The sequence below is a fragment of the Erinaceus europaeus genome, chromosome 17, assembly GCF_950295315.1.
Source record: "Erinaceus europaeus chromosome 17, mEriEur2.1, whole genome shotgun sequence".
Taxonomy (NCBI): Eukaryota; Metazoa; Chordata; class Mammalia; order Eulipotyphla; family Erinaceidae; genus Erinaceus; species Erinaceus europaeus.
Window position 1 is genome coordinate 9,558,053 of NC_080178.1, and position 71,371 is coordinate 9,629,423.

The 71,371-nt window shown below is 40.8% G+C and overlaps 3 protein-coding genes across 4 annotated transcripts; all 3 read left to right on the forward strand.

The window, feature by feature from the left end:
- The first annotated feature begins 1,991 nt into the window (after positions 1-1,991).
- On the forward strand, positions 1,992-9,845 carry OOSP2 (oocyte secreted protein 2). Its single transcript, XM_060175742.1, has 5 exons — positions 1,992-2,037; positions 3,231-3,409; positions 5,716-5,718; positions 6,413-6,516; positions 9,635-9,845. Exons 1-5 carry the CDS (start codon positions 1,992-1,994, stop codon positions 9,843-9,845), a joined length of 543 nt encoding a protein of 180 aa, XP_060031725.1.
- Positions 9,846-21,767: 11,922 nt separating this feature from the next.
- On the forward strand, positions 21,768-39,031 carry MS4A3 (membrane spanning 4-domains A3). Of its 2 annotated transcripts, XM_060177452.1 has the most exons (7): positions 21,768-21,976; positions 27,349-27,519; positions 28,179-28,316; positions 31,731-31,787; positions 32,918-33,076; positions 36,658-36,759; positions 37,892-39,030. In XM_060177452.1, the coding sequence occupies exons 1-7, from the start codon at positions 21,932-21,934 to the stop codon at positions 37,988-37,990; spliced, it is 771 nt and encodes a 256-aa protein (XP_060033435.1). In that variant the 5' UTR covers positions 21,768-21,931; the 3' UTR covers positions 37,991-39,030. The 2 variants fall into 2 exon arrangements, with proteins under 2 accessions (XP_060033435.1, XP_060033436.1); XM_060177453.1 differs by lacking the exon at positions 28,179-28,316 and having other exon boundaries at positions 37,892-39,031.
- An 11,490-nt stretch (positions 39,032-50,521) lies between these two features.
- Positions 50,522-60,834, forward strand: MS4A2 (membrane spanning 4-domains A2). The gene is made up of 7 exons (XM_007519509.3): positions 50,522-50,812; positions 54,097-54,220; positions 55,429-55,563; positions 56,879-56,935; positions 57,877-58,032; positions 59,171-59,269; positions 60,484-60,834. Exons 1-7 carry the CDS (start codon positions 50,751-50,753, stop codon positions 60,580-60,582), a joined length of 732 nt encoding a protein of 243 aa, XP_007519571.1. The 5' UTR covers positions 50,522-50,750; the 3' UTR covers positions 60,583-60,834.
- The last annotated feature ends 10,537 nt before the right edge of the window (positions 60,835-71,371 follow it).

A 71,371-nucleotide genomic window follows, 5' to 3' on the forward strand; every position in this document is an offset into this window, starting at 1 on the left:
ACAGAGAGAAATGGAGAGAGGAGGGGAAGACAGAGAGACTGAGAAGGGGAGAGAAAGATAGACACCTGCAGACCTGCTTCACTGCTTGTGAAGCGACTCCCCTGCAGGTGGGGAGCCCGAGGCTACAACTGGGATCCTTGCGCTTGGTGCCACGTGTGCTTAACCTGCTGCACTACTGCCCGACTCCCTGGAAGCTTTCCTAGCCCATGTTTTATGACCTGTTCGTCATGTAATCTGACTTCACAACCCACACGGAGTTACTGTATGGTGTGACCACTTTGCTTTTGATATGCAACGTATATCTAAGCAAATATCAGCCGGAGAGCACCGAGGATAGTGGATGGGTGACATGATTGGCTTGTTCACTCTCATTAGGGTTATCTGTGAAGATTCAAAGTTAGTAACATATTGAAAGTTGATGTTCGTTTGGTTCTATTAATTTTTTACCATATTCGCTTGTTAGGAAAGGGGGAGGCTGGGTGATGGCACACCTGGTTGATGTTAAAATGCACAAGGACCTGGTTTCAAACCCCCTAGTCCCTACCTGAAGGTGGAAAGCTTTGCAAGTGGTAAGGCAGGGCTGCAGGTGTCTGTCTCTCTCCCTATTGCCCCCTTCCCTCTCAAGGTCTGTATGTCTCTATCCATTAAATAAAGACAATTTAAGAAACAGAGAGAGAGAGAATTTGAGCACCACTTTGGCAAATGCGGTGTTGAGGATCAAACTCAGGACCTCATGCTAGTGAGTTCAATGCTTTGGCAATACACTAAGGATGCCACACATGTGTGGTACTGCCGAGTAGCCTTCTGTCCAGTTTTTCACTTTTTTTTGAGAAAGAAAGGAGAAAAACACCACTCTACCACCCCTGAAGCTCCCCTGGCACCATCCATAATGCTTCCATGCAGTTCCAGAGCTAAAACCCAGGGCCTCCTACATGGTAAGATGCCCGCTATACTGGGTAAGTTATTTCCAGATATTCATTGTTTAACAATAATCTTTTGTTTTTTATTATCTTTATTTATTGGATACAGACATCCAGAAATCAAAAGGGTAGGGGGAGACAGTGAGGGAGAGAAGCCAAGAGACACCTGCAGACCTGCTTCATTGCTCACAAAGCTTTCCCTTGCAGGTAGCAGATGGGGGGCTTGAACCTGGATCCTGGTGTATTAAGACATGTACATTCAACCTGGTGTGCCACCACCTGGCCCCCAGAAATTCATTTAAAAAACTGTTTGTTTGATTAGATAGAAACAGAAATAGAGTGAGGAAGGGGAGACAGAGAAGGGGAGACAGAGAAGGGGAGACAGAGAAGGGGAGACAGAGAAGGGGAGACAGAGAAGGGGAGACAGAGATAGACACCTGCAGCCCTGCTTCACTACTCATGAAGCTTCCCCACTGCAGGTGGGGGCTGGGGGCTTGAACCGAGGTCCTTGAGCTTAGTAACATGTGCACTTAACCAGATGTGCCACTGCCCAGCCCTGACATTCCTTTTTTTTTTAAAATAAAGTCACTGATTAATGTTCTCCCCCCACCAACAGCCACGTGCTGTCAATTCCTAAGATGAGAAAGATGATTCCACAGAGCAATAATGTAATGAGCTCTTGCTGTGGGAAAAAAAAATCAACCTCTAATTCTTGACCTTTCTGTAGCTGCCATGGAAGGAGAGTTGACTAAGTCACTCCATGAAAGAGTAGAAGGTTGTAGTCAACCATGTATGTGAGTTGTGACTAATACAACATTCCACCTCATTTTTTTATTTTATTATTTTTGAAGAAAATATTTTCATCAGAGACAGAAGTACATAAACCAGGGCACCACATGCTCGGTTCTGGCACATGATGAAGCCAGGGATTGAACCTACAACCTCTCAGGCCTCAAACATGAAAGTCTGGCATGCCGAAACAGTTAAATCTCCCTGGCACTTGTTTTATTTTAATTACGTGATGTAGATGGACTTCATCTGAGTTCAGAGTGCTTTAAGACTTTAGGGACGATGGCTGGCAAGATAAAACAACTTGGACAGCGTGCCAGTTTGTCAGGTGTGCAACCCAGGTTCATATCAGCCCTCACCACTCTGAAGGAAGCCTCAGTGTTGCAGTCTCTTTCACTCTCTGCCTCTCAACCTCCCCACCTATCACCAAAAAATAAAAACAGGATTTTAGGAGCAGAGTTTCACACCCATGGATATGCACTGGCCATGGCACACTGAGCCCCATACTTCCAGAGTTCTAATTTTTTTTATTCTCCTCCTCCTTTTTTTTTTCTTCTTCCCCTCCAGGGTTATTGCTGGGGCTCAGTGCCTGCACCATAAATCCACTGCTCCTAGAGGTCATTTTTTCCCCACCTTTTATTGCCCTTGCTGTTATAGCCTTGTTGTGGTTATTGTTGATGTCGTTCATTGTTGGATAGGACGGAGAGAAATGGAGGAGGGGAAGACAGAGGGGGAGAAAGAGAAAGACACCTGCAGACCTGCTTCACCACCTGTGAAGCAACTCCCCTGCAGGAGGGGAGCCGGGGCTTGAACCAGGATCTTTACACCAGTCCTTGTGCTTTGCGCCACGTGCGCTTAACCCGCTGCGCTACCGCCTGACCCCCTATACTCCTCCTTTTTAAAAATTTATTTATAAGATAAAAATATTGACAATACCATAGGATAAGTTAATATACGAACATGATTTCTTAGATAAGTAACAAGAAACATCAGTGAGAAGCATGTCAGTTGCATTAGGAAGGAAACATTGCTTCTTCATCATCTGTCTGGTCTCTGACCTTTTCCTCTTAAGACAACCTTTAAGACTCTGGATTTAGCAGTCATTAGCAATTTACTCAACTCCTTGCAGCCTTGTTATCAGAGACAACTAATGATCATCACACACTACTCAATCCCTATGGTTTCTGCTTTTTTTTTTTTTTTTCCTCCAGGGTCATCACCAGGGCTTGGTGTCTGCACCACGAATCCACTGCTCCTGGAGACCACTTTTCCCATTTTTGTTACCCTTGTTGTTATTATATAGGACAGAGAAAAATCGAGAGAGGAGAGGAAGAGAAGGATAGACACCTGCAGACCTGTTTCACCACTTGTGAAGCGACGACCCTTCCTGCAGGTAGGAAGGCCTAGGTCTTGAACCAGGAGCTTAATCAACCCAGCACACCACTGCCAGCCCCCATTTTTTTTTTCTCTTCTGTGGTTCAAGATGCACTGAAACCTGTACCTGACATGTTCTTTCTGCAGTGACAATCATGTGTTCTATGGATTGGTTGAAGGTCACAGTTAGTGCAACGTCAAGCACCGAAAATCGACACATATTTCATGATGAATTATCTCTGGGCTGGAGCTGCCCCCCGACTTCATTACATACATATGAGTATGACTTTGTATACCTAACTTCTGAATGTGGCATCAGGACAGAGGTGAGAAAGAGTGTACCCCTGTTATCTTACAATTTCATGAATCAGTATTAAATCACGAATCAAAAATAAAAATAACTTGTCAATCCTTTTTTTTTTCCCTAGATCTTTATGCCTGGTGCTAGGACCATCATCCTATTTTTCTTAAAAAAACACATTTTAGTTCATGTTATAGTAATTTATGTGTAAATGACAAAACCGTTTCATTTACTATTGGGCTATCTGTGTGTCCAGGACTACAGAGCACAGATGTGTAGAGTAGTAGCTGGTTTGCTACCATATTTTTACTAGAACTTCACGGGTGGTGTTAAATTCCACACATTACTCACTACTGTCTACATTCCAATTCAGCTCATTTTGAGTCTGCCCATGCTCCATAAAGATGTATTTACACTATATGTGTGTATACTCAGTTTTTAAAAATATTTATTTATTAATTCCCTTTTGTTGCCCTTGTTGTTTCATTGTTGTAGTTTGCTGGGCTAGCATCACCAGAGAGAGAGACATGAGGAACTCATGGCAGAGCGGGAACGCAATGCAATGCCTTTATTGATCAGAGACAATGCCTTTATATCTTAGAAACCGGAAGTGGCAAATTGGAAAAGGAAATGGCTAGGAAAGGGGGTGAAGAAAAGAGCATGAAGGTATCAAGCTTCCATAGCAGCTGTTGCGAAGCTTCTAACCAATACCCTGCAGGCAGGGTGGGTCTCAAACAAAACAATGATTATGTAAATAGACCACAGCATCAAGCAATCAAGCATGGAACAGAGAAGGGGTGCTGGCTTTAAGGCCCGACAGTAATTATTATTATTGTTATTGATGTCGTCATTGTTGGATAAGACAGAGAGAAATGAAGAGGAGGGGAAGACGGGGGGAAAGAAAGACAGACACCTACAGACCTGCTTCACTGCTTGTGAAGTGACTCCCCTGCATGTGGGGAACTGGGGGTTTGAACCGGGATCCTTAAGCCAGTCCTTGCGCTTTGTGCCACCTGCACTTAACCCACTGCACTACCACCTGACTCCCTTTTTTTTGAGGCACAATTTTTACCTATAATGTTTTCCTGTGATATTTTTACAGATCTTCAATTTTTAAAAATTTCTTTATGGGGGGAATTAATAGGTTTACAGTTGACATAAATACAATAGTCGGTATGTGTATAATATTTCTCAGCTTTCTGCACAACACTGTAATCCCTTCACCTGGTTCTCTTCCACCATCGTGTACCAGGGACTAAGGCCCCTCACTCTAGAGTCCCTTACTTTAGTGAAATACATCCCTTCCAGTCCACATTCTGATTTGTGTTTTCCTTTTTGCTTTTACCTTTCACCACCTATGTGTGGGATCATCCCATACTCTTTATTCTCTTTCTGGTTTATCTCACATCACATGATTCCTTCAAGCTCCATCCAAGATGAAGTGAAGAAGGTGAATTCACTGTTAATAGCTGAGTAATATTCCACTGTATGTATAGACTCCAATTTTCTCAGCCACTCCTCTGTGGTTATAATAGTCCAAACCTGGAAGTAACCCAGATGTCCCACAACAGATCCTCAAAATTAAACATTTAATATTCAGACTGTAAGACCAATTTTAAAATTTTTCTTTATTGGGGGATTAATGTTTAAAGTCATAGTAAAATAGCTTGTACATGCATAACATTTCTCAGTTTTGCACATAACAATAGAACTCTCACTAGGTCCTCCCCTGGCATCTGATGTTCCAGGACCTGAACCATCCCCTCCACCCCCAGAGTCTTTTACTTTGGTGCAATATACCAACTCCAGTCCAAGTTCTGCTTGGTGTTTTCCCTTCTCATCTTGTTTTTCAACTTCTGCCTGTGAGTGAGATCATCCCATATTTATCCTTCTGTTTCTGGATTATCTCACTTACCATGATTCCTTCAAGCTCCATCTAAGATGAGGTGAAGAAGGTGAGTTTACCATTTTTAATAGCTGAATAGTATTCCATTGTGTATATAGACCACAACTTATTCAGTCACTCATCTGTTGTTGGATACCTGGGTTGCTTCCAGGCTTTGGCTATTATGATTTAGGACCAATTAATGTCAACAAGTCATCATACTGTTAACTTTATTTCAGAAATGAAGAAACTAGAGCGCAGAAGGTGTTTAACAATTTTTAAAATATATTTTTATTTTATTTCACTGTAGGATTGATTGTCACATGGATATATCAGTATCCCAAGGCTCTTCTCACGTTCTCCTAAACCCTCCCTCCCCAGATTCTTTTGCTTTTGTGTATTACTACCCACCCAATCCAAGTTTTGTCTTGTGTTTTATTTTTCAGGAGGTAAGTCTAACGAAGGACAAACAGCAGATAAATTCACTTACGGGTCAAATTTAGAAACAAACTGTGGCCAGGCAGTGACGGACCTGGCTAACCGCACACATTACATTGTGCAAGGACCCAGGTTCAAACCCCTGGTCCCCACCTGTAGGTGGAAAACTTCATGAGTGGTGAAGCAGATCTGCAGGTGTCTCTCTGTCTCCCTCCCTCTCTATTTCCCCCTCCCTCTGAATTTCTCTCTCTATCCAATAATAAATCAAAATATTTTTAAAAATAAGGTGCTTTAGCAATTTGATGAGAGACAGAATTGACTCATAGTCCTGATGTTAAACTAGAATGAGCATTCTTAGCCTTATTCCTAAAGCTTATGCTTTAAACAGTTAATGGATTCTTCCGACCATCTTTCTCAAACGACTCCGTGAAAAACCTTCTCATTAGAGAATCATGAAAGTGACTTGAGGTTGACTTCTACATGTTTCATTCATTCCAATGAACTTTAAAGGTATTTGTTTTTTTCCAAGCCCTTAAACTTCTTTCTTACAAACAAGAATTTTTTTTCAGATGTTCCTGTGTACCTGAAAATGGCCGAAGACAGTTTTGAGGTGTTTTTATTTTTAATGTTGACTACTTCCTGTTCAAATGTTTATACTCCTCTATCACTTGAACTACTTCCTGTGTAACCTTTGTGCTTTTCCAGATTTTTTCAGAACATCTTCTCTGTTTTCACACTGAGATATACTTTCGACCTAGGGATATGCATTCTAATCCTCTGAAAACCCCCTTGGTGTGTTTTGCTTCTAGGTGAGTCCAATAGATTCTTTATTTTTAAATACATATTTGATTATTTAATTAATCCATTTTGGATAAAGACAGAAATTGAGAGGAGAGGGGGAGACAGTGAGCGAGAGAATGATAGAACCTGCAGCACTGCTTTACTACTTGTGAAACTTCCTCCTCTGCTGGGGCGGGGCAGGGGTGGTGGGCACCTGAGTCGCTGAGTACTGTAACACATGCGCTCTACCAGTTACTCCACCGCCCAAGCCAGCCTGATAGATTCTTTTTGAATACTTTAATTTCGCTTTTTCTTAGCAACTGCATCTACAAAAGCCAAGGTTTAAGAGACTGTCATTTACTCTCTCTTTTTAAGAAATAAGAAAACACCAGCTGCTTTTTTCCAGTTTAGACACAATTCTCCTGGGCTCGTACACAGATGGCGGTGGTGTGTGTGTGTGTGTGTGTGTGTGTGTGTGTGTGTGTGTGTGTGTGTGTGGCTGGGTGGGTAGGTTCTGTCCTGTCATTCACTCTTTACATACAGATTAGCATAATTTCAAACACCAAAGTGACATTGATAAAAATTACTCTAGGGCTCTCTTGTGCTCTTCCTATTTAAAATTTTTTTTTTTTCAAATTAGAATCAAAGCATGATGAGTTTGCAGGGTTCTAACAGACAGACAAATATAACTAAGTTATTTGATGGTAACTGAAGCAAAGTCATTAAGTACTCAATCACCCTGGTTAATATGAGTTAAGCATGATAATTATCACTGTTTTCTCCTTCATAATACTTTGTTCCTGGCAGCACTTTCTGGTTTAATTCCATGTGAGGATAGTAAGTGACTAAAAAGTCAGGAGAAAAAAACATTCCTTTATTTTATGATTTTAATTTATTTTACTTTATTTTATTTTGCCTCCAGGGTTATTGCTGAGGCTGGGTGGCTGAACTATATGAATCCACTGCCCCCGGCTGCCATCTTTTTTCCATTGTTGTTGTTGGATAGGACAGAGAAATTAAGGAGGGGAATGACAAAAAGGGGGAGAGAAAGATAGATACCTGTAGACCTGCCCATAACGTGACCGCCCTGCAGGTGCGGAGTTGGGGACTGGAACCGGGATCCTTGCGCCGGTCCTTGCACTTTGCATTATGTGTGCTTAACCTGGTGTTCTACCACCCGACCCCCAACAGTCCTTTATTCTAATACTAATTCATGACAGTACAAGAAAAGAACTTTTGAATAGTGATAGAGAAATTGACTAAAAGAAAGGGTACTCACTGCCCTGTCCCATCAGCTTAATTACTGAATGCATGTGATCTGCAATTTCATGGAATGGAAACTTGGAGTCTCAAAGGAGTCCCATATTAAATGTGAGACCAAGTTTAAACTCGGAAATCCTTTTGCCAAGACACTGAAATATTTACATTGAGTGCTGTCAATCTGAAGGGCAAAGTTTGGATATTGCCTGAAAACCATAGAAAAAAAAAATAAAACAATTGAGAGGTATAGGGAATCAAGAATTCAGAGCTCTGGGGGCCAGGCGGTGGCACACCTGGTTGAGCGCACATATTACAGCGCGCAAGGACGCCTGTTCAAGCCCTAGGTCACCACCTGCAGAGAGAAAGCTTCATGAGTGGTGAAGCAGGGCTGTGGGTATCTCTCCCTCTCTACCACCCCCTTCCCTCTTGGTTTCTGGCTGTCTCTATCCAATAAATAAATGTAATGCAAAAAAATAATAATTTAGAGCTCTGAAAAATAGGAAAAAACTTTTTCCTATTTTTATTAGTGATTTAAAAATATTCTCACACAATTATAAGATTCCAAAGGTAGAATTTCACACCCTTACATGATGCATGATTCACCACAACCTCACCAAAGGTCTATGTTTCCCATGCCCCATCACCACTCTTAATTCTCAAAGTTCAAGAAACAGTTCAATTACCGTTTTGTCCCCAAGCTTATTCACTTTAGTCATCTACATTCCACACATGAATCAAACCATCTGGTAGTTATCCTTCACTTTTTACTGACTTCACGTAGGTTCATCACCTCCAACTCCATTCCTTTTGTTCAAATGATACTCTCCTCTTTCTTAGATTTTATTACTAATTTATTTAATTTATTGGATAAAGACTGGGAAACCAAGAGGGGAGGGGAGAGAGAAGGAGAGACACCAGCAACACTGCTTCACTGCTTGCAAATCTTCCCCTCTTCAGGTGGGGACCAGGGGCTTGAACCCTGCTCCTCACACACTGAAACACATGTGATCAATTGGATGTACCACCAGCATGCCCCACGATTTTATCTTTTAACTGACTGGAGGGAAGAATGGGAAGAAATGTTATTATTTATTGTATATATAAACTTCTCTTTAATTTTTCTCACTGGTTATAAATTATTATTAGCCAAGTTTTACAGGTCTGAAAACAAACAACTTTGTATAGATGGCATCTGAACTGGTGATCTGTGTCTAACTTTAGAGAATACACTTTTATTCTTTTTTCCATTAGTTATGATGCTCATCTTAATTTTCTTTTAAGTATTGACATGTTGTATCATGCCCTATCTTCATTTTAAACATTTTTTTTAAAAAGCAAAATTAAAGTTGAAAAATACCAGAAAGCAGTTGATACCTAAACAGACACCAACACTTAGTGTAACACACACACACACACTTCCATTTTTGTAATTATTAGTGATTTCTTAATGATTAACAAGATCATAAGATAGCAGGGTACAATTCCATATAGTTTCCACCAACAGAGTTCTGTTTCCCATCCCCTCCATCCCTTCCTTATTCTTTATCCTTCTGGGAGTGTGGACCAAAATTCTTTATGGGGGTGTGGAAGGTGGAAGGTCTAGCTTCTGCAATTGTTTCTCCACTGGACTGTGAATGTGAAAATCCTTGACTTACTGCCCTAGAGCCTCTTTCCAGGCTCACAGATTCATGGTGATACAATGACCTACGTATTTTGATAATTAGGGTGTTGTCTGCAGCTTATCATTTTTAGGGGAAAAAAACAAAAGGTGACAATTAGGCCAACAGAACACGTACATGGTACTTTGTCACAATCCCTATACCTCCATGTTGGAAATGACCATCCAGTGAACAGTGGTAAAAATTGCTTAAGTTAAGTTAGACTCAGAAAGACTTTTCCAAATATGTCATCCTTATCTGCTTTCTGTTCCTCTGTTTTATTTTATTTTTTTTCCTTTAGGAAATCAGTGTGGATTTTACCAGTTTCTAAAGAAGATGAAATCAAACTGGAACCCAGTCCTTTTATGGTTGATTTTAAGGCCACAGACGAAGAGTTGGGGTTGTTATCTTGTAGTCAGAATAATGCTCCTTATGGCTAAATAGAAATCTGGGAGAGGTGTGGTGAACTTAGTTGGAAAATAATGTGTTTTTTTTTTTTATACAAAAAATAGTGGGCTTTAGATACCCCAATTTGATGGTGCTACTGATTTAACAAAGAGGTTTTTTTTTTTTTTTTAAAGATATTTTCATTCATGAAAGGTGTGGATTATTATTTTCCATGATCAATTTTTAGGTGATTTATAATATCCATTTAAGTTTAATTTTCTATTGTAGACTAAGGATTCACAAAAGTCAGTAGGTCAATAACTTGATCAATTTGACGTGGAACATAATTCCTAAAAATATGTTCTAGATATCTTTAGTGGAAATACAAAAAAAGTCCACATACATGGGTCTCAGACTAAATTGTGTGCACTATCTAAAACATAATAAACTTAACTCCCATGGAAACAAAGTCTGTTTATTTGAAGATAATTACTGTGGGCTTCCCTAGTTAGTAAAGTCAAGCTTGAATACTTCAAGATACATGATGGCTGAATATTTACTGCAGAGGGAAATTATAGACTAGAATTTAGATGAATTACTCCTTTAACTGAAATGTGACATCAGATGTTTTCTTGCTCCTTAAAATGACTGATTGAGGCTGTCAAGTTCATTGCATTAGATGGGTGTGTACCACCAGTTACTCAAGCTGTTCCCTTAAAGGGTGGAGGGTGGGGTCTTCCTTTCCCATGTAACATTCTAACAAAGTTACTTCTGATTTGGGGGAGATTTTTCTATCAAATTATGAGAACTCCATTGTGTTGCTGATTATTGACTTGCTTGCTGAATATGCAACATCTTACTGGAAACGTTTTGCTTATTTTTCTCAAAATGGAAAACAGTATGTAAACCTCCTTCCTCAGTAAAATGCTGCTTGCTAAAGAATTTAAACATTATGGTTCAAAGCTATGAAGTGATGTTTTTTTTTTTTTTGAACCCTTACATGATATGTTGAATTTCTGGGATGTCTGTTGTGATATCTCCTTTTTCATTTACAATCCAATTTATTTGGGTATTTCTTCCCCCCCACTTTTGTGAGTCTGGGTAAAGGTTTGTTGATTGTGTTCACTCTTTCGAAGAACCAACATTCACTTTCAATGATCTTTTTTGTGGTTTTCTTATTTTCAATGTTATTGATTTCTGCCCTCACTTTAGTTATTTCAGTCCTTCTGGTTCTTTATTTTTTATTTTTTTTATTTAAGAAAGGATTAATTAACAAAACCATAGGGTAGGAGGGGTACAACTCCACACAATTCCCACCGCCCAATCTCCATATCCCACCCCCTCCCCCGATAGCTTTCCCATTCTCTATCCCTCTGGGAGCATGGACCCAGGGTCATTGAGGGTTGCAGAAGGTAGAAGGTCTGGCTTCTGTAATTGCTTCCTCGCTGAACATGGGCGTTGACTGGTCGGTCCATACTCCCAGTCTGCCTCTCTCTTTCCCTAGTAGGATGGGTCTCTGGGGAAGCGGAGCTCCAGGACACATTGGTGGTGTCTTCAATCCAGGGAAGTCTGGCCAGCATCCTGATGACACCTGGAACCTGGTGACTGAAAAGAGAGTTAACATACAAAGCCAAACAAATTGTTGAGCAATCATGGACCCAAAGCTTGGAGAAGTGGAGAGGAAGTATTAGGGAGGTACTCACTGCAAACTCTAGTATACTTCTGCTTTCTTACTTTGGTGCCATACTCCAAACTCAGTCAATTTCTGCTTTGCGTTTCTACTTCTTCTTTTTTTGTTTTTTACATGCATAACATTCCCCAGATTCCCATTTAGCAATACAACCCCCACTATTTCATTCATCATTTTTCATGGACCTGTATTCTCCCCACCCACCCACCCACCCACCCCAGAGTCTTTTACTTTGGTGTAATACTCCAATTCCATTTCAGGTTCGACTTGTGTTTTCTTTTCTAATCTTGTTTTTCAACTTCGGCCTGAGAGTGAGATCATCCCATATTCATCCTTCTGTTTCTGACTTATTTCACTCAACATGATTTTTTCAAGGTCCATCCAAGATCGGCTGAAAACGGTGAAGTCACCATTTTTTACAGCTGAGTAGTATTCCATTGTGTATATATACCACAACTTGCTCAGCCACTCATCTGTTGTTGGACACCTGGGTTGCTTCCAGGTTTTGGCTATTACAAATTGTGCTGCCAAGAACATATGTGTACACAGATCTTTTTGGATGGATGTGTTGGGTTCCTTAGGATATATCCCCAGGATGGGAATTGCAGGGTCATAGGGTAGGTCCATTTCTAGCCTTCTGAGAGTTCTCCAGACTGTTCTCCACAGAGGTTGGACCAATTGACATTCCCACCAGCAGTGCAGGAGGGTTCCTTTGACCCCACATCCTCTCCAGCATTTGCTGCTGTTACCTTTTCTGATGTGTGACATTCTCACAGGAGTGAAGTGATATCTCATTGTTGTCTTGATTTGCATTTCTCTGACAATCAGAGACTTGGAGCATTTTTTCATGTGTTTCTCGGCCTTTTGGATCTCTTCTGTGGTGAATATTCTGTCCAAGTCCTCCCCCCATTTTTGGATGGGGTTATTTGTTGTCTTGTTGTTGAGTCTGGTAAGCTCTTTATATATGTTGGTTATTAAACTCTTATCTGATGTATGGCATGTAAAGATCTTCTCCCATTCTGTGAGGGGTCTCTTGATTTGGGTAGTGGTTTCTTTTGCTGTGAAGAAGCTTTTTAATTTGATGTAGTCCCATAGGTTTATACTTGCCTTAGTCTTCCTTGTAATTGGATTCGTTTCATTGAAAATGTCTTTAAAATTTATGCGGAAAAAAGTTCTTCCAATATTTTCCTCTAAGTATCTGATAGTTTCTGGTCTAACATCCAAGTCCTTGATCCACTTGGAATTTACTTTTGTATTTGGTGAAATAGAGTGATTCAGCTTCATTCTTCTGCATGTTTCAACCCATTGTTTCCAACACCATTTGTTGAAGAGACTCTGCTTTCCCCATGTAATAGTCTGGGCCCCTTTGTCAAAGATTAGATGTCCATAGGTGTGGGGCCTCATTTCTGGGCTCTCAATTCTATTCCACTGGTCAGTGTGTCTGTTCATGTTCCAGTACCAAGCAGTTTTGATGACAATGGCCCTATAATATAGTTTGAGATCTGGCAGTGTGATGCCTCCGGTTCTGTTCTTTTTTCTCAAGATTGTTTTGGCAATTCTAGGTCTTTTCTGGTTCCAGATAAACATTTGTAGCATTTGTTCTATTCTCCTAAAAAATGTGCTTGGGATCTTGATGGGGATAGCATTAAATTTGTAGATGGCTCTGGGTAATATATTCATTTTGATGATGTTAATTCTTCCAACCCATGAGCATGGAATATCTTTCCACTTCTTTGTGTCGTTTTCAATTTCTTTGAGTAGTGACTCATAATTTTCAGTATACAAGTCTTTCACTTCTTTGGTTAGGTTTATTCCTAGATATTTTATTGTTTTGTTGCTATAGAAAAAGGAACTGATTTCTGGATTTCAATTTCTTCTAACTTAGTGTTTGCATAGAGGAATGCCACTGACTTTTGAATGTTAATTTTATAGCCTGACACATTACTGTATTGCCTGATGATTTCCAAAAGCTTCTTGCTAGATTCCTTAGGTTTTTCCATGTATACTATCATGTCATCTGCAAATAAGGAGAGTTTGACTTCTTCTCTTCCAATCTGTATGCCTTTAATTCCTTGCTCCTGCCTGATTGCTATGGCAAGAACTTCCAACACTATGTTGAATAGTAATGGTGATAGTGGGCAGCCCTGTCTAGTACCTGATCTGAGGGGAAATGCTTCCAGTTTTTCACCATTGAGTATGATGTTGGCTGTAGGTTTGCTATATATAGACTCCACTATCTTCAGGAATTTTCCATCTATTCCTATTTTTTGTAGTGTTTTGATCATAAAGGGATGTTGTATTTTGTCAAAGGCTTTCTCTGCATCTATTGATATGACCATGTGGTTTTTGGTCTTGCTTTTGTTGATGTGGTGGATCACATTGATTGATTTACGTATATTAAACCAACCTTGCATGCCTGGGATAAACCCCACTTGGTCATGATGAACAATCTTTTTGATATACTGCTGTATCCGGTTGGCTAGAATTTTGTTCTATATTTTCGCATCTATGTTCATCAGAGATATTGGTCTGTAGTTTTCTTTTTTGGTTGTGTCCCTGTCTGCTTTTGGTATCAGGGTGATGTTGGCTTCATAGAAGCTGGCAGGGAGTATTCCAGTGTCTTCAATCTTCTGGAAGACTTTTAAAAGTAGAGGTATCAGTTCTTCTTTGAAAGTTTTGTAGAATTCATTTGTAAAACCATCTGGTCCAGGACTTTTATTTTTGGGAAGATTTTTGATAACTGTTTCAATTTCATTAGCTGTGATGGGCCTGTTCATGTTATCCACTTCCTCTTTACTTAGTTTTGGAAGTTGGTAGGTATCTAGGAAATCATTCATTTCTTCCAGGTTCTCTAACTTGGTGGCATATAGTTGTTCATAGAAGCCTCGCATGATATGTTGAATTTCTGCAGTGTCTGTTTTGATATCTCCCCTTTCATTTACTATCCGATTTATTTGGGTCTTCTCCCTTTTTTGTTTTGTGAGTCTGGCTAAAGGTTTGTCGATTTTGTTTACTCTTTCGAAGAACCAACATTTACTTTCATTGATCTTGTGTATGGTTTTCCTATTCTCAATGTTATTTATTTCTGCCCTAACTTTAGTAATTTCTGTCCTTCTGGTTGCTTTAGGGTTCCTTTGTTGTTCTTCTTCTAGGTCTTTAAGATGTGCAATCAGGCTGTTTATTTGTGCCTTTTCTTGTTTCCTAGTGTGTGCTTGTATAGCTATGAACTTCCCTCTTAGGACTGCTTTAGCTGTGTCCCAAATATTTTGATAGCTTGTGTCTTCATTTTCATTGAACTCTCGAAACATTTTGATTTCTTCCTTGATTTCCTCTTTGACCCAGAAGTTGTTAAGAAGTGTACTGTTGAGCTTCCACATTTTGGCACTGTTACTAATCTTTTGTTGATTGTTAAGTGTTAGTTTAATTCCACTGTGGTCTGAGAAGATGCTTGGGATGATTTCCATGTGGATTTGAGTAAAATGTGTATTCCAGTTTCTTTGGATGAATGACTCTGAAAATGTCCAATAGTTCTAGTTTATCTATCTCTTCATTTAGCTCCCTTATGTCTTTACTGATTTTCTTCCTGGATGATCTGTCAAGTTGAGATAGTGGGGTGTTGAAGTACCCTACTATGATTGTGTTACTGTTAATATATTGCTGTAGCTCTTTCAGTAGAAGTTTGATGTATTTAGATGGCTTCTCATTGGGTGCATAGATATTAATAATTGTTAAGTCCTCTTGATTGACTGATCCTCTGAGCATTAAGTAGTGTCCATTCCTATCTTTTTTAATCTTATGTATTTTAAAGTCTATCATGTCAGATATGAGAATAGCTGTTCCTGCCCTTTTTTGTGGGCCATTGACTTGAATGATAGTTTTCCATCCTTTCACTTTAAGTCTGTGTTTGTCTTGTTGCGTTAGGTGAGTTTCCTGTAGACAACATATTGTTGGGTTGTGTTTTCTGATCCATCTTCCTACTCTGTGTCTTTTAATAGGTGAATTCAGGCCATTCACATTTATTGATATCAAAGATTGAAGATATTTTAACGCCATTCTTGTAGAGTTTTAGAGTGTTTTGATATATGTTCTATTTGTGGTGGTCTGGTTGTTTATAGGAGACCTTTCAGAACTTCTTTCAAGGCAGGCTTGGTGATGGTTGCTTCCTTCAACTGTTGCTTGTCTGAGAAGGTTTTGATGCTTCCATCTAGTCTGAATGACAATCTAGCAGGATATAGTATTCTTGGCTGAAAGCCTTTCTCATTGAGCACTCGATAGATATCTTGCCATTCTCTTCTGGCCTGTAGTGTTTGTATGGAGAAGTCTGCTGCTAATCTTATGGGTTTTCCTTTGTAGGTGACTCTTTGTTTTTCTCTTGCAGCCTTGAAGATCCTTTCTTTATCCTTATTCCTTTCCAATCTAAGTATGACATGTCTTGGTGTCTTTAGGTCTGGGTTAATTCTGTTTGGGACCCTCTGGGCTTCTTGAATCTTTATGTCTTTGGTGTTGTCTAGACTAGAGAAATTTTCAGCTATTATGGCCTGGAGAAGGCTTTCTTCCTCCCCTTCTCTTTCTTCCTCTGGTAAGCCAATAATGCGTATATTGTTTCTTTTGAAGTCATCCCATAGGACTCTGTTGTTGTTTTCAGCATCTCTTAATCTCTTTTTGAGATCTCTTACTTCTTCTTTAGTTGTCTCTAATTCATCCTCAATCTTGCTAATTCTGTCTTCAGCCTCATTGATTCTATTCTCTCTGCCCTCTACTGCTTTCTGGAGTTCATCTATTTTGTTGCCCTGCTCTGATACTGTTTTAGCTTGTTCAGCTAGTTGCCTTCTTAGCTCAGCAATTTCAGCTTTCAGCTCTCTAATAACCATGAGATTATTAGAATTTTCTTCCATATTCTCATTTGTTGTTCCTGCAGTTCTGATTACAATTTTTTCAAATTCTTTACTCACTCCTGTTATTATTTCCTTAGCTAATGTTTGGATATTGAACTCGTTTTGTGCTTCGCCCTCTGGAGGACTTTTAGCTGGACTCTTGTCCTGGTTCGAGTCTCCATTATTTTTTCTTGTTGTTTTAACCATTTTATATATGAAGTGATGTTTTTGTAAGGCTTGATATATCAAGGTTGTGTTATAAGCATGTCATGATGCTTTATAATAACCCAAGCAGCTATATTTTAATGTTACCCCAATTTTACAGACAGGAAAACAAATGTACGTAGTTGTATATCTGCTATCAAAATTGGGTGGTGGTGCAGCTGGTTTAGTGCACATGTTGCAATGTGCAAAGACCCGGATTTGAACCCGGGAGCCCCACCTGCAGGGGAAAAACTTTGCAAGTGATGAAGCGGGTCTGCAGGTGTCTCTCTTTCTCTCTCCCCTTCTATCTTCCCTTTCCAGATTAATTTCTGGCTGTCACTCTGATAAAGATATTTAAAAAAAATTTTTTTTAAAGATGTGCTAATAAAAAAAATTGAGTGGTCTGGAGGTGGTACAGTGGATAAAGCACTGGATTCTCAACCAGGAGGTCCTGAGTTTAGTTCCCAGCAGTACATGTACCAGAGTGATGTCTGGTTATTTCTCTCCCCTATTTTTTTTTTAAAGATAGAGTTGCTTATAGTCTTACAGAGAAAGCTGCTGGATTCTTATTGTTTCCTGGCCTTGACATACTTGCTCTTTATGGTATTAATGTGACCATCTTCCATATCTAGCTGGTTGGTTGCTTTTGTTTGGAAGCTAATCCAGTCTTGGTACTTCTGCTTAATGTTCTACTGAATGTCCCAACCAAAACAATTCGATTTCACCCCCTGCTTCCCCCCCCCCCCCCCTGCAAAGATGAAAAGCATCCAAATTGGAAAGGAAGAAGGAAAAATCACCTCTGCTTGGCAAGGACCTAGGTTTTAGAAGACTTGAAACAAAGCAAAAATGGGGATGGTTTAGACCTTCAAGCTGTCTCTATCAGCCACTGTCCTCAACTGCCTCATATTGTGTCAAAGTGACTGAACACTGAACGTAACATTCCCTAGTAAACAACATCTGTTAGTGAAACAATACTGCCTCCTAGGAAACTTCAGAAAATTGTGACGGTGCTCTATCTCAGGATAGAGTCTGTAACTCAAATCACCGTGTGCAAATGATTTGGACAGATAAAGAGCAGGCTGAACGATCCTCAGTTGGGCTTAATTTGTCTTAAGGCAAATTGTTTTAAATGCACATACAGATTTAATCATGAAACTAGAGCGAATCCACTTCTATTCATTTCACAAACTTTTCCCTCTTCAATCATTATGAATTTAGTTATTTCTACATTAGCTTTATTACTTGTATTTCTTTTTTAATTTTTTACTTTTATCTTTTTTGTGCATTTCACCAGGTGGCACCACTACCTGGTCCCCCTTTTATCTTTTTTAAAGGATAAAATGATCTTTATTTGGTAGAGACAGTCAGAAATCGAGAGGAAAGGGGGCGATAGAAAGAGACTTGCAGCCCTGCTTCACCACTCGTGAAGCTTTCCTCCTGCAGGTGGGGACTCAAACCCAGGTCCCTTCATTGTAGCATGAGCTCTCAAACAGGCTGGGAGTAGGATCGACCTGTCAAAGCCCCTGTTCAGAGAGGAAGCAATGACAGAAGCCAGACCTTCCAGCTTCTGCATCCCACAGTGACCCTGGGTCCATACTCCCAGAGGGATAAAGAATAGGAAAGCTATCAGGGGAGGGGATGGGATACGGAGTTCTGGTGATGGGAACTGTGTGGAGTTTTACTCTTCTTATCCTATGGTTTTGTTAATGTTTCCTTTTTATAAATAAATAAATTAAATAAATTAAAAAATTATTACCTTCATTGGATAGAGACAGAAAGTGAGAGGGAAGGAGAAATAGAAGAGAGACACCTCACAGGAGCCCTCCTGCACTGCCGGTGGGAATGTCAGTTGGTCCAACCCCCTGTGGAAAACAGTCTAGAGAACTCTCAGGTTAGAAATGGACCTACCCTATGACCCTGCAATTCCTCTCCTGGGGATATATTTTAAGGAACCCAACACACCCATCCAAAAAGATCTGTGTACACATTTGTTCTTGGCAGCACAATTTGTAATAGCCAAAACCTGGAAGCAACCCAGGTGTCCAACAACAGATGAGTGGCTGAGCAAGTTGTGGTGTATATACACAATGGACTACTACTCAGCTGTAAGAAATGGTGACTACCATTTTCAGCCGATCTTGGATGGACCTTGAAAAATTCATGTTAAATGAAATAAGTCAGAAACAGAAGGATGAATATGGGATGATCTCACTCTCAGGCAGAAGTTGAAAACCAAGATCAGAAAAGAAAACATAAGTAGAACCTGAACTGGAATTGGTGTATTGCACCAAAGTAAAAGACTCTGGGGTGGGGGTGGGTGGGTGGGGGGAGAGTACAGGTCCAAAAAGGATGACAGAGGACCTAGTGGGGTTGTATTGTTATATGGAAAAATATTGTTATATGGGAAATGTTATGCATTGCAAACTATTGTATTTACTGTTGAATGTAAAACATTAATTCCCCAATAAAGAAATAAAATTAAAAAAAAAACATTTAAAGAAAAAAAGAAGAGAGACACCTGCTCCCCCACCCCTTTAGGCAGGGTCTGGGGACTTGAACCTGCATCCTTGTGCACTGTAATGTGTACCCCTAACCAGGTGTACCACCACCTTGCCCCAGTTTTTTTCATTTCTTAATTCCAGAGAGTTCATGTGTGTTTTATTCAAGAAAAGAAAAGAGGACAAAGTTGCAAAGAAAGAAAGAAAAACAAAACGAACGAACGAACAACAACAAAAAACCAGCCTCTCCTACTCCCTTGTCCCAGGAGTACAGACAAGGTAGGGGGTTGCTTCTTCTAGCGTTTGCCCTTCTTCCATAGCCAGTCAACAGCGTCAGGTTGAGCCTGATGTAAAGTTTCGAGACCTCCTTTGAATCTGGAGAGGTGGCAGTCGTTGACTATGTGGGTCATAGTCTGTCTGGAGCCGCAGGGGCAGTTCGGGTCGTCTCTGGCTCCCCAGCGATGGAACATAGCGGCACACCGGCCATGGCCTGTTCGATAGCGATGGAGGAGGGCCCAATCATAACGTGCTAGGTCAAAGCCGGGTTGACGCTTGCAGGGGTCTGTGATGAGGTGTTTGTTCTTTACCTCAGCTGACTGCCAACTCTGTTTCCAAGAGACTGGAACAGAGAAGTTCAGTGTAGGCATAGGGGACCAGATTGGGTGACGAGACGTCAAGCGTTGGACAGGGTGGACGAAGATATCCGCGTATATTGGCAGGTCCGGTCGAGCGTAGACGTGGGAAATGAACTTAGATGATGCTGCATCCCGACGAATATCTGGCTGGGCGATGTTGCTAAGAACTGGCAGCCATGGAACCGGGGTGGAACGGATGGTTCCAGAAATTATCCTCATGGAGGAATATAATTTGGAATCGACCAAGTGGACATGGGGGTTATGGAACCATACTGGGGCACAGTATTCTGCAGTGGAATAGCATAATGCCAGAGATGATGATCGTAGTGTGGAAGTGCTCGCGGGGGTTGCTGGAGAATTAGAAGGCAGGTTTCAGGACAAACAGAAAAGAGCCCTGAGGCCCTCAGGTCATCCTGCCTGCTGCATCAAAGCCTTTTGGATCCAAATGGATCTCTTGTGAAATTCTCCCTAAAATAAAAGTTTGTAGCAAGTCCTAACTGCTCTCCTCACTTTGAAGGCAGAATACTGTGCCCCAGTATGATTCCGTAGCCCCCATGTCCACTTGGTCGATTCCAAATTATATTCCTCTAAGTTCATTTCCCACGTCTACACTCGACCGGACCTGCCAATATACGCGGATATCTTCGCCCACCCTGTCCAACGCTTGACATCTCGTCACCCAATCTGGTCCCCTACGCCTACACTGAACTTCTCTGTTCCATTCTCTTGGAAACAGAGCTGGCAGTCAGCTGAGGTAAAGAACAAACACCTCATCACAGACCCCTGCGAGCGTCAACCCGGCTTTGACCTAGCACGTTATGATTGGGCCCTCCTCAATCGCTATGGAACAGGCCACGGCAGGTGCGCCTCTATGTTCCATCGCTGGGGAGCCAGAGACGACCCGAACTGCCCCTGCGGCTCCAGACAGACTATGACCCACATAGTCAACGACTGCCACCTCTCCAGACTCAAAGGAGGTCTCGAAACTTGACATCAGGCTCAATCTGATGCTGTTGACTGGCTATGGAAGAAGGGCAAACGCTAGAAGAAGAATTTTGAAGGCTCAGGGCAATCAAGAATGGGATGGGGAGTGCCTCTTAACAGTTGTCAGAGTTTCTTTGTTTTCCAAATTCAATTTTAGCATACTAACTGCTCCAGGCAAAACACTTCCTGCTAGCTGTGTACTAAAAGTTAATATTGTTAAAAGTTAATATTGTTCCTTGTCTGATCTATCACCTGCTGGCCAATGAATGACCCTCTTGGGTGGCTTCTCGTTTCTCTTTCAGCCAGAGAAGCCATGTTTCTTCTAGACTATGGTTTCAGGAGGATAAAATGAATTAAAGCAGTGAGAACAGCAAAAATGGCTACATCTTAATCATTTAATGCATTTGGACAATTATTAGTATTGTCTTTTATGTATGATCTTTACAGATTAATTCACCGAAGTCAGTGAAAATTAATCATAATGTGACCTCCTGTCTTTATGCACTATTTTCTTTTTTAAAAAAATTCTTTTTATTATCTTTATTTACTGGATAGAGACAGCCAGATATTGAGAGGGAAGAGAGTAATAGAGAGGGAGAGAGACAGAGAGACACCTGCAGCCCTGCTTCACCACTGGCAAAGCTTTCCCCTTGCAGGTGGGGACCGGTTCTCAAACCCTGATCCTTGTGCATTGTAATGTGTGCGCTCAACCAGGTGTATCACCACCTGCCCCCCACCCCCATGCACCATTTTCCTGACTTCGCTTCTTCTTGCTATACAGGTAACTCATCTAACTCCATTCCACAATCCTTTCTCCATCGCATCTGTCCATGTTTTCATTTATTTTTAATGAAAAGGATTTGTTTATTTTACACGAGTACACACTCTGATTTGGCTATTATGATACAGGGATAGAACTTACATTTTCAAGTCTTGCAGCTTGACCCAATGAGACATCGCCCATATTTTTTTCCTTCTTTCTTTTTCTTTTGTCCATCAATATGTGATGCAATATATCAAGGGCAGAAGGCAGTTCCTCTCCACTTCCTCATCAACATCAACCAAGACTTCAGTGGCAGTGGATCACAGATGAAATGTGGTTAGTACACTCCTCTAGCTATCCAATAAAGCTTCTTCACTACCTCCACTCAAGTATTGAGTAAGGCAAAGGAACGTTAAGCCTGAGGGAGAAGAGGCTGCCATTTTCCGGAAAAGACTCGTTAGTGACTGTTAAGAAGTGTCACTTAGGATCAGATGAACTTGAGGAGAGAGAATCTGCCAAGGTCTGAAGCCTTCAAGGTAAACCCTATGAATTCCTTGTCTACAGAAAGCCTCTTTTCTCTAGTTTCTATTAGAGGTTTCATCTCATGGGCATATTACTTGGGGGTATCTACAGAGTTTTCTGTTTGGTTACTTTTGTATTGCATTGAGCAATTTGCCATGAGGACGACTTCCCCTTAGAACTTGATTGTTATCTGGTACTATGGTAAAAAAAAAAATTATTAGTCATGATAATATGGTTATCTCTTTTGGAAAATAAGGGCATGGTCATCCGCATGAGATAGCATTTCTTCCTTTCCTCTTCTGTTACACACACACCTTAGCTATGTTACATCCAGGTGGCGGCTACATCCAGATCTTGGTGATCAGCTCTGATAAAAAGGGACAGTCGAGACCTATCTGAGCAATGGGATTCAGTGAGTCAGCTTCTGCAAAATATCAAAGGTACAGTGCAGGGAAATGGTATTCTGAAGTTAAGTGACTCATTTCTGGTCTCTAGCTCCTCAAATTAGTGGCTTTGAACAAGTTACTGAACTCCTCTGTTATTTTTTAAATGTCAGATTCAATAACACGTCTAGCATAGATGTCCTTCCTACAGAGAAACTCCAACACTGGCTAACAGTTTTTTTTTAAATTTTTATTTATTTATTCCCTTTTGTTGACCTTATTGTTTTATTGTTGTAGTTATTATTGTTGTTATTGGTGTCGGTGTTCTTGGATAGGACAGAGTGAAATGGAGAGAGGGGGAGAAGACAAAGATAGACACCTGCAGACTTGCTTCACAGCTTGTGAAGAGACCCCTCTGCAGGTGGGGAGCCCAGGGCTCGAACCGGGATCCTTAACGCCGGTCCTTGTGCTTTTCACCTCATGCACTTAACCCGCTGCGCTACCGTCTGACTTCCACTAACATAGTTTCTATCATCATCCATAAAGGATGGTCATGTAAGGCTGTACCAAAATTTCATTTATTCATAAATATTTATCAATTGAGTGCCAGTCAGATCAAAGATGCTGAAGTGGGCCCTGGAATTCTAAGAAGACTGTGAGATATAGATAAGGATGGAATCAACTGACTGATAAGTAGGAGAAAAGAAAGAGAAGACATATAGAAAGTGACTAAAAGAAAAGTTTCTCCCAGACCTGGCCAGAACTGGAAAAGGCTTCCTATTAATAAAAAATGGAAGAACACATTATCTTGGGTGGTGTGTGTTTCAGGAAGAGGGGAATAGCAGAGGAGGGATGAAGGCATTTGAAAATTCTCCTACTAGATTAATAGAACCATGACAAAACTGAAGTGAACTGTGAGAACAGGAGGGGTGAGGAAGGAAGCAGGGGACATAGACAGGCCACTATAATCTACCCCACATGATACTTGATTCAGTGTTTTATTTAGAATCTATACTTATTTCCATGTGGGTAAATTTTCAACCTGAGTTACCCTGGGAGTGGTGCAGTAGATAAAGTTTTCAAGTTATCAAGAATGAGGTCCTGAGTTTCAACACTCTCTCTCCACCTCTCTTTAATGAATAAACAAATAAATAGATAAGCCTTAACATTATGCCTGGAATTTGCAAGGTGATACTCAGTAGAGTTGAGCTAGATATTTAAAGAAGACTTCATTTAGTCATTTTCTATTATACAGCAACCACAAAGTCCACTAGACATTAATTAAAACAGAGTTTGTTATATATATTTTTCTTTTTTTACTTTCCCTTATTCTTGGATTCCCAATTTTGAACACGGGAGGAAAGAGTGACTTGTCATGTCATATATGTATCCATACTTAAGTCAAGTGTACATCCTAGTATTCATGTGAGAATCAGCATTGGTAGGAATTTCTGTGCAAAGTGAAAGGGCAATTACCAGTGTCAGATGTGTTCTGAGCTTCACCTCCTCAGCAATCTGTTTCCACACTTGAATCCACACATACTCCCTACACTTGAGAGGTAGACAGATAACTGTTATCTCAAGAGATTTTTGTTATCATTTCGTCTTGGAGGACAATGTGTGCTGGGAAAATACAATGCTCAAGATAAACTACAGTTTGTATGTTTTAGAAAATATGCTTTTAGTTGATTGAAATGGCGACTTGGTAAGCCTTGTTTATAGTATTATAAGTTGTTTATGTCACAGGACAGAGTATAAGTTAAAAGTCACTGTTTCTTTTAAAAGAATCTATTTACTTGTTTATTATTGGATAGAGACAGAGAGAAATTAAGAGGTGAGGGGGAAACAGAGAAAAAGAGAGACAGAGAGACACCTGTAGCCCAGCTTCACCACTCGTGAAGCTTTCACCCTGTAGGTGGAGAACAGGGTCTTGAACCAGGGTCTTTGTGCACAGCTTAACCAGATATGCTACCACCAGGCCCCACAAGTCACCATTTTTTAGCTCAACTGGTAGTGCACAGAAACTGTGTGCATGAAGCTCCCAGTCTGATTCATGGTATGGATGTACTAGAATGACGGTTTGCACTCTCTATTGCTCATGAAACCTTAGCATATAAAATAAACAAAATTAAATCTTTGAGGGGCCAGGTGGTGGTGTACCTAGTTGAACACACACACTACAGTGTGCAAGGACCAGGGACCATATCCCCAGTCCCCACCTTTAGGGGGAAAGCTTTGTGAGTGGTGGAGCAGTCACAGGTGTCTCTCCATCTTTATCCTGTGCTATCACCCACTTCCTTCTTGATTTCTGGCTATCTCTCTTCAATAAATAAATAAAGATAACACAAAGTTACTTGTAAATAATTTTGTAAAGGAGATCTTCGACACAAAGTCAAGATTTTCCAACTTTCCATGGCTCTAAGAGCTCATTTAAAAAAAAAAAATTTTTTTTTAATGTATTACTGTAGAGACAAAAATTGAGAGGGGGAGGGAGAGAGAGAGACCTGCAGCACTGCTTTACCACTTGCAAAGGTTTATCCCTGCAGATGGGGACCAGGGGCTTGAACCTGGGTCCTTATGCACTGTAATGTGTGTGCTTAACTAGGTGCGCCACTGCCTGGCCCCACTCTAAGCACTCGTTACATTACCACTTGCAATATGGACATGAAACTAAAGCTATTTCCACTTTACAGATATGAAAACTGATGTTTACCCCTACTAGGTCATTCAGGTAGTAACTGGACAAATGTCAGTTTGAACTCAGCTCACTCAAAGTGCTCGAATTCTTTTCACTGTATTCATCGCCATCCAGGAAGGTATCATTCCTATCATACTCATCAGAATAATAATTGTTTTAAAAATGTTGAACCTTAAAGTACAATGTCTCCAGTAGATAGTGAACTCATCTATGAGCATATACATTTGGTAAATTATTCAACCTACCCATGCCTCAATTTTCTCACCTTGAAAATGGAAATAGTAATATTGCAACATAAAGCTGCTGGAAGGATGTGTGAATATAGCCACAGATACTAGGTGGTGTCTCGCACAGAGCAGTCAGAGCATAATAAAAGACATCTATCACTGTTACTAGAGGGTGACTTGTAGAGAAGCAAAAACCTACCACCCCCAAAATGTGCCTTTGGTGAAAGGTTAATTTCACAGGGAAGGGTCCTGGAATCAGGATGGAGGTGACTTGTGAGACAGTCTTCCCTGAGAGAGTTTTTTTTGTTTTTTTTTTTCCTATGGAGAGGGTGAACTTTGGTCTGTATCTTTTTTTTTTTTCTCCTTTGGTAACTTACACAACTGATGCTCCCACCATTCTTCCCAAAGCCCCCCTGGTTTAAAGCTCTTTCTTTCTTTTTTTATTTTTTATTAGTGGCATAAGAGTGATTTACAAGATTATAAGATAATATAAATATATTTCCATGCCATCCTCACCACCAAAGTTCTGTGCCTCCACTGGCCCAGGATAACCATATTAATTCTCCCAACGTCTTTGATAAGCTATTTAAAAGGTCACATGTGAGGAAATTCAGAATTCCTGGGTGTCTCTCATGTGTGCAAGAGGTGTATACACATTTATTACCTTTCTCTTTACTTCTTCTCTTATCAACCTGCCCCATTCTTGTTTGGGTATTTATCTAGTCTCTGAAGAACCCAGGGTGGTGTGGGATGATTTCTTTCCACCCCATCAGACTATAATTATCTTCCTCACTTAAGACATTTCTTCTCATGGAAACTATGAGCGCTTATCCAGATGCAGAAATCACATAAACTATCAGTGCCGGTAAAAAATAAAAAAGGAAGCATTTTTTTATAATTCCAAAGTTAATTTAAGCATTCAGGTTTATTATAATGATCTGACAGTGTCCAATGCTCTGGGAGAATTAAACAGTGCTTAAAGATTTTTATAGGAGGTGGGGTGGTAGCTCACCGAATTAAGCGCACGTAATACTTAACGAAGTGCAAGGGCCCGCTCAAGGATCCCCGTTCTAGTCCCGGGTTCCCTACCTGCAGGGAGGTTGCTTCACAAGAGTGAAGCAGGTCTGCAGGTGTCTATATATCTCTTCCCCTCTTTCCTCAGTTTCTCTCTGCCCTATCCAATAAGAAAAAATATGGGGAAAAAAAACCTCCAGGAGCAGTGGATTCGTAGTACAGGCACCAAACCCCAGCCATAGCCCTGGAGGCAAAACAAAACAAAAAAAAAAGATTCGGGAGTTGGGCTGTAGCTCGGAGGGTTAAGCGCAGGTGGTACAAAGCACAAGGTCGGCATAAGGATCCCGGTTTGAGCCCCCGGCTCCCCACCTGCAGGGGAGTCGCTTCACAAGCGGTGAAGCAGGTCTGCAGGTGTCTATCTTTCTCTGCCCCTCTCTGTCTTCCCCTCCTCTCTCCATTTCTCTCTGTCGTATCTAACAACGACAACATCAATAACAATAATAACTACAACAACAGCGAAAAACAACAAGGACAACAAAAGAGAAAATAAAAAAAAAAATAAAAGATTTGTATGCCCACACTATTCTGTTTGTGAAGTTGTATTGATGTTCTAAAGAGAACTGAGCCTTTGTGTCACATTAAAATGTGTTACTAATAAAACAATATGCCTATTACTTACTATCAAATTATTTATTATTAGCTGTTATTATTTATTATTTACTAAATTATGCACATACAAACACATAATAAACATTTATATTGCTAAGAATGTATCCATAATTAATTATATTATTTATCAACAGGTATTTGATAATTTTATTAATGAAAGCAGCAGGAACAAAACATTATTATTAATATTAACTAATGATAAAAGAGGAAAATCAAGTCTTTGGACTTTTAAATTTTAATTTATTTTATTTTATTTTTTGCCAGAGCACTGTTCAGCTCTGGCTTATGGCAGTGCAGGGGACTGAATCTGGGACCTGGGAACTTGAGGCCTGAGAGTCTGTTTGCATAACCATTATGCTCTCTCCTCCCACACTGGGAGCCCCTATCTATGACAGCATCAGCAACCCCAAATGGCCTCCCAAGACTTTGATCACGCAGAGCAGGGCTCAGACTCCGCACCTGGTACCCCAGGAAGTCAGGTGGACCAAGAGGTGGTGAACAGTTCTGTCTACCAACTTCTGGACAGATCACAGAGTAACCAGATGGCCAAACTGCAAATCCTAGGGGTAAGTCAGGCCTCACGAAACAACTGGTTCAGATGAAAGAAAAAAAAACTCCATGTAGAAAACACTGCTTATGGCCATATGGGGGGGGGGGGTATTTCTGAGCTATACATTATTAAGTCAGTAATGTTGCTCCTTCCAGAAAATTCTAGGGTGCCTCAGGCGAGCTGCTTGACAAACTAACTCTCTTTCTATGTGCTTTCCTATCTCTTTCTCTCTGAAAATGTCAGCCCAGAGTGATGGAGCACCAGTGAAGACAAAGATAGAACAATTAATAAATGAGCTACCACAATGAGGAGGAAGATATGTAGAATGTTGTTTGCTTTCATCCTATCATGGCCTTGGAGCTTGCTCAGACACTCACTGGACTCAGGCTACTTTATTATATCTCCTTTATTCTCCTGCCATTTAATCAAAAGCCTTGTGGGCCTTCCTACTAGAAGTAGGAAGAGAGGGGGAAATGAAGGATTGCTACTGAAACTGATTCTAGCCAAGGATAGATGTCTCCCAGGATAGCCCCATGAATTTGGACTTGGTGTTTTAATCATTTTAAGCAATGACATATATATATATTTTTTTTTCTGAGAGATTTCCAAAGTCCTTGCACTCTAGTCCATAACCATTGTGAATATTAATTACTATTACTTTTTTCCTTCTTGCAGGCCATCCAGATCCTGACTGGAACAATGATTCTGGCCCTGGGTGTTCTTCTGGGCTCCTTACAATACAAATCTCCTCTCTTCAGACACTTCTTTTTCTTTACCTTTTACACAGGCTATCCGATATGGGGTGCTATCTTTGTGAGTATACAAATACCCCCACCAGAGATGAATTCTTAGCTACCACTAGAAATGTGTCAGAAAAGTGTCATTCTCATGTTATTTACAGGTTGCATGTTATGGCTTAGACTTGTGACTCTTGATGTGTACACACACACACACACACACACACACACACACACACACATTCTAAAAACAGAGCACCTTTCTGATGAGAAGAAATCATGTTTGCTGAGTAGGAATCAAGTCTCAAACATTGGCTTAATATCCATGTGTACATGTCTGGATGCAAAGAAAGTTGATTGAAAAGTGAATATTGGTGAATTTCCTTGTGCAACCAAGAGAGTCCTGGCTTAGGAGATACAGAAATTGTCGTGCAGAATACTGTCTGAAACTCACAAGTCTCATTTCTCCTATTTGGATCAAAAATGAAATCAGGGCTGTCCAGGAGGTGGCGCAGTAGGTAAAGCATTGGGCTCTCAAGCTTGAGGTCCCAAGTTCTATCCCTGACATCACTTGTGTGATCTTCTCTCTCTCTCTCTCTCTCTCTCTCTCTCTCTCTCCTCCTTCTCCTCCTTCTCCTCCTTCTCCTCCTCCTCCTCCTCCTCCTCCTCCTCCTCCTCCTCCTCCTCCTCCTCCTCCTCCTCCTCCTCCTCCTCCTTCTGCTTCTTCTTCTTGCCAGGTGGTGGTACACCTGGTAGGTGCACATATTACAGTGCTCAAGGACCTGGGTTCAAGCTCCTGGTCCCCACTTGCAGGGGGAAAGTTTCACAAGCAGTGAAGTAGGGCTATAGGAGTCTCTCTGTCTCTTCCTCTCTTTCTCCTTCTCCCCTCTCATTTCTCTCTGTCTCTATCCAACAATAAATGTATAAATAAAATACTTTTAAAAAAGAGAAAAAAATCATCAAACATGAAATCAGAACAATAGCCTTTGAATCTAGGTGATTTTAAATTTTATTTATTGAGCTTTGTCATTAATGACCTCCCTAATGTTTTCTCTTTAAAATTTGGTCAATGGAGCTAATTATTAACCAGTCTTTTCTTGTTTGTTTGTTTTTGTTGATTCTGGTGCTAGACCTTTGAGACATTTGCACATTTCAATCTCAGAATGAGCATAAAAACAAAGAGGCCTCTTTGAAATCTAAGCACAATGACATTTAACTGAAAATCATGGATAGATTATGTAATTGGCACATGAAGAAAAATGATAGCAGGCTTAATTTTATTTTTTGTTTTGTGCGTTGCCTCCAAGCTCTTGTGCCTGCAAACTTTGTATGTTTTCAGACTGAAAGACGGACAGAGAGAGGGAGAGACACCAGTTTCCTTTAGTGCTGTAGTTCTCCCATATGACCCTATGGGATCTGACTGGGTCCATGGCAAGGCAGGAGCCCTACAGGAGTGCTAGCTCAGGGACTAACAACCTCTCTCTCTCTGTCTCTCTGTATCTCTCTGTCTCTCTCTGTCTCTCTCTCTCAATTTACAAAATAGAAACACTGAAAAAATAATAGGATAAGAGGGGTATAATTCCTACCACCAGAACTCTGTATCCCATCCCCTCCCTTGATAGCTTTCCTATTCTTTATCCCTCTGGGAGTATGAACCCAAGGTCATTGTGGGATGCAGAAGGTGGAAGGTCTGGCTTCTGTAATTGCTTTCCCGCTGAACATAGGCATTGGCAGGTCAATCCATACTCCCAGCCTGCCTCTCTCTTTCTCTAGTGGGCTGGGGCTCTGGGAGGTGAGCTTCCAGGGCACATTGGTGGGGTTGACTGTCCAGGGAAGTCTGGTTGGCATCATGGTAGCATCTGGAATCTGGTGGCTGAAAAAAGAATTAACATATAAAGCCATGCAAACTGTTGACTGATCATGAATCTGAAGGCTGGAATATTGCAGATGAAGATTTAGTGTCTCTGTTTTGGAAAAAGCTAGTAGGTCTATTTTAGGTATATTCCAAGGGGCCCCATGACTTTACTAGTTTTTGCCTGAGTCTGACACCTGATATGCAGGTGGACCCAAAATTGTCTGGGGAGATGATGTCATGGCTGGATAAAGGGCCAGAAAGCTGAATCAGGGAAGAGAGTAGCTCCCAAATATGGTAAACTAAAAACATCTTCTTCTTATTTATTTATTTACTATTATTATTATTTTTTATAAAATCACTGACTCAGATTGCCTTTACAAAAAAAAAGTGCTCATAATTTGTTCAAAACTCTGTATCATTTTGTTTTACTTTTTATTATCCCTGTGTCTTCACAGCAGGTCAGTATTTTCAGACAGAAAGATAGGTAGATAGGTAAGTAGGTAGGTAGGTAGATAGACAGACAGACAGACAGGGAATAGAGAATGGGAAAGACTCCGCAGACTGATATTTCAGTGTGTTGAGGGTCAGACTTGAACCTGGCTTATGTAGGAGGTAATACATCTTATGTTTGGGGTGTGTGTGTGTGTGTGTGTGTGTGTGTGTGTGTGAGAGAGAGAGAGAGAGAGAGAGAGAGAGAGAGAGAGATTTTTTTGCTTCCCTACAAATCACCTTTTGAAATGGAGGCAAAGAAGGGTTTGATCATTAATTCTGTACAATTTCAGAGTGGACATGAACCAAAATGTAATCAAAAGAGCGTATAAGCTCATAACTAGGAAGCTATAAGTGACTCAAGCCTGAGACCAACTATTATTTGAAACAGCTTTCTTCATACAGCCAGAACTACTAATATAAATTTCACTAATAAGGCCTTGCTTTAGATGGTTTTGGCAACTTTTCTGTCAAACCACAGGAGTGGCTTGGCAGATGGTTGTAAGATTTGTGAGTTCTAAAAACCAAACCCAAAGGAAGCAAAGCCAAAGAAAACTCTGAGACACCTGTGGATGTATGGAGGATCTGGTTCACCAAAATTAGTGTCATGGCAACAGCAGTGTACGTAATGGCACATCCTATAATGTGTCAGGCAAAAAGCAAAATGACAAAAATAATAAGTTTACACAAAATGTAAATAAACTGAACTTTTTGTAACTTTTTTTTCCATGCAAGCTTTTTTTTGTCTTGTTTTGTTTTAATTATGTTTATTTATTTATTGGATAGAGACAACCAGAAATTGAGAGGGAAGGTGGTAATAGTGAGGGAGAGAGAGAGAGAGAGAGACCTGCAGCCCTGATTCACCACTTGTGAAGCTTTCCTTCTCCAAGTGTGACCAGGGGCTTGAACTTGGGTCCTTGGGCACTGTAACATATGTGCTCAACCAGGTGTGCCACCACCCAACCTCCGAATTTTTTATTTTTAATAAAATGATGAGCAAGATCACATGGAAATTTGTGTTCTAGGAAGTGAACTTCAGAAAGAAGTTTGTACTAGATAACCCACTGGAGAAAAGGAGAGTCAAGAAAAAAAAAACAATGGCGGAGATTTAATAATTCCTTTTCTGCTTCATTTTTCTATTTCCAGTTTATTAGCTCAGGATCGATCTCTGTCGCAGCTGGGAGGAAACCCACAAGAATGTTGGTGAGAGTTCTTCCTCATTTCCTATACCCATAAGTGTAGAAATAAGTTTTCCACAAGTAGTAGGAAAGTAGGGGTGGGTGAATCCAACAAAGACTCTTATTTCAAGAAAGTTGATTCCTTTTTCTTAAGGCATGCATAGGAGAGATCATCACGATGACGTGGAGGAAGAGATATTATTACTGGGATAACAGAATAGAATAACTGATGAATCCAGAGATTATGAAAATGTTTCTCAATTTTCCGAGTTGTTTCTCCTTTCTAGTCTGCTTTCCAAATTCTTTCCCCCCCCTCTTTAACCTTTAGGTATTGGGGTGCTCCAGTATTCATTTTGTTGTTGTTACTTTTTCCACTCACTCCTTTGTGATCCCACCCATTCTCACACCTTTGAAAAAATTTTTTTATCTCCATGGCCCTGAAATAAGCAGGCTAGCCTTGATCTCACCTGAATATCGTGCTGGTGTGTTCAATTGCTTCATTACGAGACCAGATGTTTTTCTTTTTTTTTTTTTTTAGCACATTATGTTTTTAAATTATTTTTTAATTTTTTCCCTTTTGTTACCCTTGTTGTTTATCATTGTTGTTATTATTGTTGTTATTGCTGTCACTGTTGTTGGATAGGACAGAGAGAAATAGAGAGAGAAGGGGAAGGCAGAGGGGGAGAGAGAAAGATAGACACCAGCAGACCTGTTTCACAGCCTCTGAAGTGACTCCTCTGCAGGTGGGGAGCCAAGGGCTCGAAAAGCATTAAGATATAAAGCAGAACAAATTGTTTAATAATGAGAGTATGACAGATGATATTTGGACTCTTCATGTTGGAAGAAGCAAGGAAGTCTCTTTTAGACATATTCCAAGGGGCCTATGACTTTACAAATATTTGCCTGAGCACGATAGCTAACACGCAGACAATATTTTTTTAGCCCACCTGCATGTCAATTGTTTTCTTTGCCTTTGCTGCTAGAACATAAGCTTTCATAACATCGGGGCTCTTCAATTGCTTCCTAAGAATTTAAGATCATGCTAATTGTGTAAACAGCCTTTAAGCCATATTCACATAAAGAACAACAGAAGAATATGCTACTTGTGTTAACGGGAAAGTTTCTTCTTTCTTCTTTCTTTTCTTTTTTTTTTAGATGCAGAACAGTTTTGGGATGAACATTGCCAGTGCTACAATGGCCTTAGTTGGATTTATTTTCCTCTCGATAAATATTGCAGTTTATAACCAGTCATTCAAGAGCTGCCATTCAACGCCCTCACCAGAATTATGCAACTACTTGGGTTTCTCCTCAAATGTATGTTTAAAATGATGCTTGATTAAAAAAATATATACATATATATTCCAAACAATCCAAAATTAATGCCAAGTACCATAATGTCTTAATTTGCATCTTGACTCTATCACTTATTAATTGGGTAGAGAAGATAACCATTCTGTGTTTCAGATTTCAGGATAATAATCATGTCAACTCCTGGTATTGGTATAAGACTTACATAAATTAATTTTTGATAAGCAACTAAAACAATTTTCAGCACAAGTAATGTAATTGTTGATATTACTATGACTGTTACATTTCCCGTAGAGATTAAAGAAAAAGTTTTAAATTTATATCTCCATTACTAAAACTAACCTGGGAACTTCACAACTTTCTCTGTGATCTGAGATTTTTCAAATAATGACTCTTGGAAGATTGACCAATTTTATTTCTGAATGTATTTACTTAACTAGGGCATTTTCAAAGATAAATTCTTTATATATATTTTTTATTTAATTTGTCTTTTTTAAATTTTGTATTATCGTTATTGGATAGAGACGGTCAGAAATCGAGAGGGAGGGTGATGATAGAGAGGGAGAGAGACAGAGGGACATCTGCAGCCCTGCCTCACCACTTGCAAAGCTTTCCCCCTGCAGATGGGGTTGAGGGGCTTGAACCCAGGTCCTTGCACATTCTAACATGTGCGCTCAACCAGGTGTGCCACCTCCTGGCCCCCCAAAGGTAATTTCTTTATTAGCCTTTCCAAATTGCTTTGTGATTGTGTCTACGCATTCTCCTGCTGAGTGTAATTTAGGAGTTGGTGCTTTCCTTCAAATGCCCATGATTTTTTGCAAGCTATTTTTATCGGGTCCTAATCTTTCTTTTCTCTCTCTCTCTCTCTCTTCCCCCCCCCCCCCCCCCAGCATGTATTTCTCTTTCCCTAGTGGGGAAGGGCTCTGGGAAAGCAGAGTTCCAGGACACATTGGTGGGGTTGTCTGTCCAGGGAAGTCTGGTTGGCATCATGGTAGCGTCTGGAATCCTATCCAGAGAATCCCTGGTCACAAGCTGCTGCTTGTTGGAGCTGACGCCAGCCACTGCTTCCAAGTCGCCATCTTGGCTCCGCCCTACTGTGTGCTTTTCTGCGGCATGTAGCCTTTTTTTAAAAAAATTTCTTTATTGGGGAATTAATGTTTTACATTCAACAGTAAATACAATATTTTGTGCATGCTGGGTCCTAATCTTTCTATTAACTGACGCTACTCATAAAACTTTATATCCTCATTTTCTTTATGTTGTAATTATCTAGATGCAAATTTATTACATGTATTTACATAGATCTTTCTCTCTCTCTATTACCACCTGGGTTATATATGGGGCTCAGTGCCCACATTATGAATCCACTGCTCCTTGCAGCAATTTCTTTATATTTCATTTCATAAGACATAGATAAATTGGGAGGGAAGGGAAAGGGAAAGAGGGAGAGGGAGAGATAAGAAGGAGAGAGGGGAGTCAGGCAGCAGCGCAGCGGGTTGAGCGCAGGTGGCGCAAAGCACAAGGACCAGCGTAAGGATCCGGATTCGAGCCCCGGCTCCCCACCTGCAGGGGAGTCGCTTCACAGGCGGTGAAGCAGGTCTGCAGGTGTCATTTTTCTCTCCCCCTCTGTTTTCCCCTAATCTCTCCATTTTTCTCTGTCCTATCTAACAACAACTACATCAATAATAACTACAACAATAAAATAAGGGCAACAAAAGGGAATAAATAAATATTTTTTTAAAAAGGAGGAGAGAGAAAGAGACACCTGCAGACCTGCTTCACCATTTGTGAAGCTTCGCCTCTGCTGGTGGGGAGCTGGGTCTTAAATCCAGGTTTTTGTGCTGAGTGATATATGCACACAGTTGTGTGTGCCACCAATGGGTTGACATATATGCACACAGTTGTGTGTGCTACCAATGGGTTGGCATATATATATATATATATATATATATATGTGTGTGTGTGTGTGTGTGTGTGTGTGTATACATATATATCTGATCTAAGTTTATATTGAGTTTATAATTGTTAATTGCATCCAAATATAAATCGAAACAATTACATTTACAACTACAAAAATGACCTGTCTTCATGAATCACAGGGTCTGATTTCTCTCTGAATTTGGTGGCTTTTCCCCTCCTGAACAACTTTATATTTTCTTCTTCTATTTTTTTTATTTAAAACAATTTTTTTAAAAAGGTCTTTTTATTTATTTATTTTCCATTTTGTTGTACTTACTATTGTTGTTGTTGTCATCGTTGTTAGATAAGACAGAGAGAAATAGAGAGAGGAGGGTCAGGCAGAGAGGGGGAGAGAAAGACAGACACTTGCAGACCTGCTTCACCGCCTATGAAGCGACTCCCCTGCAGGTGAGGAGCCGGGGCTCCAACCGGGATCCTTAGACGCAGGTCCTTGCGCTTTGTGCCACGTGCGCTTAACCCACTGCTACCTCCCGACTCCCTATATTTTCTTCTTTTAAGGTACTTCAGTGGTTATAAAAGTATCATGAGTTCAGTCATTTTGTGCTTATTATTTTAGTTTGGCATTTTAGTTTCGAGAGATGGACTAAATGTCTAAAACTCTACAAAGGACTAGTCATGAAACAGTGAAGGATTCATTTTTGTCCAGTTTCTTGAACCATCTACTCTGTCTCCTGAGAGAACTATTATTCAGACTGGCAAATATTAGTGATTTTGTCATATTTCTATCTCTAGTTTCTTCCATGACCACTTCTTTGTTTTTAATTTTTTAAAGATATTTTATTTATTTCCCTTTTGTTGCCCTTTTTATTGGTGTTGTAGTTATTGTTGTTGTTGATGTCGTCGTTGTTAGATAGGACAGAGAGAAATGGAGAGAGGAGGGAAGACAGAGAGGGGGAGAGAAAGACAAACACCTGCAGACTTGCTTCACTGCTTGTGAAGCGATGCTCCAACAGGTAGGGATCCAGGGGCTCGAACTGGGATCCTTAACGTCGGTCCTTGCGCTTTGCGCCATGTGCGGTTATCCCGCTGCACTACCGCCCTACTCCCTGCTCTTTTTTTTTTTTTTTTTTTTTTTTTTTACCAGAACACTGTTCTGTTCTGGTTTATGGTGGTGCAAGGGACTGAACCTGAAACATTGGAGCCTCAGATATGAGAGTCTGTTTGCATAACCATTATGCTATCTACCCTCTGCCAATGACCATTTCTCATGGACTGATATACAAATATACATCTTTCCAGAGATGCTTTTTTTTTTTTTTTTGCCAGTGCTTTTAGTCCAAGACTGTATCTCATACTAAGTAGTGGTCTCTGTGTTTTCAGCTTGATTTATGCCTTACTTTCTTCTGTTTTATAGGAGGAAGACGTAGTTTAGTTCCCTGCTAACACTATTCTCCTTTTTACACTTTTTATTAGTAATCATAATATATACTAAACCATTTTATTCAAAATATTGATTCAAAAGATTATAAGATGATAGGAGTATAATTCTGTATGGTTCCCACCACCAGAGTTCTGTGTCCCCCATCCCCTCCACTGGAAACTCCTGCTAACATTTCTTTCTATGAAGTGCTTCTACTGGATTTGATAAGATGTATCATATTTTCTAGGGTGTCGTGTCTCTGATGCTGATCCTAAGCTTGCTGGAGCTGTGTGTAACCATCTCAATCTCAGTGATGTGGTGCCAGACAAGTAGCTGTATTACAGACGAGGTGAGTTGGTTTAAGGGACTAAAATGTGGGAGTCCAGCGGTAGCGCAGCAGGTTTAGCGCACATGGCACAAGGCGCAAGGACCTGTGGGTGTAAGGATCCAGGCTCCCCACCTCCTGCAGGGGAGTTGCTTCAGAGGCGGTGAAGCAGGTCTGTAGGTGTCTGTCTTTCTCTCTCCCTCTTGTCTTCCCCTCCTCTCTCCATTTCTCTCTGTCCTATCTAGCAACAACGACATCAATAACAACAACCATAATAACTACAACAGTAAAACAAGGGCAACAAGGGCAACAAAAGGGAATATAGAAAATATTAAAAAATATTTTTTAAAAAACTTAAAAAAGGACTAAAATGTGTGTGTGTGCATTGAGGGGTTCCTACAATTAGAGATAGTATGAGTGTGGGAGATGACATGAAAACATAGGGGAAAAAAAGCATCCTGGTATGAACATGATGCAAAAGGAAACAGTATCTAACATCACATGTCTAAAAACCATGGACTTACTTCCTTTTAACTTGTGAATTTCTAGCCATATACCCAGGCCAAAAAAAAAAAAAGAACAAATTCTATCTTTTTTATCTTAACTGTAAAATGAAAGTATTTTTAAAGATGTTTTGAGGGCTGGGGAGATAGCATAACGGTTATGCAAAAGACTTTCAAGCTTGAGACTTTGAAGTCCTAGGTTCAAGCCAGAGCTGAGCAGTGTTCTGGTCTCTTCCTCTCTCTCACTCTCCCTCTCTTGCCCTCCTTCTCTTTGTGTCTCTCTCATTAAAATAAAGAAATAAAACATTTAAAAAAACAAATATTTAGTCATAATTTTAGGAGAGAGGAAGAGAGAGTGAGTGAGAGAGATTGATCAGCACACTGCTCAATTCTGACATTATGCAGTGTTGGGGATTGAACCTGCAACATCATACACAGTAATCTTATGTTTTACCACTGAGCTATCTCTCCAGCCTCCCCCAGCTCTTCAAATAAAAACTCTTCTCCCCCCCGCTTCTGATGTTTACCATGAGGACTAAATGTATATTATAGCTCAGAGCACAGTGAAACTTAGTACGATGATAAGAAGAAAAAGTTGAAAGGAGAGAGGGAATCATTTCATTCTTGAAGGCTGGCGGTGTTTTATTTTCTAGGCAAATTCCTCAGCCCCCATAGCGGTGGGGTCAGGCTTGCCTCCCAGTGAAGGTAAACCTGAACATGAAGACACTCAACCTCACATCTCCAGTGAGTAAGAGCTCCATTGATGATGCCCTCAGAAGGACAAGCACCCATGAAACTCATTCCTGCTGTCACTTCATCACCTTGGACATCTGACTCAACCTTTTGTGTCTTAACAGTAAATTTCCTTAGTGTGCCCCAAGTTTGGAAAGACAAGCATGCTTCTTTTGGCATTGTGGATTTAGGCATTAGGTCGTTCTATGGCCATTGCTCTACAGTAATTCCCAGAATGTTCTCATTCTTCTTACCAACCTAACCCCTTGTTTGATAGGAATCAAATATGGCAGCTGGTGGGAGTCGGGCGGTAGCGCAGCAGGTTAAGCACACGTGGCGCAAAGTGCAAGGACTGGTGTAAGGATCCCAGTTCGAGCCCCCAGCTCCGTATCTGCAGGGGAGTCGCTTCACAAGCGGTGAAGCAGGTCTGCAGGTGTCTATCTTTCTCTCCCTATCTCTGTCTGACCCTCCTCTCTCCATTTCTCTCTGTCCTATCCAACAACACCGACATGAATAACAACAATAATAACTACAACAGTAAAACAACAAGGGCAACAAAAGGGAATAAATAAACAAATAAATATTTAAAAAAACAAATATGGCATCTGGAATGATCCCTGTTTCATCTTGTGCAGGAGTGACTTCATTTTCCTCGATAGCGCTGCTTGTGACCAATGATAATCATATGCTGGGAATGAGACTAGTAGTCACTGACATTACACATATAATTGATTCACACATCTATGAAACTATAAACTCAATCATTAATTCTGACAGATTGGAAAAGAGCATGGCAGGTTCCTGGGGCTCTAGCATCCATGTTCTTGGGAAAAAAAACTATGGTTGATTAGATATTAAACTAAGTCATTCTTTTGGTGGGGATAAGAAGCCCAGTGTAAGATGGTGAGTTGCTTCTTTCCTTGGGCTAGAAAACTGTCCACCATTTCTGGTTTGGGGAAACTTATTTGCTCTCACAATTGAGCACAGATGTACTCTCAAAAATTCAATTCCCAATGAAAAGGAAAATGAGTCAGCTCTATTTTTTCTCTGCAGGAAAAAAAAAAAGGTTAGCCTTCAGTGAAATAAGTATGGCAAAAATAATAAAGATTTTTCACCACAATCAGGATGTATTTTTACTGTCTTTGAGGTGGGAGGGTCAACTCTCAAGTTTTAGTTTAGTCGTAGGCTAAGGTTCACAGTATTATGTGGTCAGTCATAGTTAAGATAAGGAACCCATGAGAGCAAGGTGTGCATTTCTTATTCAGAGAACAGAAAGAGATGGTAAAACAAAGAAGGAATGAAGCTTCTGAAATCTCGTGCATGTGGGTTCAGATTATGATGTTGCCACCTATTAGCTGTGTGAACTTGAGCAGCTCAGGAATCCCTCTGGTCTGTTTTTCTTTTTCTTTTTTTAATTTATTTTTATTTAAGAAAGGACAAATTAACAAAACCATAGGGTAGAAGGGGTACAACTCCACACAATTCCCACCACCCAATCTCCATATCCCACCCCCTCCCCTGATAGCTTTCCCATTCTCTATCCCTCTGGGAGTATGGACCCAGGGTCATTGAGGGTTGCAGAAGGTGGAAGGTCTGGCTTCTGTAATTGCTTCCCCGCTGAACATGGACATTGACTGGTCGGTCCATACTCCCAGTCTGCCTCTCTCTTTCCCTAGTAGGGTGTGTCTCTGGGGAAGCTGAGCTCCAGGACACATTGGTGGGGTCTTCAGTCCAGGGAAGCCTGGCCGGCATCCTGGTGGCATCTGGAACCTGGTGCCGTTTCCAGTAGATGTAGTCTGTTTTTCTTCACCTGTGATGCAGGTCTAATGGTATCTACTACCTTGGGCTACATGAATGTGAAATAGCACCACACTGACTTGGTAAAAATGCTGATTTGGGCGGTCTTTTGCTGCTAGTAAGACTCAGCTGGGGTTATAGTCAGATAGGCAGGAAATATTGCAGAAATTCTCATACATCCTGTGTGGTTCCTCCAACAACCTCTGATGACTTCAAGCGCCATATTTATAAGGTGGAAACTGGATGCTACAGTTATTCCGAATATGTATCTGGCTCTGTTCTACCTAGTCTATCAGATGTTCAGTGAGTCTTCCCTAATAATTATTGCTTTGCTTCAAAATCGATTGTCTATCTAAAATCTACTTATCTACTATGTCTATTTGTCTAACATCTATCTATCATTTGTCACCATAAAGCATCTCCTGAGGCAATCATTTACATATTTTATTAGAGATCTGAAAGATTATAAGATAATAGGGCTATAATTCTACAGCACTCTCACCACTAAAATTATGAGCCCCATCCCCACCACAATTCTCCCAAAATCATAGTTATGGGTTGACTATATATATATATATTTTTTCAATTTCATGTATTTCAATTCTCTATATTCCACTTACGATTGGAATCATCTCTGAGTTGTACTTCCTGTTTCCTCTTCCCTCTCAGATAAGCAAAACAGCACCTGACTTCTTCAGCTGTTCGCCAGAATCTCTTTCTTTTTAGTGATGGTGCAAAAACAAAGACTACTTGCCACAAAAATTTCAAGTTCCAGTGGAAGTATGATTCAGAACCCTTTAGCCATCTCCCTCTAACATTTCTCCCCCTGGGAGTATGGACCAAAATTCTTTATGGGGTACAGCAAGGAGTTCTGACTTCTGTAATTGCTTCTCTGCTGGACATAGACATTGGCAGGTTGATCCATACCCCCAGCCTGGTTCTATCTTTCCCTAGGGCTCTGGAGAGGTGAGGTTCCAGGACACATTGGTGAAGTCATCTGTCCAGGGAGGTCAGGATGGAATCAAGTAACATCTGAAACTTGGTGGCTGAAAGGCAGTAAGATATAAGGCAGTACAGAATGTTTAGTAAACAGGTAGTAAGAAATTCCCTTGAATAGAGCCCTATGAATAGAGCCAATGAAAATAGGGACCTTAGGGTAGGGTATCTATTTTGGGTATGTTCCTAGTAGTCTGGGAATCTCTCTATTAAAGCAACCAGTCTCAACTGAACATCAGGTGAGACAGGTGTCTGTGGAAGCAAATGTAATGTTCTTCTCCAGGGCTGTCAATAAGAAAATACTAATAGGCAATTTGTATATTCATTGGGTACTAGAGTGTGCAATTATGTTTCTAAAAAGAAGTCAACACATAATAGGTACGTTATTTTAAAAGTTTTGAAATAATTTGTAAGACCGGATATAATATATATGGCGTGTCATATTATAAACAATATATAATGTAGAAATTTTCCTTCTAGAAAGGTCAAAGGGAAAGGAAAAATGAACTTAAGAAAGTCCACATCATCTATAATAGGACCAACACAGCTGATGTTTACACCTAGCCTAAGGTTCTAGCTCTCTCACAATCATCTCCATTGAGCAGGTGTTTCTGTGTCCCAAGGGAGCAGATTAATTTCACACTGAAATTTTCCCTGTGAACTGTGTCATTCAAAAAGGTAGAAAGGATGGAAGCAGAGAAAAAGGCCTTAACCTTGGTAGTTCAGTGTCCCAGAGACCATGATGGCAGATGAATTGCATTCCAGAAACTAATTCAAAGGGGATTTTAAGCACCTAGGTAGCCTTGAGTCTTTCTCTGGCCTCTCATTTTTCCTTCTTTACTTTCTTCCTTCCTGCCTTCTTTCCCTCACTTTGTTCTTCTTTTATATGCTTATTATTGGATAGAGACAGAGAGAAATTGAGAGGGGAGGGAGAGATAAGGAAGGAAAAAGACAGAGAGACACCTGCAGCACTGCTTCACCACTTGTGAAGCTTCCCCCCTCTCAGGTGGGGAGCAGGGCTTTGAACCCGGGTCCTTGTGCACTGTAATGTGTGCATTTAGCCAGGTATGCCACTGCCTGCTCCCCACCTCCAATTATTTATTTATTTATTTATTTATTTATTTATTTATTTATTTATTTATTTATACATACCAGAACACTGCTCATCTCTGGCTAATGGTGGTGCTGGGAATTGAACTTGAGATACCTTTGATGCCTCTGGCCTGAAAGGCACTTTGTGTAACCATTGCGCTGTCCTCTCAGCACACATTTCTGTAGGCATGTAAAAGAGCAGACAGAGGGGGAGTCGGGCTGTAGCGCAGCGGGTGAAGCGCAGGTGGCGCAAAGCACAAGGACCGGCATAAGGATCCCGGTTCGAACACAGCTCCCCACCTGCAGGGGAGTCGCTTCACAGGCGGTGAAGCAGGTCTGCAGGTGTCTATCTTTCTCTCCCCCTCTCTGTCTTCCCCTCCTCTCTCCGTTTCTCTCTGTCCTATCCAACGACGACGACAACAACAATAAAACAACAAGGGCAACAAAAGGGAATAAATAAATAAAATTAAAAAAAAAAAGAGCAGACAAAGGTGTTCTCTTCACGTTTTTATTTAGTGCCAAGCAAGTCTTTTGGAATACTCACCTTTCTGTATGAGAAAAATATTTTCTTTGTCAACTTTTTTAAAAAATAAATTTTTAAAATTAATATCCAAAGAATATTTTAACAAAATGGTAAAGGTTGTTATTGGTCCTAGCCTCTCTTGACCTCTCAGCCGCATTTCTGAATCTATAATTGATGCTGAGCAGTAGAAGGGAGAGAAAAGGAGAGTGCGGGAAAAGTTCTGTGATTCCTTAATTCTTTTCAAAGTATCAGAAAATACTGTGTGTTCCCCCCCCAAGAAAATACCAGTTTATAATGTACAAAAATCATGCATAATGATTTTTACAAGTAAATTAAAACCAGTTAGTCAGAGAAAGAGGTTGTGCTTATGGGATCTGAAAGTGGAGTTCTTTTGAATTTGGGGAAAAACCGTCCTTGTGTGTGAGAGATGAAACTGCTTGTCTAAGAGGAAGTCAGATGGGGAGTGGAGGTAGCGTCTGTGTAAGTGAGAGTCCTGTCAGAAGGAGGAAATAAGTGAGTGTGTGCAGGAGGTGGGGGGGGGATGTTTGCTTCATTATCTTCTCTTTGCAGGCAGAGGAACAACTAAGATTTATCTTGATAATAGCCTCCCCACCAGAAGCAAGTCATTTTGTCACAGGCTTCAATGACCTCTTCTGTGAAAGATGAAAGGGCCTGGCTACCAGGACCCTGAGTTTGTTCACAAGAGAACACGGTCCTCTCCACAGCGGGGAAGACTAGGAAGATGCTGGTGGAAATGGGGACAGGAAATGGTGTGGAGCTGACTGGGTATGCCTGTGTTTCTGTAAGGTGAGGTTCAGGTCTCAAAAAGTGTTAATTGCTGCTTTAATTGGACAACCATTGATCAAGTCATTTTAAGACCCATCCTGATTGTATTTGGGGTCAAAATATCATGTACTGAGGGAAGTTCATAAGCAGCAATGAAGGCAGATGATTCAGTTAAAGTGAAAGGGATAAAGGAAGACAGACTCCCAGGCAGAGGTTGGGGAGAAAGACTTGCCAGCAGAAGTCAGACTGTTGAATCAGTTGGTTCCCAATAGGCCCATTCGAAGGACTCAAGCCTTTTCTTTTTCTTTTTTTTTTTCTTCCAGGCTTATCTCGGGGGATTTAGTGCCAGCACTTTGAATAAACTGCTCCTGGCAGCCATTTTTTCCCATTTTATTGGATAGGACAGAGAGAAATTGAGAAGAGAGGGGAAGACAGGAGGAGAGAAAGAAAGAAACCTGCGTTACCACTTGTGAAGCAACCCCTCCCACCTGCAGGTTTGAAGCTGGGGCTCGAACTCAGATTCTTGGGCGAGTCCTTGCACTCCATACTATATGCGTTGTACTGGTGCGCCACCACCCAAACCACAAGTTTCTTTTTTATTTAATTTTTTTATATATAAAAAGGAAACACTGACTAAACCATAGGATAAGAGGGGTACAACTCCACACAGTTCCCACCACCAGAACTCCATATCCCTTCCCCTCCCCTCATAGCTTTTTTATTCTTTAACCCTCTGGGAGTATGGACCCGATGTCATTATGGGGTGCAGAAGGTGGAAGGTCTGGCTTCTGTAATTGCTTCCCTGCTGAAAATGGGTGATGACAGGTCGATCCATACTCCCAGCCTGTCTCTCTCTCTCCCTAGTGGGGAAGGGCTCTGGGGAAGTGGAGCTCCAGGACACATTGGTAGGGTTGTCTGTCCAGGGAAGTCCAAGTTTTGTTTTTGACCTGCCTTGGTTTAATAGCTTTGTTTGTAGTCAACCTGCTTGCTACTGAAGAAGACAGAACTCTGATCATGTTAGCTGACTCTTCCCCCCCACTTTTTTGGTCCCAAGCATTTTTAATCAGAGATATTACTTTTCATTTTTTAATTTTATTATTTCCTAATGTTTTAATTATTATTTATTTATTTGAAACAGAAAGAAATTGAGAAGGAGGAAGAGGTAGAGAGGGAAAGAGAGAGAGAGCCACCTGCAGCCCTTCTTCACCACTCCTGAAACATTTCCCCTGTAGGTGGGGTCCAGGTGCTTGAACCCAGGTCCTTGTGCGCTGTGATGTGTGTGCTTCAGCAGGTGTGCCACTGCCTGCACCCCTAAAATTAATTATCTTCTTTCTTTTTTATGATAGGACAGAGAGAAATTGAGTGGGGGATGGAGAATGGAGGATGGAGAGTGCGAGAGAGAGGGAGAGGAGAGAAAGGGGGAGGGGTGAGGGAGAGGGAGAGATGTCTGTCATCTGTGAAGCTCTTGCAGGTGGAAACTGGGGGCTTGAACCCAGATCCTTGTGTGTGGTAACATGTACATTCAACCAGGGGTACCACTGACCAGCCCATATTGATTAGATTTTTAATTCAATTTCCTTTTCACATAAGACTCTAAGGATAAGCATTTTATCTTTTTTAAAAAAATTTTATTTATAAAAAGGAAACATTGACTAAACCATAGGATAAGAGGGGTACAACTCCACACAATTCCCACCACCAGAACTCTATATCCCATCCCCTCCCCTGATAGCTTTCCTATTCTTTATCCCTCTGGGAGTATGGACCCAAGGTCATTATGGGATGCAGAAGGTGGAAGGTCTGACTTCTGTAACTGCTTCCCAGGATAAGCATTTTCAAGCATTCATAGTATACATTAAAGACACTGGTTGCAAATACATTTCTACTGAAAGTCATGCACTTTCTGTTGTTTCTAATGTGCTTTTTTTTTTTTTTTACTTTGGGGGGGCATGGTGGTGGTGCACTGGGTTAAGCGCCAGAATCTGTCCACCCAGTTCGAGACCCCGGCTCCCCACCTACAGGGGAAGAGCTTCACAGGTCTGCAGGTGTCTATCTTTCTCTCCCTCTCTCTGTCTTCCCCTCCACTCTCAATTTCTTGCAAAAAAAAATTTTTTTTTTCTCTAATGTTTCTGTGTTTCAGCTAGACCCAGAGGAGAAACATTTTCTCCCAGTGGGAGGGAAGGTGCTTTAACTTAAGTTAGAGGAATTCTATTGATAGCTTACCAGTAGAGTGAGGCTGCCCACATACTGCTCTCGAGACCCCACCAAATTTGCTCGAAATGCAGTAATAGTGATGATCAGCTGAAATTTTTCAGCAACAAAAAGGCTACATTCCAGTGTGTGTGTGTGTGTGTGTGTGTGTGTGTGTGTGTGTGTGTGTGAGAGAGAGAGAGAGAGAGAGAGAGCCTCTGAGTATTTTATTTTTCTGTCAATGTCCCTGTAGGTCCAGACACAATGAGGTGAGTGCAGGGGATGGGGGGACCAGCAGCTGACTCAGGTGCTCAAGACAAATTAGAATCTTCCTACTGACCTAACTTGCTGTTCCCTTCGTCTTTATTTCTCTTCATTTTGAACACGAGACTCTACCTCTCACCTTCCAAAGGCAGTGATGTCACCTTTAGAACAATAGCTCCTCGTCTTCTTTGATAACAGCCAGGAACACTGTAGGCTGCACTCAATTCAGGACCCATCTCCCTTGAGTGGCAGAGTGTGTTGACCCATCCTCCCTTCGGAGAATGGGGTAGATCCCACCATTTTTGTTTCACCTTGAGGGCAAGGTCCAGGAGAGGCCCACAAGGCTATTCCTGCTGGACATTACCAGCAATGATGGAAAGAGGAATTCAGTAGAGGTCTATGCCCATCGTATCTATATGGGAATCCCAGGCTTCTCTGACTAAGGCCCTGGATGATGGGGTGGCCTGGTAGTAACCAAAAGAGCCATCATTAAAGTATGCCAGTCTCTTGCCCTTATCCAGCTTTTTTAATCCTTACTTTATCTGACAAGGTTAGGCTTAAGGTGACAGAGGGAAGTCAAATAGGAAGTAGGTGAGGAGGGTATCTAGGTCTGAACAGAAACTATTTGATTAAGTGCCTTATGATGTCTTTTTTTGGGTCTTTCCACTTGCTTTCTGCACTTGAGTCATTGAAAACTATCAGACCTACAGGGATGCAGATGTTAGACAGGCTCCTGTGCTAAATATGGGCCCCAGATCATATTGATGGGGCCTACAGTTAACAATATGTATATACATTTCCCATATTTGGGAGCTAATCTCCGATCCAGCTTTCTAGTACTATTTTCAACTCTGACATTTCCTCAGAAAATACCTTTTATCCCACCCTCATGTTAGCTATTAGGCTCAGTCAAAAATTAGTAAAGTCATGAGGCCCTTGGAATATATCTAAAGCAGGTTTCCTAGATCCTTCCAGCATGATTCTGGGTCCATACTCCCTGAGGGACAAACAATAGGGAAGCTTCCAATGGAGAGGATGGGATACAGAACTCTGGTGGTGGGAATTGTGTGGAATTGTACCACAAAGTGACTGGCTTCAGGGGTCCAGGAACCAACAAACCAGAGGCCACTTCATATCATATTTGAATAGCAACAGCCAGGACTCAAATTTCCAAAGACATCAAATATAGTGGTCAAAAAAGGGCAAGTTCCTGACAATACAGAACATTCCAAATGAGCTGCACACTAAGTTCTCTGAACTCTGAAATGTCATGAAGCTATGTATATAACCTCCCTTCAGCAAGCTATTTGAAGACCAGGTCCAAGGCCAAACCCTTCGCAATGCTCATGATATCTGGCTCACTTGAGACTGATATGTCAGAGGATACCTGTTAGTATAATTTTTAAAAAATATTTTATTTATCTTATTTTTTGAGAGATGCAGACACACACACACACACACACACACACACACACACACAAACATCAGAGCACTGCTCAGTACTGGCTTATGGTGGTGCAGAGGATTGAACCTGGGACTTTGGAGCCTCAGGCATGAGAGTCTATATAGCCATTATGCTGTCTCTCCCTGCCCCAGTAAATTTCTCTGTACCTTTTCTCTTACCAGTCCACTTGTTCGAACTGGCCCACACTGAAGAACCTAGAAGGGTATCAGATGACTTCTTCTCATTCCTTAGTTTCTTGAATGAGAAGAAATTTAATCACATCCCAGAGACAACCCAAGTGACAAAAGGCAGAATGAGTAGCACCCGCACTTGAATGAACCATTGGTAGTGAAGCTGAAATAAAAGAGCCTCAAAATAAGGCTGAGCTAGTTATGCTATTAAAAATGAACACATTGTTTTAATTTATTATAAATAGGAAAAAAAAAAGGTCCAAATGACTTCCTTCATTCCAAGCCCTACCCATACTCAACCTACCTGATTCAGTATGCTTTTAATCTCTTCCTGGGGTGTAATCTTAAACTGATTAATCTAGAGTTTCCTGGTCAGTGCCAGTGAGGTACTCCATCTGACAATATCCCTTTGGTTTCACTCTTAGAGACTATGACTTTACATGAAAAAACAAAAACTTTTGTTGTTGTTTATTTTCGGATGCTCCAGCTGGCGGCGCCAAACACTCTCTCGAACTCTGTCACTCTGGCACTCGGGGGAAGGAGGCAGGAGAGTTCTGTTTGGTGATTAGTTTGTCTTAGTTTATAAATCGTTGTTCCTGAATAAAAAAATACAGCTTCCCTGCCCAGCCGTGTGTCCACGAGTCTCTGTTACCCGCCCGTGAAGCTAGCCCGGCCAGCTAGAGCCTCCGAAAATAAACAACATTTTGTAAAAAACACTTTCTTGTTTTCTGAGTGTATACACCCTCCATCTTGTGAAAATCCCTGCAGTAAATTTGTCAGATAGAATGCTACCCAGTTCGTTAATCAATTTTAGATTTCTGTTTTCAAAATTTACTTATTTTATTTGAGAGAGAGAGACAGAGACCAGCACACAGCTCAGCTCTGGCTTCTGGTAGTGCCAGGGATTGAACCGTAGTACCTTGGAACATCAGGATGTGACCTAATACATAACCATTGTGCTATCTCCCAGGTCCATCATTGGGATGTTCCCTACTCGTGACCATAGAATGTGAGCTCAGACCTACAGGGATGAAGAGGTTACAAAGGCTCCTATGCTGAATATGGGGCCCACATCAAATCATTGGTTTACAGTTAACAATATTTATATACTTTTCCCATATTTGGAAGCTACTCTCTTCCCTGATCCAGCTTTCTAGCCCTTTTTCTAGCCATGACATCATCTCCCCAGACAATAACCTGGGTCTACCTACATATCATATGTCAGGCTCAGTCAAAAACTAGTAAGGTCACGGGGCCCCTTGGAATATACCTAAAATACACCTACTAGCTATTTCCAAAAATGGAGACCCCAAATCTTCATCTGCACTATTCTAGCCTTTAGGTTCGTGATTAGTCAACAACTTGTTTGGCTTTATATCTTAGCTCTTTTTTCAGTCACCAGATTCCAGATGCTACCATGATGCCAATCTGACTTCCCCAACCAGAGGATCCCACCAATGTGTCCTGGAGCCCCACTTCCCCAGAGATCTGCCCCACTAGGGAAAGAGAGAGTCAGGCTGAGAGTAGGAATCGACCTGCCAAGGCCCATGTTTAGCGGGGAAGCAATTACAGAAGCCAGACCTTCCACCTTCTGCATCCCATAATGACCCTGGGTCCATATTCCCAGAGGGATAAAGAATAGGAAAGCTATCAGCAGAGGGGATGGGTTACGACGTTCTGGTGGTGGGAATTGTGTGGAACTGTGTCCATTTTATTCTATGGTCTTGTCAGTGTTTCCATTTTACAAATAAAAAAATAAAAAAGCCTTCAGAATGAAAAATAAATAAATAAATGAAATCAGATCTCTACATTAGTGTACTTTGTTTTGTTTATCTTTTCAAGCTCTACCCCCTAATTCAGGGACAGTGCTCAGTATACTGCTGATAGACGCACTCATAGATCTTGTCAGGTTTAGGGCTCATAGTTTTTTCCAACTTTTCCCTCACAGCAATCAGATCAGTACAGAATGGACCAATGGTTTGGTAGGCAATGGAGTCCTTATATGTTAACTCTCTTTTCAGCCTCCAGGTTCCAGATGCTACCATGATGCCAACCAGACTTCCCTGGACAGGCAACCCCACTGATGTATCCTGGAGCCCCGCTTCCCCAGAGCCCTTCCCCACTAGGGAAAGAGAGAGACAGGCTGGGAGTACGGATCAACCAGTCAATGCCCATGTTCAGCGGGGAAGCAATTTCAGAAGCCTTCCACCTTCTGCATCCCACAATGACCTTAGGTCCATACTCCCAGAGGGCTAAAGAATAGGAAAGCCTTCATAGGAGGGGATGAGATGCAGACTTCTGATGGTGGGAATTGTGTGTAGTTGTACCCCTCTTATCCTATGGTTTTGTCAGTGCTTCCTTCTTCGTTCTCATACACTATCAGGAATGGCTCACAGTAGTTAAAACTGCCTGCCCAGCATCTCATCTAAAACCATATACTGGGGCTGATTGGTAACACATTTGACTGAGTGCAATTATTAGCATGTGCAAGGACACAAGTTCAAGCCCCCAGCCCCCACTTGTGGAGGAAAGCTCTATGAGTGATCAAACAGTACTACAGATCTCTCTCCTTTCCCCTTTTAATTTTCTCTCTATGAAATAATGAATAATAAACAAATTAAAAAAACATTGACTACAGCAAACCCTATTAACAATGTCCAAAAGACAAGAGACAAAAAGAATATAAAGTCAGAAACAAGGGAGTCGGTCAGTAGCACAGTTGGTCAAGCGCATGTGGCACAAAGTGCAAGGACCAGTTAGGATCCGGTTTCAAGCCCCAGGTTCCCCACCTGCAGGGGAGTCGCTTCAGTCAGGAACAAATCTAGACTGGCCAAGACTGAGATACAAATTTAGATCATGTAGGAAGCCAAATACACCCTTGTCAAGGAAAGCAAGCTTTATCAAAGGTGCAATCGGAGAGCCTCTGGCACAGAAGTAGCTGGGATTATGTCTAGGTTTGTAACTAAGTTTGTAGAGTGCTAAATGCATAGACTTGAGGTTCCTAGTTTCACTCCCGGTGGCACCATATATCTAAGTGATGCTCTAGCTGGCCCCCCACCTCATCTGAAATAAATAAAATTGATCTTTAAAACAAGAAATAGCTCAAATGGGACACAAATGGAGACACATCCCTTGAAAAGACTTTCTGTTCTGCAGTTCTTTCCCACTTCCTCAGTCTCCACTAGACGGTTTCCTATTTAGGTTCCGTAAATCCTGCTGATCGTAAGCAGAATTATTCTCCAAGAGCTCCAAATATCTTCATTCACTCTAGTCCCTGTTCTGTAACCTACGCAATTTTTGTCCTTCACCATAATGAGGAAAAAAAAAACTGATTCTAATCATCCCTGAAAATTATCTGTTAAACACATGTCCTCCATGTGAAGATAGACATCAATGTCGGCCCTCAGTCAACTCATCCTAACTGCCCACCCAGAGGAAGTCCACCAAGGCTGACTGTGGCCAGATTCTTCACCAGTGGAGAACTCAGTTCATAAAAGATGGACACAGAACATCAGAGCAGAGAAGATCTTGCTCTCCCAAATCCACAGTGGCCTTCCAGGTAAGTAAAGAGCTAGTATCTCTTCTCTGTTCCCAGTGACTGATCCAGAAGTGATTACCAAACCAGGGAGGTACTGGTGTATGAATTTAGGTTTGGACCTACCTGGTGTGATTAGCATGTTGAGTTTGAGGAAGCTGTCTGTTGCCCTTTCCTGGTGTTTTACTTTGGTTGGCTGGGTGGACATATTTTACTCAGTTTGTGAACTGGGAGTGAAATAAGTTTTTGAACAAAAGAGGTTGTTTATGAATATAAGGAAGGAAAGTCCATTCTACTAATATAAATACCTTCTGTGTCTGACATGTGGGAAGGTATAGAACCCTTATAAAATGATGTTGGGTATAATTGGAGGTGGTGAATTCCTTCAGTGTCTCTGTGTTTGGGAAGTTTTTTTTTTATTTATTTATACTTTATACCTGAATAATTTGGCAGGATAGAGTATTCATGGCTGGAATTACTGAAAGTGGTCTCACATGAAAAGAAGCAAAGGAACTCCAAAGCCTAAATGAGTTCATCAGTGGTAAAATTGAACTGGGAACACAAACATCAGCAATATAAGATGCAAATAGGGAGTCAGGCAGTAGTACAGCGGGTTAAGAGCATGTGGCGTGAAGCACAAGGATGGGTTTAAGTATCCTGGTTCAAGCCCCCCTGTCCCTACCTGCAGGGGAGTCACTTCACAGGCAGTGAAGCAGGTCTGCAAGTGTCTGTCTTTCTCTCCCCTCTCTGTCTTCCCCTCCTCTCTCTATTTCTCTCTGTTCTATCCAACAACAATGATATCAGTAACAACAATAATAACTACAACAATAAAACAACAAGGGCAACAAAAGGGAATGAATAAATAAATAAATATTTAAAAAAGAAGCAAATGCATTGGAAAAGGAGAATAAGACAAACAGAGAGCAGTATGAACAATGTTGGTGAGCCAAGGCCACCTATCAAAAGATTAGATACTAGGCCGGAAACTCTCAAGTCCCAGTCTCCACCTCACTTTGGTTGGAACCTGAAGGAAAATTGTGTTGGGTGGGATGAGTCAGGAAGAGCAGGAGGAATATTAATGACCTGACATGTAAGTGAAACTTGAGAAACAGAGAGAGAAATTGAGAACACAGAGTGAAACTTGGACTGGGGGTAGGGTATGGCATCAAACAAAGCAAGGGACTCCGAGGAAGGTAACCATGATGCAAACCATTTGCTCTGCAATAAAATAAAAAAAATAAAATGAATGACTTCGGTCTCACTCTTGGTTAATCTCAGTGGGCCTGGAGCCATGAAATTCTGCCCCATTGTTTATGGGGGTAATATGTCAGAGTAGAGACTAATAGAAGTGACTTTCCCTTTGAGTTCCAAAGATTAATACATACTAAGACTATCCTTTTATAGGTTTTAGGAGCGGGTGAAGACAGAACCCTAGGAGTCAAATCACTGCAAAATACTAAGCATTTTTCAAAGCTTTAGAAGCAAAAATGCTTCCAGTTAACTCTTCGGCTGAAAATAGGAATAGATTCAAGTAACCTTTTAAAGTCTCACCTTGGTGCAGCATGTAACTAGGTGTGCTGTTGACAACACATATGGAAATGCATGTCAATGTTTAAAAAATTGTGAGATGGAGAGGTGAAGGAGTCATACCACCCTGAACACCCCCATTCTTGTCTGAACAGGTGAATGATTGAAGGTTGTAATTTTCACTTCTCAACACAAAGTTATGGGAAAGAGCTTGGTAGTAATCTTGGTTTAAGAATAAGACTTAGCATATTTTGTCTTTCTTTTGTTCTGTTGAATCTCTGCTTAGATGGTGAAGCTGGTCACTGACTTGGACCCTCTGAGTCTCCTCTTCTGCATTCTGTTGATTAGTTTTATTGTACATTGTATGTTAGTTTCCGTAATCCAAGAAATTCACCAAGAGAGACCAGAGTGATGTTAGCGAGCATAAATCAAACCACCATCCACTGCAAGGAAGCAAAGATGTTTATTGACGAATTGCAATCCGGGCTGAGATGGAGACTGGCCGCAGTCTACCAAGCTCGACCATGAACAGGGCTCAAACCACACAATTTATAGGAATTCAGACTACACTCAGGGAGGGGGAGCACATCACCTTGTCAACCTACATCCAATAACAGGCTATAGCAAACACAAAATCCAATCATTTCAAACTTAGCAAAAACATGATCCATTCAAAGCAAAGCGCGGGCTAGATCACACAACCAATAGAATTCAACCAGGCAGGGTCTCCACATCCTCCCGCCATCAGCTATGACCACCCATCCGGTAGACAGCACATCACAAAGTCTGTGCAAAGGTCCTGATAAGGCTTGTCCCCATGCAGGGTCCTTAAAACAATGGGTGGCCTTCACTGATTGGGTCCTGATAAGGCTTGTCCCATGCAGGGTCCTTCGAACAACTTACAAAACAATGGGTGGCCTTCACTGATTAGGTCCTGTTTATTCAAGGGGGAAGGGGCAAGGAATTTTCCACCTCATACTACAAGCAACTCATACTAAAAGCACTTAACAAACAACTGCATAAAAAGGGAATTTCAAGGTTACTGCCTTTTACAAGTGATGTAAAAACAAAGAGTCTTAATTTCTAGCCCGGGCATGGGGCTAGGGCCGAGACCTCACAGCTGTTCTAGGTGCTCGACCATGAACCCCAGCACAGGAGGAGATATATAGGGTATGGGTTAATAGCACACATGACAAGCTTAGCCTCGTGGTCATCTTCTTTACACATCTGGGGGGAATGTGGGGACATGTTTAACTGTCTCTTTTTCTCCAGAGATGCCTGGGAAATGCTTAATGGTCTCAATCTCTCTGGAGATGCCTTTCTTAATGTTCAGCTTATCTTTGTTCCTGTTGACTCAGGGCCATGGGTTCAATTTCCAGTAATGGTCCTGAATTCCAGGACCTGTTCTTCTGAAACTGGGGCCTATCTCATTTCTGCAGTTTTTGGAGTCTGTCATGGGGTCACTGCAGTCTGCACCCTTCAATTCTGTTGAATCTCTTCTTAGATGGTGAACCTGGTCACTGACTTGGACCCTCTGAGTCTCCTCTTCTGCATTATGTTGATTAATTTTATTGTATATTGTTCTGAAAATAGAAATAATCAACTTTCCCCAGTACAGTGTCCAATTAATACTCTGATTATCTATCTTTCTCTCTGTCTCATCAAATAAATAAATCACTAAAAAAAAAAAAATCAAAATTTTGTTTGTTTTCGTCAGTGGAGAATGTTGCACAGGGAGTTAGAGAATTCTCTCATGATTGAATTTCCATTGATACTCACAGTGTGCCTGGAATTGAACCATCAGAAGCTCCTTCCCAGAGTGAAACACTCCTGGAGAAGCCACCCCCACCCCCACCGCGGAAGACATGGCTGACATTTTTGCATAAGGAGTTGGAATTCCTGGGGGTGAGTGAGCTTCCTCTGCTCTTGGTTTTGCAAAGAGCATTTAGTTACATCAACACAGCTTTCCTACTTGAATTCAAGAGGAACGAAAAAGACAGAGTTGATACCATCTAGGTCCTTTCAGGCACAGAGAAGCATTTTCTCAAGGAGACTTAGGAAAAAAAAATAACACATGCTGGGGGACTGGGCAGTAACGCAGGGTTCTAGCCCCTGGCTCCCCACCTTGGGGGGGGGTGTCACTTCACAAACGGCAAAGCAGGTCTGCAGTTGTCTATCAATGACAGCAACAATGGGAAAATGGCTGCCAGGAGCAGCACATTCATAGTGTAGGCCCCAGGCCCCAGTGATAACCCTGAAGGCAAAAAATAAATCAGTTAATAAAATAAAATAAAAATAAATAACATATGCCTACTGTGGTCAACTCCTGGTGCATGTAACATCTTCTTACTCTGAAGGATTTTGAGTCTTTAACTTCACCTATTTAGAGGGAAAGAATTATTGATGTCCACTATGATTGTACAAATAAAGCTGTGTGAGAAATGCATTACCAATTATCAGTTATGTCATTTCCTACAGTGGCTCAGAAACTACTAGAACATATCATATTTGCATCATCTCTCAGGACTGCCTAAGACAACAAAACCATTTCTTTTTTTAATTTTATTTAGTAGTGATTTACAAAATCACAAGATAACAGGGGTACAACTCCGCACTGTTCCGCAGCTAGAGTTCTGTATCCCCACTGAGAGCTGTAGCAGTTCTCTTAAGGTTGCAGATACAGGTTAACTATTATTTCTACAGCTATCCGTCTAAATTTGTATATACTTGTCCATTTTGTTCCATGGTTCTATCGTCTTTCCCTCTCCAAATCATGTACATACCTATTACTCCATCCAAATGGAGTAATAGTCCCCTCCCTTCTTCCTCTTCTCTTTCCAGCTCCTGATGGAGTTGGAATTTAGAGCCCTCTGGTCATCTTCCCCTAACATTTCTCCCCCACTGGGAATATGGACCAAAATTCTTTGTGGGATACAGAAGGTGGGAGCTCTGGCTTCTGTAATTGCTTCTCCTCTGGACATGGGTGTTGGTAGGTAGATTCATACCCCTAGACTACAAAACAATTTCTCACATGTGGTTTCAGCTATTAGGCTATCAATGCACTCGAGGGAATAGACCTTCTTGTTCCACAACACTTATGAATCTTTTCACAGGTAACACAAATTCTGATTGGCTCCATATGCCTTTGTTTTGGACTAGTTATTTGCTGCTTACTCAGCCTCTCGGAACTTCAAGAAGAGTTGCTTTCATCATTCAAATTAGGTTACCCAATATGGGGAGCAATATTTGTGAGTATATATCTACAAATGTCTCTGAATAGCATTTGATATAAATCTTCTCTAATCACAAGCAACCAATGACTGTTGATCTCCAGTATGCTGATAGAGAATATATTGATTATTATTTGTTAAATATATAATTTACAAGGCACTTCAAATTATCCATATCAATACATGTCTATCATATGAGAAATATGAGATTAATAAAAAAATTAACTAAATTGCCTCAGAGAACATTTAGCTCTTAAAGACTTAATTTAAATTTTCATAATTTAATTTCTGTAAAATGCACTAATCAATAAAGTTACCTTAAAGAAAGGATATAAATTAGACTGGGATAGTAAAGAGAAGCAAGTTCAAAGATAACTGGTAAACTATTGTGCCTTATAAACTATTTTTGGTGCTTTTTCATTTTCTTTTTTTCATCATTGTACCATTTGGAAAGTAGATGACTGAATGATATCACAAAGATATATAGTCTAATGAAGTATAATCAATGGACAATAAATTACACATACTTGAGTACAGTCTGATTAATTTTGACACATAAGAAAACATTATCATGTTAATATCACGAATGTGTCCATTACCTCCAAAAGTTTCCTTGTAGGTGAGATAACTCACTTGGTAGTGGGCATCCTTGTTATTCATGTTACCAGAAATCTTAAGCCAACCAAGGACCTACTGAATAAGAATTTGCATTTTAGCAAGATCCTTGAATGATTCTCATGCACATTTAAAAAAAATTTTTACTTATTTTATTTTTTAGAGAGATGCAGAGAGAGAGACACACACACAGAGAGAAACACCAGAGCACTGCTCAGCTGTGGTTCATGGTGGTGCGGGGGACTGAACTTGGGGTTTAGGAGCCTCAGGCATGAGAGTCTGTTTGCATAACCACTATGCTGTCTCCCCCTGCCTGCTGCACATTTTATTTTGATAAGCACTTTTCCAGAAATAAGAATAAAGCAATAGTGAGATGCTGTGGAGCACTAACACAAAGAGGTAGTTCTTTAGTGAACTCATAGTCTCACCTTACATTTGGGGAGAAGGTAGAAGGGACACAGAGCTGGGGGCTGGGTGGTGATGCACCAGGTTGAGCACTCATGTTACAATGTATGAGGACCCTGGTTCAAGTCTCCAGCTCCACCTATAGGGTGTGGGGAAGCTTCACCAGCTGTGAAGCAGTGCTGGGAGTGTATCTTTCTCTCACCAACTCTATCTATTTCTTCTCTAGTTCTATCTATATCCAATAAATAAGTAGAAAAGTAAATAAGTAAAAAAAAAGTTTCTGAATTACTGTCCCCCCTTTCCTTTTGGACAGTTTACTATTTCGGGAATTTTGTCAATTGTCTCTGAAAAGAAAAACAAAATATACCTGGTAAGTCTCAATTCTGTCTTGGACTATTCCTGAGAAAGTAAGAAAACCTGAACTTTGAGGTCTTGAGGGCGGTAAGGTACATCTTGTGTAACCAGTAATACACATATATGGCTATTTCTCTCTGTTGTGTGATGCATCTAGTCATTAAAATACAATGATTAAGACATCAATTGTATCATCTGAAAAACAATAAAGTGTAAGTACTATTTGAAAACAGCCTCAAACTGTTAAGATATTTAAGATATCTCACCAGGGATGTGCCTACTTGGTCATATGTGTGACTAGTATCAGCCCTACTGCAGTGGGGGGAAGCTCCAGTGCTGTAGTGGCTTTTCTTGTCAATCCATCTGTCTCTTCTCTCCTTCTCATTCTTTTTCTTTTTCTTCTTCTTTTTCTTCTTCTTTTTCTTTATCTTCTTCTTCGTCTTCTTCTCCTTCTCCTCCTCCTCCTCCTTCTTCTTCTTTTTCTTCTTCTTCTCCTTTTTCCTCTTCTTCTTCTTCTCCTCCTCCTCCTCCCCCTTCTCCTCCTCCTTCTTCTTTTCTTCTTCTTGGTGTAAGCAATTAGACCAGGGACTTTGGAGCCTCAGGCATGAGAGTTTGTTTGCATAACCATTCTGTAATCTACCCCCCACCCTGTCTGTCTCTTCTCTATCTTGTAGCAGAGTGGTGAGGCTCTAACAACAACAAAGAAAATAGCCCTGTAGTGGGCCCCTATAAATCATGAGTCATGTGAATTATTGATTTAAAATTGAGGAGTCTGTCCCAGCAAGAATGTTATAAATGGTTTTGAAACAGTGATTGTATTTTCAAGATTCTCCCATTTTATTGATAGCTTGGACTGATACAGAGTCTATTGGATGCACCCATACTTTGAAAGGAAGATAGGTTTATGGAGTGCACTGCAAGTGCAGGGCCAAGTCTGACTGTGTTCTTTGTCCCCAGGTCCAGGGAAGCTTAGGAGCAAATACTATCTGCAGTATAACTGCAGTTACAGGAATCATTATCCTGATCATCAACCTGAAGCAGAACACGGCTTTTATCTACAATTGTCAGAAGACTCATACCAATGACTTCTGCTTGGCAGCTTCTTTCTCCACGGTATGCATTTCTTGTGCAAAAGCGAAGGTCCTAAATAATAAAGTTAATAAAGAATGCAGAAAGGCTGAACATTAGTATCTGACTATAAACCCAATATTCTGAAACATTTTTTTAATGACATGAGAGTCTATGCTAAAACACAGCTTAATTTGATGACTAATGAGAAAGAATAAATTTCACTGTCTACATCCCACACCTTGGCCAGTTGTCCACATCATAGATTCTTTTATTAAAATGTATTTATTATTGAGTAGAGACAGAGAGAAATTGAGAGGGGAGGGTAAGATAGAGAGAGGGAAAGAGACAGAGAAACTCCTGCAGCCCTGCTTCATCACCTATGAAGCTTTCCTCCTGCAGGTGGGGACCATGAGCTTGAACCTGGGTCCTTGTGCACTGTAAAACATGTGCTTAACCAGGTATGCCACCACCTGGAACCCAATTGATTCTAATTAAAGTAATAACCCCTCTTCTCTGTTTCCACAAGCCCAACTTTATTTTATTTTACAATCTCTAGCACATAGTGAAGTTTCTAGAGGCTCTGAAATAAGGATGTTAGCTTCTCTCACCCTTCACCTCCAGCTGAATTCTGCAAAGTTGAAGAGTCCTCTGCCGGGGAGTTATCTCCAGGTTTTCCTATGTGTGTCATTTTATGAAAACTGATCATGTGGGTCAGGCGGTAGCACAGTGGGTAGCACATGGCACTAAGCACAAGGACCAGCATAAGGATCCCGGTTCGAGCCCCTGGTTCCCCACCTGCAGAGGAGTCACTTCACAGGCGGTGAAGCAGGTCTGCCGGTATCTGTTTTTCTCTCTCCATCTCAGTCTTCCCCTCCTCTCTCCATTTCTCTCTGTCCTATCCAACAACAATGACATCAATAACAACAACAATAATAAACACAACAATGATTTTAAAAAGGGGGAGCAACAAAAGGGGAAAAAATAGCCTCCAGGAGCATTGAAATTGTGGTGCAGGTACCGAGCCCCAGCAATGAACCTGGAGGTAAATAATAATAATAATAATAACTGATCATACAATGGGAGTGATAATAATGGGGACTGCAAATGAGGGGTCACAGTTGGGGCTATCTACCATGTGACTCCCTTCTGTCTTTGCTTGTCATTGTTTGTTGTTCAACAGGAAATTGTGGCAATTATTCTGCTTCTAACCATTCTGGGGTTTTGCTGTGCTGTGTCACTTACAATCTATCGAATAGGAGAAATTCTTGAAAAAAATAAGGTGGGTAGTGTGATTGTGAGTGATATGCTAAGAAATGTGAACATGAAATTTACATTTGAGATGTATATTTATTTTAACACTTCATTTTTTATTTCATTTTTTTCTTTATTGGGAGGATTAATGGTTTACAGTTGACAATAAAATACAGTAGTTGGTACATATGTAACATTCCTCAGTTTTCCACAGAACACTTTGCCATCATGTTCCAGGACCTGAACACTCGCCCTGCCCCAGAGTCCTTTACTTTGGTGCAATACACTAAACACATCATTCAATTTTTAAATTTTATTAATTTATTTTTTACCTGATAGAGCAGAGAGACATTGAGAGGTAGAGAAAGACAGAGAGACATCTACAGCACTGCTTCACCACACAGGAAGATTTTCCCCTGCATGTGGGAACCAGAGTCTTGAACCCGGGTCCTTGTGCATGGTAATACACAGGGTGTGTCGCCAGTTAGCCCCAAGATGTATATTTAAAATGTAAAATGTGACTTGGACTTTCTAAAATATGTCTTTTAGAAATGGTTTCTTAAAAAAACATCATTATTTTGTTTTCGAGATTTGATATTGTAAACTGCGTTCACAAGTTTCATTGCTTATGCCTGTGAAGGGAGTTTCAGGAAATAGCATCTTTCTGATCTTTAGACTCTGCTGTGCATGAAAGTTGATTCCCTAGAACTGAAACATGCTGGAACACAGGCTCATTTCCCTCCCCTATGCTTGATGCAGCCCCCTCTTTTTCCTCCCTTTTGCCTTTCTACTTGCTCTGAAAGATTCATTCTTCTTTCCTCTCTGACTTATGCCTGCCTACTGCATTTCTACTTCCCTGCCCTATTCCTTTCTTTGATGTGTGAAAAAGAATCACCAATACCTGATGCACATGAATTTGAGTCTTTCAGAAGAAACATACTGTCTTCATCTGCCTGTGACATGCCTGGCTGCCTTCCTGAGTTCCTTTTCTCTGAAGATAAATAAACAACACATATACCAAACAAAATTCGGGCTTATCTCACAAGCCTGTCGTTGACTGACACTATTTAGGGCAATTATGCTTTGGTTTTATTGCAAATGACAGTAGTAATTGGAATTTAACGGGAAAGTTTGTTAGAGTCAGAAAGACCAAAGGAGATGAGATGAGATTTGCTTCATCAAAAGGCTTCTAGTGGTGGGAAATTCCTGGTGATTAATATGAAATAATTTGTCCCTTATCAGATTCCAGAAGATCGCCTTTATGAAGAATTGAACATATATTCACCAATTTACAGTGAGTTGGAAGACAGAGGGGAGAAGTCTGCCCCCACAGATTCATAAGGATTGTGTGAAGAACATTCTAATTTACAGCCAATGGTCCAGAAAATGTAGAGCTATGTTTTGAAATATTTGCTCTTTCTATGCTCTTCCAATTTTATATTATGATTGTTCCTATCCATCCAACCTTGACCTCTTGTCCCATAACCACTTTACCCCAATACATCGTATTATCATTTATCATGTATTCCTGACCTTCATAGTGTATAGTCAGTTACTAAGATGTGTGCAATAAATTGGAATCATTCACCTTGACTTCTTGTCCATGTCTGTGCTTATATAAGAGGGTGGTGAACTGGTCAAGAATAAAGGAGACACTACATTAATTCAATGATACCAAGGGTCAAGAAAAGTTTCTAGAAGCTTTGTTTATGTCAGTAGTTTATATATGACCTTACAGGTACAAAACAAGCTGTAAGTGCAATCAGTCATTTCTACTTAATGAAAGATGAGGAAAATTTGAAAATAAATTGGACCCAGAGTCATATTCTAAAAATGAGTCCTGACACTACTGTCTTTTGTCAAACCTTGTGTGTGTGTGTGTGTGTGTGTGTGTGTGTGTGTGTGTGTGGTTAATAGTGGTTTATAAGACTGGAAGATTAACACATAATTCCAAATCATTAAGACTAAACTACAGGAAGACAGTACAAAAACCTCGATCTATAATAAATAAAAGGAACAGAGAGAACCAAGGACAAGTCTTGGCTCTAAAATTAAACTTGTCCAGATAGAACAGCTCATTTCCTGTTTTTACTTGTAAGGGACCCCAGATAACAGTTTTTGATTGAGATTTTTTTTTTGACCTGTGTTTCTGCAAGTACTTGGTCATGGGGACAGACATGAGGTTGGGAAGAAACAAAACTGCTAACTACTCTCTGTGGAGAAAAAAAAAAAGAATGTTAACTTTTTTTTTTAACTTTTTTATCACATTTTTTATGTGATAGAGTGTGATAAAAGAATTTCCAATATATATATTTCTTCAACAGACAAGTGTCCCAGGATGGGCAACTCTGCCTCTAGTTACATATCTTGATACTTGTAAATATAGGTCTATTTCATAAGGACCCTAGTTCAAGCCCCTGGTTCTCCACCTGCAGGGGGTTCACTTCACAGGCGGTGAAGCAGGTCTGCAGGTGTCTATCTTTCTGTCCCCCTCTCTGTCTTCCACTCCTCTCTCAACTTATCTCTGTCCTATCCAACAACAACAAAAGCAATAACAGCAATAAAAACAACATGGGCAATAACAACAAAATGGGAGGGTGACTTCCAGGAGCAGTGGATGTGTAGTGCAGGCACCTAGCCCCAGATATAACCCTGGAGGGAAAAGAAAGAAAGAAAGAAAGAAAGAAAGAAAGAAAGAAAGAAAGAAAGAAGGAAGGAAGGAAGGAAGGAAGGAAGAAAGAGATGAGTAGTTGCTCTGAGGATGTGGAAGGGGCAGGGATGGGGCAGGGGACAGACTGGGGTACACCTGGTAGAGAGTATGCTCAAGGATCCAGGTTCAAGCAACTTATAGGGAGGTTGGTGATGCCATCTTGCAAGTGTCTCTTTTTCTTTAACTCTCCTTCACCTCTCAATTTCTCTCTGTTCTATCAATAATAAAAAAAAAAAACTAAGGTATAAAAAAGAAAGAATGTAGGCCTACTAGCTATCTACAAAATAGAGACCCCCCCATCTTCATCTGCAACTTTCCAGCCTTTAGGTTCATGATTAGTCAACAATTTGTTTGGCTTTATATGTTAACTCTTCTTTCAGCCACCAGGTTCCAGCTGCCACCATGATGCCAACTGGACTTCCCTGGGCAGACGAACCCACCAATATGTCCTGGAGCTCTGCTTTTCCAGAGGAAAATAAAGAGACAGGTGGGGAGTACAGATTGACCTGTCATTGCTCATGTTCAGTGGGGAAGCAATTACAGAAGCCTGACCTTCCACCTTCTGCATCCCCTAATTACCCTGGGTCCATACTCCCAGAGGGATAAAGAATAGGAAAGCTCTCAGGGAAAAGATGGAATACGGAGTTCTGGTGGTGGGAACTGTGTGGAGTTGTACCCCTCTTATGCTATGGTTTTTGTCAGTGTTTCTTTTTTATAAATAAAAAAATTTTTTTAAAAAGAATGAAATGAGTAACACCTCAAAGGTAATCTAGTTATCAACTTAAAGTGGACTTTTTGGACAGTAAAATGTTTTCTATAAGTTTCGTGGTAACCACAAGGCAAAACCTCCAATAGATTTGCAAAAGTTTAAACAACAAACTGACTATAAGCGTACTATCATGGAAAATTACCGATTCATGAGTATAGGAGAAAAAAATGGGGGGGGGGGCAAAGGAACTAAGAAAGTAGTGAAATCAGAAAACATCTTGAGGAAAATAAAAATAAAATCACAACCAATACTTATGGAATGCAGTGCAGAGGGCACTTAGAGGGAGGTTTACAGTGACGAATGCCAATATGAAAAAGCAGGAAAAAAATTCAAATAATCTACCTAACTTTTATCTCAAGAAAATAAAAAGAGAAGAATAGATTCAACCCAAAATTAACAGAAGAAATGATATGGAAAATAGTAGGACAAAACCATCGATAAAGCTGAGTCAGTGTTTTGAAAAGATCAACACAAAAGTCAAACCCTTCAGAAAGATGAGAGAAGCTTCAAGTAGCTAAAATTATATATCTTTTTTCAAAAAATATACAGATTTACTGAATTCAACTAAACACATTTCACCGAGTTACAGCCTCTTGCATTTTCCTTTGTTGATAGGAACGCTGACTGGGACTATGTAGATTCCAAAACCACCAACTTACTCCCCTGAAGGTTCATCACAGAACTCCTTGAAAGAAATTACAAGACAGTGGTCTGGCAGGTGGCACAGTGATAAAGCTTTGGATTCTCAAGCATGAGGTCCTGAGTTCAATCCCCAGCAGCACATTTGCCAGTGATGTCTGGTCCTTTCTCTCTCTTCCTATCTTCCTCATAAATAACTAAAATCTAAAAAAAAGAAATTACAAGACAGGCTTCACGGTCACTACACAAGGTCTAAACTTCTTTTTTTATTATTATTAGTGATTTAATAATGATGAGTATGATTCTGAGATAACGAGATTATGATTGCATATAGTTCCCATCACTAGAGCTCTGTGTTCCATTCCCTCCAGTGAAAATGTCTCTTTCCTTTATCCCTCTGGGAGTATGGACCAAAATTCTTTATGGGGTGCTGAAAGAGGCTTCTGTAATTGCTTCTTGGCTGGACGTGGATGTTGGCAGGTTGATTCATAATTCCAGCCTGTTTCTATCTGTCCTTAGTGGGGCAGGACTCTGGAGAGGTGGTGTTTCAGAACAAAGTGGTGAGGTCATCTGCCCAGGGAAGTCAGGTTGCATTACAGCTGTGTCTGCAACTTAGTGGTAGGAAGGCAGTAAGATATAAACCAGGACAAATACTTCTTTTATTATCACATTTGTTTTATTATAGTTGTGAGGTAAGAAATTGAAAGGAAGTGATAATAAAGTATAGAAAAACTCAGAGGAACTCTCTCTTGAAGAGGACAGTGTAGCCCTCCCTGGGCTCATCACTTTTACTTAAACTCTGTCTACTTCACACCTGGGCCAGCTTCCTATTAGTCTACCTGATGGCCAGGTGTGGTTGGCCTTTTAAAAACTCCTTCCACAATGTGCAAAGTATTTCTTTTGTGCTTTCTAAGACCTGCCCCACTCTAATTTCCTGTGTTAACATTTCATTTCTTCACCACTGGCATGGGGAACAGGCATGCAGGGATGGTGCAGTGAAGTGTCCATGTTCCTGGTTTCCAGGTCTGACTTTCCCTATTTATCTGTCCCTGTGCTGACCCCAACACCAACTCTAAGTTTACTCTTCAAAGTTCTTCTTTCTAAGCTGGAAGGAAAGTTAGATTAACTGTTCCAAGTGCTGGTTTAAAAGCACATTCTCAGTTTCAATCACTCAATATCTTGCTCTGGTGGGGTGGGGGGTGTTAAAGTAACACATTGTCCTTAGAGGTGACTAGACATTACTAACATTGAGGGGTTCTTTATCTATGAAGTAATATTCGTAAGTTGAAGGTTCAAGAGAGTCTTTCTTTTTTATTTTTATTATTTTTAAATATTTATTTATTTCCTTTTGTTTCCCTTGTTTTATTGTTGTAGTTATTCTTATTGTCATCATTGTTGGATAGGACAGAGAGAAATGGAGAGAGGAGGAGAAGGTCGAGAGGGGGACAGAAAGACAGACACCTGAAGACCTGCTTCACCACTTTTGAAGTGACTCCCCTGCAGTTTGGGAGCCAGGGGCTCGAACCGGGATCCTTACGCCAGTCCTTGTGCTTTGCGCCATGTGCGCTTAACCCTCTGTGCTACTGCCCAACTCCCCAAGACAGTCTTTCTTCTATGTCACTCTAAAAATGTTCAACCCTACTTTTGGAGCTCAGTGGCTTAAAGCCTCTTTTGTTCTTTTTCTTCCCTGTAGGCTATGGGAGCCTGAGGACTTTTAAACTATAAGTAGGCTTCTTAGCTTAATCACTGACTCCTGACCAAGAGATAAAGCAGGGTGGGGCAGAGATAATCCAGTGGTTATGCAAAGAGACTCTCACAGCCCCACCTCTAGATCAACAAGGTATAGATATTTTCTGAGTTTTTCATTAGTTCTCTGTCCCCTTGTGTCAGCACAGGGCCTCCCTGCTGCTGCTCCAGATTCTGAGGGCAGTTGCAATGGTGACTCACAGTTGCATTTGGTGAGTCTTAGGGGAGTCCTCTCCTCCCTTCAGCTGTCCCCTTGTTGGTGAAACAGACTGGAGGTGGTGTCTCCACTGGTAAACTGCCAGACTGTTACCAGCCACTTAATCTCTCCCTAGGCTCCTCTCTGTTCATGAGCCACACGTGTTTGCACTCATGGGTGATTTGGTGAGTTCCTGAAGTCTTTCTAGTCCTGTCTTACTGCAGTCCCAGGTGGTTTCCTTTGGTATTCCTAGTTGACCCAGGAGAGTAGAGAAACATAGCTGCTGCTGCTCTGTAGCCCCGCCTCTGAAAGTCTCCCCAACCTTACTTTTGGATCTATAGCAAAACATATGACACCTGGCCCAAGTTTTCTATTTTGGAGAATAGTTTAATTTAGTATATATGGAATCTTCACTTTTGGTTATTGTTAACTGTTAATTTTATTTGTTCTCTATGATGGTGCTGATGATAATTCCATTTCCTTTGTGCAAAGAGGGTCATCTTATAGATTATTCCAAAAATAGGATACTCTATAAAAAAATCGTTCTATCTTTTTTCTCTCTCTTCCTTTCACAGTCATATGTTATGAGATATGTAAGCATGCATTACTTATACATTCTCTGTGTTTTTTTCTTTTCACATACTTCATGAAGAATAGGGCATCTTCAACACATGGAAAATGTGCAACCACCACATTGACCTAGTTCCAAGTAATTTTCATCACCCCAAATAGAAACCCTGTACACATGAAGCTAGTCTTGCACTCCTGGAAACACTGATGAATATTTGCATGCAAATTCTTATCTATTGGGTGTGGTTCCACACCACACTCACCACAAAAGTTTTGTGACAGGGGGCTTCATGGTGGTCCATGTGGTTGAGCACACATGTTATAATGCACAAGGACCTGGGTTCGAGCCCCCAGTCCCAATCTGCTTTGTGAGTGGTGAAGCAGTGCTGCAGGTGTCTCTCTGTTTCTCTCTCCCTCTATCTCCCCCTTTCCTCTCAATTTCTGGCTGTCTCTATCCAATAAATAAAGATAATAAAATTTTTCTGTGACCCAACCAGAATTTTAAACAGTTAAAGAAAAAGCACTTATCACTCAGATATCCATACAAACAGAACAAAATGGTCATTAGCATAGAGGTAATATTTGCAAGAAAATTGTTCACAAAATGAACATGGGTTACCAGCAGATAGTGTCCTCTCAGAAGCATAACTGGGAAGCCTTATTTGGAGTTGGAGGCCTCAGAGAGAGATTAGACCTTGTGGGAATTGTCCTCATGAATGATCTGGGGTCCCTTATAAAAGAGACCCAGAGATTAATCTTGTACTCTTTCACCATTTGAGAACATGGTGACAAGATTATTGAGGGACAAGGTACTACCCACAAAATAGGAATGGTTACAGGTGTGGTTTGGAAAGGTGGAGGTGGGACTTGGGTTTTAAAAGAAACCCAAATCTCTCTCTCTCTCTGCCCAGACCATCATGTGTTAACGTGGTCCTTCTCTCTCTCTCTCTCTCTCTGTCTCTGTCTCTGTCTCTCTCTCTCTCATGCACTAATGTGGATGTTCTCAATTTTCCTAAATAAAATTGAAAGTGCCGGAATAATCATGCTTTCTCCTCAATTCTTTATTGAGATAATGTGTGATGAACTTTTTGATGTTGGGGGTAACAATACCAACATTCCCTTCCTCAAAGCAGGAAGTGTATGTCAGACATCATTTTGCCTACACATTTAACCTCCCCAACTTCCAAAACTAAGCAAAAAACGCCTGTTGTTTCTGTGCAAGTTAGTCAGAAATTGTCTATGCGTATAGAATAACATGGAACTAAAGAATACTTTAAATCAATACAACACCAGACAATCAGCTTTTGGTTCCTACAAGAGCAAGCACAAACAGCAATAAATAGGTGGAAAGATGTTCAGGCTCACTTTGGTTTATTTTTTATTACTTTATTTGGGGGGTAGTTATTTATAAGGCAGTTGTTGTCATGCATACAGTAAAATACAGTAGTATGTATATGTGTAACATTTCTCAGTTTTCCACATAATAATTCAACTCCCACTAGGTTCTCTTCTGCCATCATGTTCCAGGACCTGAACCCTTCCCCTCTACTCCAGAGTCTTTTACTTTGGTGCAATACCAACTCCAGTCCTGCTGTGTGTTTTCCCTTCTGTTCTTATTTTTCAAGTTCTGCCTATGACCCATGTGTTTTTCCTTTCTTTCTTATTTCTTAATTTCTCCTCACGAGTGAGGTCACTAGTATTCAACTTTCTCCTTTTGGCATGATTCCTTCAAGTTCCATCAAAGATTTTCAAAAGATAATATTTCAATATTTCCTAGAGCTGAATAATATTCCACTGTGTAAATATCATAACTTTCTTTACCATTCATTGACCATTGGACATTTGGGTTGTTGTTACAGCTGGATTATTACAAACAATACTGTTATGAATATAGGTGTGCATAGATCTTTCAGGATGGATATTTTGAGATCTTTGGGTAAATCCCTAAGAGAGGATTGGTGAATCAGAGAGAAAGTTCATTTCTAATGGTCTGAAGATTCTCCAAGCTATTTTCAACCAGGACTGAACCAATTTCCATTCCTATAAGCAGTGTATAAATGTCTTTCCCCACCAGCATTTGTTCACTAGCATTTGTTATTTATATTTTTGCTCTTTTTAATGTATGACATTCACAATCACTTGTAAAGCATGATACAGGAACAGACTAGTCTCTTGTACGACACTGATTTTTAGACTTTGTTTTAACTTTTTAAAATTAGTATTTGGGGCTGGGTGGTGGCGCACCTGGTTGAGAGCACATGTTACAGTGTTCAAGGACTCAGGTTCAAGCCCCTGGTCCCCACCTGCAGGGGGAAAGCTTCACAATTGGTGAAGCAGGGCTGCAGGTGTCACTCTGTCTCCTTATCTCCCCCTTCTTCTCACTTTCTGGCTGTCTCTATTCAAAAGATAAATAAAGATTTAAAAAAATTAAAAATTAATATTCATATTTATTTGCTAGATAGATACAGAGACAAATTGAAGGGGGAGATAGAGAGACACAAAGTCTGTCCAAAACATGTGCCTGTGTTTTTAACTTTAATTTCAATTTCAGCAAGCCCAAAACTCTACAGAGTATACATCACATAACTTTTTAAAATATTTACTTATTTATTCCCTTTTGTTGCCCTTATTGTTTTGTTGTTGTAGTTATTGTTGTTGTTATTGATGTTGTCATTGTTGGATAGGACAGAGAGAAATGGAGAGAGGAGGGGAAGACAGAGAAGGGGAGAGAAAGATAGACACCTGCAGAACTGCTTCACTACCTATGAAGCAACTCCCCTGCAGGTGGGGAGCCAGAGGCTCGAACCGGGATCCTTATGTTGGTCCCTGTGCTTTGCACCATGTGTGCTTAACTGGCTGTGCCACCGCCCGACCCCCATATAAAATTTAAAAAAAATTTTTTTTAAAATCAGTCATCCATTATTTTTTTTTTCAATTCCTTGTTTATTGTGAATAATGCAGCTATGAGCACAAGGGCGCATATATCCCTTTGACTTAGAACTTTCATGTCCTTGGATATATGCCTCAGAGTGGTATTGCAGGGTAAATGTCTTTTTGGATACTTTGGGTAGACACCACAGCAGCACTCTGTCACCATGGATGGAGGAGGTTTCTGGGTGACCTGTATCAGCCTGTCAGCTTGTTTTACTGGTGACAATGAGAATGGTGACTTGTACTGCTTTCGGTGTGTCTTCAGAATTGGCTTCCATTGGGTAGGCTAGGTAATGAAAAATGTGCCCGTGTGACAAAACAAGTCAGGTATAGAAAGTCCCACATACCCCGACAATTTGGGGCCCTGGGTTCTGAAAGCTTCCTTCGTGGCACCCTGTCATAGCCAGAAAATGGATGAGAGAGAGAAAGGAGAATAATTAAATGCTCTCAAGAGAAGGAGCATAATTAAAACTTAAACCCAGCTTTCTGGGCCCCTTTTTAAAATTATTTGAAGTAAAACAATTTTTTGAAATGATTTGCTGATAATAAAATTTCCCAGCGTAGAATGAAATTTAGTATAGACAGAATCAGACTCTAGATCTAGCAAAATAAATGAAGGAATAACTACAAATAGGGGGCAGGCCAGTGAAAAAAGTCATTTTCAGGGTTATCGCTTAACAGAAGGGCTGACGTTTTGACCCACAGTTGGTGCTCTGGCCAAAAGAATATTGACAACTATACTGATCCATTGGCTCCACCAGTTAGAATGGCCATGGAGAATATAGAATGAATCCCAAGGAATTAAATGAGGGATGATAAGACATATGGAGTAAAAGGACAAGTGATGTCATGTGGGTGGTCTGTGCTTACTGAAACTATAGGAAATCTGCAGGTGCTGGTGCTACACATTCGTTGTGTGAAGACTTTTTGATAATGAGGGCTCCCTGCCAGGGCTTCCAAACGGATTTTGTTGCTGTGTGTCTGTTACCCTGTTTTGGCTTAGCTTAGAGTTTTCGCAAATGTTGTTATTTTCAGATAATGTGAGTTTGTTGATAGATCTTTATTAATTATTCTGGATTCTGCCCCTTGATATTTACTCTGATCTTATTTCCTTGTATCTGTTATTTTGTTTTTTTTCTTTTATTTATTTATTATTTATTTATTATTTTTAAAATATTTGTTATTTATTTATTTATTCCCTTTTGTTGCCCTTGTTGTTTTATTGTTGTAGTTATTATTGTTGTTGTCGTTGTTGGATAGGACAGAGAGAAATGGAGAGAGGAGGGGAAGACAGAGAGGGGGAGAGAAAGATAGACACCTGCAGACCTGCTTCACTGCCTGTAGCGACTCCCTTGCAGGTGGGGAGCCAGGGTTCGAACCGGGAACCTTATGCCGGTCCTTGTGCTTTGCGCCACCTGCGCTTAACCCGCTGCGCGACAGCCCGACTCCCGTATCTGTTATTTTGGATGTAATCTGATTCTCCTATTCTAATTTTGTTGAGGGACAGGAATTGCCTAAGGGGACACAAACACCAGGGCACCCTGTGGGAACATATATTCCCCAGATACACCTGTGCCTGGGGGAAGGAAACTGTTGCCCAACAAACAGGAGTGGTGACAGGTGTGGCTAGGAAAGGTGGAGGCGGGGCTTGGGTGTTATAAACTAGACCTGTGGGTGAGGTCTCGCTCTGTCTGCCCAGATCAACATGTGAGTAAGAACTCTGAAGGCTCTCTCTCTCTCTCTCTCTCTTTCCTTCTCTCTCTCTGCCTATGTGGGCCTCCCCCATCTAGATATGAGTAGGGGGCTTCTCTCTTATTCTCTCTGTCAGGAACAGGAAAATTTATGCATTCAGTTAGGTGCCCCCCTGTATAACATTCAATTGCAGTAAAGCTAGAATGACTGAATATTTAAAGTGTTAAAATACTTAGCTAAGTGACAAACAATAAAAAGTGTGTACTTAAAATAATATTGATATATAAGAAGTATGAACTTAGAATAGTATTTGTGTGCCTAGGAGTGAAAAGTGTTTGTAATGAAATATGTGTGAAAAATATTTATGAAACTACTGGTAAACATTTTTGAGAAGTTAGTGGTAAATATTTGTCAAAATATTTTTGAGAAAGAGAAAAATATTTTCCTCACAAACAGCAACCAGAGGCTCGAACCTGAGATAGCATATGCGCCCGTGTAGGTGGATAAGTTTAGTTTGACATGTTAGACAAGCCCCGGACCTAATTGGCTGGGAGGTGGTGTAACCCCACACACCCCAACGGGGGAAGCATAGGATAAAAAGTCAGTGAAATGGACACTGGATGGCACTCTCAGTGGCCATCCCCTCGTCTCACAACCACTTCAGCTCAACCCTTGGGTGGTCATGGTTTACTGATTCCTAAGTTGGACCCAAGCAGACAGTTCTTCAGGCTGACTACATCCTGACCTGCCCTCCAGGCCAGGCTGACCACATCCGGACCTGTTAGAGAGCCCAAGCTGCCTGCTGACCACAGACTTCCAGGCCTGCTATAGGATGACCACCAGCTTCCGGACCTGCCAGAGAGACCAGACTGACCAG

What these genes read in the sequence shown, in the direction of transcription:
- OOSP2 (XM_060175742.1), top strand. Translation starts at nt 1,992, where the DNA reads ATGGCTGGCAAGATAAAACAACTTGGACAGCGTGCCAGTTTGTCAG. An exon ending in ACAGCGTGCCAGTTTGTCAG is followed by an intron (nt 2,038 to 3,230) that starts GTGTGCAACCCA and finishes TTCTTTCTGCAG; the next exon opens with TGACAATCATGTGTTCTATG. An exon ending in TTGGTGTGTTTTGCTTCTAG is followed by an intron (nt 6,517 to 9,634) that starts GTGAGTCCAATA and finishes AGTTAGACTCAG; the next exon opens with AAAGACTTTTCCAAATATGT.
- MS4A3 (XM_060177452.1), top strand. Translation starts at nt 21,932, where the DNA reads ATGAACTTGAGGAGAGAGAATCTGCCAAGGTCTGAAGCCTTCAAG. An exon ending in CGATATGGGGTGCTATCTTT is followed by an intron (nt 28,317 to 31,730) that starts GTGAGTATACAA and finishes TTCTATTTCCAG; the next exon opens with TTTATTAGCTCAGGATCGAT. An exon ending in GTAGCTGTATTACAGACGAG is followed by an intron (nt 36,760 to 37,891) that starts GTGAGTTGGTTT and finishes TTTATTTTCTAG; the next exon opens with GCAAATTCCTCAGCCCCCAT.
- MS4A2 (XM_007519509.3), top strand. Translation starts at nt 50,751, where the DNA reads ATGGACACAGAACATCAGAGCAGAGAAGATCTTGCTCTCCCAAATCCA. An exon ending in AATCCACAGTGGCCTTCCAG is followed by an intron (nt 50,813 to 54,096) that starts GTAAGTAAAGAG and finishes TGATACTCACAG; the next exon opens with TGTGCCTGGAATTGAACCAT. An exon ending in TGGCAGCTTCTTTCTCCACG is followed by an intron (nt 58,033 to 59,170) that starts GTATGCATTTCT and finishes GTTGTTCAACAG; the next exon opens with GAAATTGTGGCAATTATTCT.